Raw genomic sequence first — 72,089 nt, 5'->3', positions numbered from 1 at the left:
AATCCTGGGTTGTTCTCACAGCGCCATCTTGAGTCCTCCAATTTCAAATTTTAATAGCATTAATTGTGACATCAAAGTAATTTAACATGCTATAGTTACACTGAAATAATAAGCTTTACTCATCTTTATATTGACTTTTATTAAAGCAGCCAAGCAAGCCAATACCAGTATCAATTTCTTCCCTTCTTGGTATTAGCCTATTGGCTCAGGATCAATTATTTGTACCTCTGGGGTATGCCGCCTTCCTTGATGAAAGCCTATTTGAAAGATTAGTGGAGTAGCACTGGGTTCCCTCAATGTTGGTTCCCTCACCAGTTAATGCTATTATTGGGGTTTGTATCTTTTGACTTCTTCTTCTTCTTTTTTTGTTTGAGATGGAGTTTCACTGTTGTTACCTAGACTGGAGTGCAATGGCATGATCTCGGCTCACTGCAACCTCCACCTTCTGAGTTCAAGCAATTCTCCTGCCTCAGCCTCCTGAGTAGTTGGAACTACAGGCATGCACCACCATGCCCAGCTAATTTTTGTATTTTTTTTAGTAGAGACGGAGTTTTGCCTTGTTGACCAGGATGGTCTCGATATCTTGACCTCGTGATCCACCCACCTCGACCTCCCAAAGTGCTGGGATTATAGGCGTGAGCCACCATGCCTGGCCATCTTCTGACTTCTAAAAGACAAATAGGTAGCCTTCAGAGACTTGGAAAGCCTGGCTGTATTATGTTCCTAATTAAATAAGTCAAATGAAAATTGAGGAGATGACTTTTAATCTTTGATTGACCCATCAGATTTCATGTGTAACCAAATTAGTGTTAGTGGAACCAATGATACACTATAACATTTGTAAGCTCAATTAAAACTTTTGAAATGTGTGCTCTTATATTTAAGGTGAGAAATAATTATTAAATTTGGGAAAGACTGACCAACAGATTTTACATTTTGTACTTTGGCTAAGGGCACTAAAAATCTAGCATTACTTCATCTCAATATATTCTATTTAAAGTGTGTGATTTTACATGGTAGTCAATGGGCTGAGGTTTTAATGATTACTATCTATTGTTTTGAGACAAGCAAGATGGCACAGCAAAAATTTAAAGACACCAGATGTGGGTGAAGGGGAGGAAGGCAGCAAAACACACCACCATGTGTGTACCTATCCACCTATCTTGCATGTTCTGCACTTGTACCCCAAAACCTAAAATGCAATAAAAAAATAAAAAGAAAGAAAACAAAAAATAAATGCATATATGTAGCAAAATGGTTACTACAATGAAATAAATTAACATAGCCATCAAAAAAAAAGAACCAGTGCTTCCAGGTTAGGCTTCTGACATTGCCATAGTACCAGTGCCCCACCCCCTGCTATCCCTCCCCTAGTCTCCCACCCCCAGGCTCTGGTGTGTGATGTTCCCCTCCCTGTGTCCATGTGTTCTCATTGTTCAACACCCACTTATGATTGAGAACATGCAGTGTTTGGTTTTCTGTTCTTGTGTCAGTTTGCTGAGAATGACGATTTCCAGTTTTACCCATAATCTAGCAATCCCATTACTGGGCATATATCCAAAGGATTATAAATTATTCTATTATAAAGACACATGCACATGTATGTTTATTGCAGCACTGTTCACACTTTTAAATAGTTAAAAAGCAAAAGAATATTTTATAATACGTAAAAACATAAAATTCAAATTTTAGCATACATAAAGCAATTTTCAAGTAGCCAGGAACATTTATTTACATATTGTCAATGGCTGCTTTGGCACTAAATCGCAGGGCTGAGTAGTTGCAAAGGAAGTTGTATGGTCTGTAAAGCTTCAAACATTACTACTTGGCCCTTTACTGACCAAGTGTTCTGTCTTGTATAAGATATACTTAAATTCATCCTTCAGTTTTATGATTCTACCTTCTAACAAATAGCAAAGTAATAAAAGATTTATTCCTCTCTTCTCAGTTTATTGCTCATGTCCATGGTTAAAATATAAATAAGTAATTTGTCCCGTTTTATAATACAACTTGGGTTCATACTAGGATCCTAAAATATAGGACAAATTCAGTACTTTTACATCTGATATTCAGCTCTCATTCTAAATAGTACTTGAAGTATAGATGTAGATAGTACTTGAATGACTGAAGACATGAATATAGATAGTACATGCAGGTATATAATGCCTATACTTCAAGTACTACTTAAAGCATAGTAGTTTTCAACCTTTAATCTACTTCTTTATACCTGATGGACAGGATGTGTTCTTGGCAGAGGCATTCTCTCTGTTGCAATATGTCTCTCATGAATGGCAGTAGACTGGGCTGCTTCTCTTGTGTGTATCAGAAACCTAAGATGTATGAGTATGCCTCTGGTAGATGACTTTGATAAGCTACCCCCCCTACAAAGACTGTTTGAAAATCACTGGATCCAGTATCATTTATCCCAGCTGTCTTGGTTTTATCCCTATATTAAGTTAAACTATTAGAAAGTGAAGTACTTGGATTATATAATAATCAAGTAAAAATATATTCCTTTATGGAAATGCTTTATTAAGATATGACTAATGATTGTACTGAATATGTATATTAAAGGTTGATACATGAAGCAACTATCTGAAGAGCATTTAAATACTTTCAAAGAAACTACAGTTGAAGATAACCCATTTGTTATACTGTGCTACTTACACAATAATTTCATACAGTTAATTCAGACATAAATTTTGTTTGAGTGAAAAAATAGCAGGGTTCCTATATATAATTGTTTTCTCTGCAACAGATGGTATGTTTAGAGACTAAGGAGATCTTATTTCTAATAATGTCCTGGCTTTTACCTAGCCAAGGGTAAGATGAGAAGACATCCAAGTTTCTTTTGGCTCTAAAATTAAATATCTCACTGGGAAAAAAGAAAAAAAAACAATACCTAGCTTTTGTGCTTCCTTTACAATGTTCTGTTTTGTTTCATTCAGAAATGCCTTATTTTCCACGGTCTTTTTACTATGTAAACCACCCTTAGAAAAATGTAGGATATAAAGTTTATATAAAAACAGTATCCATCTAACATGGATTAAAGTTAGTGGTAGAATAATGAAATTTCCTTCTTCACATTTGACTCCTGCTTTTAGTTGATTCATAGCCAAAGTTACACAAGTTTGTAACTACATGTAATACAGCTGAGAAGTATTAGTCAAGCTATTTTCATACAGCAGTAACATGTTAGAAGTAAGAAAAATATTTTATCTAGAAAAAAATGTTTCTAAATAAACTCATCATTTCCATGGTTATCTTATTTTAATTTGTAATCTTTGTGGGTATATAGCTGTATATATTTATTGGGTACATGAGATATTTTGATATAGGCATGCAATATGTAATAATTACATCTGGGCAAATGGGGTATCCTTCCCTTCAAGCATTTATCCTTTGAGTTACAATCCAGTTATACTCTTTTAATTATTTTTAAATGTGCAATTAAATGATTATTGACTGTAGTCACGTTATTGTGCTAACAAATTGTAGGTCTTATACATTCTTTCTATGTTTTTATATTCATTAACTATAATTACTTTTCTGATGGATGGGAAATTTTACTATACTTTTTGTTTCCTAGGTACAAAACTAAAGTTGATGAACTACTTGAAAAGAACAAGTAATGCAGTCTAGTGAAAAAGCATTTGAAACTTAAGTCTGTGATTGTCTAATGAAGTCAATGGGAATTCAGACTTTTCATAGATTGCATGCATACTCACATGTCGGTACATATTCATATGTGAGGAGTTAGGGGAAGAGGGGTTGGGAGAGAATAAAAAGGAAAAGAGAACCTTGATAAAGGTCAACGCAATTTATCCCAGGACTACAAATATTAGCACCACGCTCTCATCAACTGAGCTAACTGGCCAAGATGTTCAGTACTACAAATGCAAAAGTCCATGAACTAAATTGCTCATTTATTAAGTTAATTTGCTAATATTTGTTTCCTCATTCCTTCATTTTCAAGTAATAAGACCTAGTACTAAGATCTTTCTGTGAAACATAAATGCATTCTTTCCTTGACTCTGAGAGTCATTTTTGAACCTTGGTATGTGTAAATTTTTCATCTTTCAGAAACAACGACAACAAAATCTAAGTTTTTTTTTTAATTTTTGTTGGATTTTAGGTTTTGGGGTACATGAGCAGATCATGAAAGACAGTTGCGTAGGTACACACATGGCAGTGTGCTTTGCTTTTCTTCTCCCCTTCACCCACATTTGGCATTTCTCCCCAGGCTATCCCTCCCCACCTCCCCCTCCCACTGGCCCTCCCCTTTTCCCCCCAATAGACCTCAATGTTGAGTACTCCCCTTTCTGTGTCCATGTGTTCTTATTTTTCATCACCCACCTATGAGTGAGAATATGCGGTGTTTCATTTTCTGTTCTTGTGTCAGTTTGCTGAGGATGACGTTCTCCAGATTCATTCATGTCCCTACAAACGAAACAAACTCATCATTTCTGATTGCTGCATAATATTCCATGGTGTATATGTGCCACATTTTTCCAATCCAGTCCACTATCAATGGGCATTTGGGTTGATTCCAGGTCTTTGCTATTGTAAACAGTGCTGCAATGAACATTCCTGTACATGTGTCCTTATAGTAGAACGATTTACAGACTTTTGAATATATACCCAGTAATGGGATTGCTGGGTCAAATGGAATTTCTATTTCTAAGGCCTTGAGGAATCGCCACACCGTCTTCCACAATGGTTGAAATAATTTACACTCCCACCAGCAGTGTAAAAGTGTTCCTTTTTCTCCACATCCTCTCCAGCATCTGTTGTCTCCAGATTTTTTAATGATCGTCATTCTAACTGGCGTGAGATGGTATCTCAATGTGGTTTTGATTTGCATCTCTCTGATGACCAGTGACGATGAGCATTTTTTCATATGATTGTTGGCCTCATATATGTCTTCTTTCGTAAAGTCTCTGTTCATATCCTTTGCCCACTTTTGAATGGGCTTGTTTGTTTTTTTCCAGTAAATATGTTTGAGTTCTTTGTAAATTCTGGATATCAGCCCTTTGTCAGATGGGTGGACTGCGAAAATTTTTTCCCATTCTGTTGGTTGCCGATCCACTCTAGTGACTGTTTCTTTTGCCATGCAGAAGCTGTGGAGTTTCATTAGGTCCCATTTGTCTATTTTGGCTTTTGTTGCCAATACTTTTGGTGTTCTGTTCATGAAGTCCTTGCCTACTCCTATGTCCTGGATAGTTTTGCCTAGATTTCCTTCTAGGGTTTTTATGGTGCCAGGTCTTATGTTTAAGTCTTTAATCCATCTGGAGTTAATTTTAGTGTAAGGTGTCAGGAAGGGGTCCAGTTTCTGCTTTCTGCACATGGCTAGCCAGTTTTCCCAACACCATTTTTTAAACATGGAATCCTTGCCCCATTGCTTGTTTTTGTCAGGTTTATCAAAGATTGTATAGTTGTATGTATGTTGTGTTGCCTCCAGTGCCTCTGTTTTGTTCCATTGGTCTATATTTCTGTTTTGGTACCAGTACCATGCTGTTTTGATTACTGTAGCCTTGTAGTATAGTTTGAAATCCGGTAGTGTGATGCCCCCCGCTGTGTTCTTTTTGCTTAGAATTGACTTGGCTATGTGGGCTCTCTTTTGGTTCCATATGAAGTTCATGGTGGTTTTTCCCAGTTCTGTGAAGAAAGTCAGTGGTAGCTTGATGGGGATAGCGTTGATTCTGTAAATTACTTTGGGCAGTATAGCCATTTTCACGATATTAATTCTTCCTAACCATGAACATGAAATGTTTCTCCATCTGTTTGTGTCCTCTCTGATTTCGTTGAGCAGTGGTTTGTAGTTCTCCTTGAAGAGGTCTCTTACGTTCCTTGTGAGTTGTATTCCAAGGTATTTTATTCTTTTTGTAGCAATTGCGAATGGCAGTTCGCTCTTGATTTGGTTTCTTTAAGTCTGTTATTGGTGTAGACGAATGCTTGTGATTTTTGCACATTGATTTTATATTCTGAGACTTTGCTGAAGTTGCTTATCAGTTTCAGGAGTTTTTGGGCAGAGGCAATGGGGTCTTCTAGGTATACTATCATGTCGTCTGCAAATAGAGACAATTTGGCTTCCACCTTTCCTATTTGAATACCCTTTATATCTTTTCCTTGCCTGATTGCTCTGGCTAGAACTTCCAGTACTATATTGAATAGGGGTGGTGAGAGAGGGCATCCTTGTCTAGTGCCAGATTTCAAAGGGAATGCTTCCAGTTTTTGCCCATTCAGTATGATATTGGCTGTTGGTTTGTCATAAATAGCTTTTATTACTTTGAGATACGTTCCATCGATACCGAGTTTATTGAGGGTTTTTAGCATAAAGGGCTGTTGAATTTTGTCAAATGCCTTCTCTGCGTCAATTGAGATAATCATGTGGTTTTTTTTTTTTGGTTCTGTTTATGTGGTGAATTATGTTGATAGACTAGTGTATGTTGAACCAGCCTTGCATCTCTGGGATGAATCCTACTTGATCATGATAAATAAGTTTTTTGATTTGCTGTTGCAATCGGCCTGCCAATATTTTATTGAAGATTTTTGCATCTATGTTCATCATGGATATTGGCCTGAAGTTTCCTTTTCTCATTGGGTCTCTGCCGGGTTTTGGTATCAGGATGATGTTTGTCTCATAAAATGATTTGGGAAGGATTCCCTCTTTTTGAATTGTTTGAAATAGTTTTAGAAGGAATGGTACTAGCTCCTGCTTGTGTGTCTGGTAGAATTCGGCTGTGAACCCGTCTGGACCTGGGCTTTTTTTGTGTGGTAGGCTCTTAATTGCTGCCTCAACTTCAGACCTTGTTATTGGTCTATTCATAGTTTCAGCTTCCTCCTGGTTTAGGCTTGGGAGGACACAGGAGTCCAGGAATTTATCCATTTCTTCCAGGTTTACTAGTTTATGTGCTTAGAGTTGTTTTTAATATTCTCTGATGATGGTTTGAATTTCTGTGGAATCTGTGGTGATTTCCCCTTTATCATTTTTTATTGCATCTATTTGGTTGTTCTCTCTTTTCTTTTTAATCAATCTGGCTAGTGGTCTGTCTGTTTTGTTGATCTTTTCAAAAAACCAGCTCTTGGATTTATTGATTTTTTGAAGGGTTTTTCGTGTCTCAATCTCCTTCAGCTCAGCTCTGATCTTGTTTCAAAGATCCTTGTTCGCAACGAATTTTATTTTTCCTTCACTTCTGAAGCTCAGTTTGGCTGGATATGAAATTCTGGGTTGAAAGTTCTTTTCTTTAAGAATGTTGAATATTGGCCCTCAGTCTCTTCTGGCTTGTAGTGTTTCTGCCGAGAGATCTGCTGTGAGTCTGATGGGCTTCTCTTTGTGGGTGACCCGACCTTTCTCTCTCACTGCCCTTAGTATTCTCTCCTTTGTTTCAACCCCATTGAATCTGACGATTATGTGCCTTGGGGTTGCTCTTCTTGCGGAATAGCTTTGTGGTGTTCTCTGTATTTCCTGCAATTGAGTGTTGGCCTGTCTTGCTAGGTGGGGGAAATTTTCCTGGATGATGTCCTGAAGAGTGTTTTCCAGCTTGGATTCATTCTCTTCATCCCCTTCTGGTACACCTATCAAACGTAGGTTAGGTCTTTTCACATAGTCCCACATTTCTTGGAGACTTTGTTCATTCCTTTTTGCGCTTTTTTCTCTAATCTTGGTTTCTCGTTTTATTTCATTGAGTTGGTCTTCGACTTCAGATATTCTTTCTTCTGCTTGGTCAATTTGGCTATTGAAACTCGTGTTTGCTTCGCGAAGTTCTCGTATTGTGTTTTTCAGCTCCTTTAATTCATTCATATTCCTCTCTAAGTTATCCATTCTTGTTATCATTTCCTCGAATCTTTTTTCAAATCTTTTTTCAAGGTTCTTTGTTTCTTTGCATTGATTTAATACATAATCTTTTAGCTCACAAAAGTTTCTCATTATCCATCTTCTGAAGTCTAATTTTGTCATTTCGTCACAGTCATGCTCCGTCTAGCTTTGTTCCCTTGCTGGTGAGGAGTTTTGGTCCTTTCTAGGAGGCGAGGTGTTCTGGTTTCGGGTGTTTTCGTCCTTTTTGCGCTGGTTTCTTCCCATCTTTGTTGATTTTTCCGCTGGTCTTCTGCGTAGTTGCTGACTTTTCGATTGGGTCTCTGAGTGGATGCCCAGAATGTTGATGAGGAAGTATTTCTGTTGCTTGGTTTTCCTTCTACCAGTCTAGCCCCTTCGCTGTGTGACTGCTGAGGTCCGCTCCAGACCCTGCTTGTCTGGGGTGCACCTCTAGCAGCTGTGGCACAGCGAGGGATGCTACCAGTTTCTTTTTCTGCTATCTTTGTCCCAGGATGATGCCTGCCTAATGTCAGTCTTTTGGATATAGAGGGGTCAGGGAGCTGCTTGAGGAGACATTTTGTACTTTATAGGGGCTTAATTGCTGAGCTGTGAGCTCTGTTGTTCATTCAGGGCTGTTAGGCTGCTATGTTTGATTCTGCAGCAACAGAGCTCATTAAGAAACCCTTTTTTTTCTCAAATGCTGTGTGTTGAGGGGTTTGGGCTTTATTTTTGGATGTCCGTTGCGGTCCTGCCCAGCTAGGAGGCAGACTAGCCACTGTTTGGCTGCCGAGGCTCTGCCCTGCTGTTGTGTGATTCGCCCTGTTTCAGCAGGCTCTGCTGTGGTCTCTGCCATGCCCTGTGGCGGAGTCTCTCTGTTGTAGCGGGTTGCCTCGGCAACGGCAGGCTGTGTCAGCAGTTGGCGTGTATCTCAGTAGGGACGGGTTGCCTCGGCAATGGCAGGCTGTGTCAGCAGTTGGCATGTATCTCAGTAGGGATGGGTTGCCTCGGCAATGGCAGGGTGCGTCAGCAGTGGGCGTGTATCTCAGTAGGGACAGGTTGCCTTGGCACCGGCTGGCTGCGTCAGCAATGGGCGTGTATCTCAGTTGTGGCGGGTTGCCTTGGTAATGGTGGACGCCCCTCCCCCTCAGAGCATCTCGGGCCGTCTGCCCGGGGCTTGTTTGAAATCGCGGTTTTATTCGTCCCACTGGGCCAACCCTAACGCTCTGTCCCTGCGATCCCCTGGGCTGGCCCACTGTCCAAGTCTAGCTCAGACTCAAGTCCAGCCCTCTCACGTCTCCTGTTGCTGGTTCAATGGGGCACCCGGACAAGCGCGCCCTGTGGGGAGCGCTGGGTAGGGCTGGCCACCGCCTCCCCGGCTGCCGGCTTTGCCAGGCGGAGGTTCTGCCTGGCGTCCCACGTCTCCTCTTCACTTGGGAATTTCCCCGTTCTATGGGCAACAAAGATCAGTCTGGAAATGCAGCTCAGACTCACCTTTCCGCGGACACAACGCGATCTCCAATCCTGGGTTGTTCTCACAGCGCCATCTTGAGTCCTCTCCCCAAAATCTAAGTTTTTAAATGTTTTGACTTCTTTAAATTTCTGTAAGTTCCATAGCTACCTCTACGTTTTGGAAAAACCTGGGTAAATCAGCTTATTTTCTCTTATCAGACAAGGGAAGTCTTTTCAATAATTTATTTCTAGTCAACCTTAGTTACTTGATTATTTTATTATCTTGAGGGGCTAAGCAGGTGTTTTTTGTACAGTCTTCTTTTGATTAGTATCCTTTCTTTTATTTTACTTACACAGTACCCTTTAGTGGTTCAGATGAATAAAGAAGCAGAGAACACAGGCAAGAAAGTGGTGGGTAAGAAAGAACCGAAGCCTCCTTAGAAGTAGTCAGTTAGGAATGAGGAATATTCCCTTAGTTCTCCCATTCTTCTCTCCCCAGATACTTTCCAAGGACTTGCCAATGTTTAGAAGCACACAATTAGAGATTCATTTATTCCATAATTAGTGTTCCATTCCTTTTGTTTGAGCCAAACAAGAACTCCCCTTGGGCTTAATGTTTTTGTGGGAAGGGCTTAAAATTTTAAAGCAAAATAGTAGGTATATTTCAAATATGTTAAATTAGTGATATTCAAAAGACTTATCTAGGATGGTTACTTCAAATGTCCAAGCCTTCGGGCACTCTTAAAATCATCAAGTTTTGGGGGCCTTCCTTTTGGTGGTATATATTTAGAAGGCTGAGAATTACACTGCTGACTAAGAAACTTTCTGTGTTCAAATGTAAATTTCCATGGAATACTTTCCAGATAAACACAGCTGTAGTGTAGGTGATCTATTAAGTCCAACTTTTTCTCCCTCTACAGCTGACTCTCCCACGTATCACTTATAGTTTTTCAGGCTTTCCCTTGCACACTGAGGTTGTATTTGGTCAACCGGTTAAAGACACAATGAGATAGACACAATTGATCTATAAACTAATCAAGTCATTCACTGCAAAAACAACAACACAGATTAATGAGGAATAGTTTAAGTAACTTTAAAAATCAAACAACCACCTACAAAATATAAAATAAATATATGGAAGAAAATACTTATTAAAGTGAGAAATTAGCCAGGCACGGTGGCTCAAGCCTGTAATCCCAGCACTTTGAGAGGCTGAGGTGGGTGGATCACAATGTCAAGAGATCGAGACCATCCTGGTCAACATGGTGAAACCCTGTCTCTACTAAAAAAAAAAAATAGCTGGGCATGGTGGCACATGCCTGTAATCCCAGCTACTCAGGAGGCTGAGGCAGGAGAATTGCCTGAACCCAGGAGGTGAAGGTTGTGGTGAGCCGAGATCATGCCATTGCACTCCAGCCTGGGTATCAAGAGCAAAACTCTGTCTCAAAAAAAAGTGAGAAATTAAATTCACTTTCAAAATAAACTTATACTCTAAAATACTAAAGTGACATTGTTTTCTCTATTGTTGGAATTACATAGCTCTTCTTTCTACTTTTTCTAAAGGTTCTAAATCCTCTTAAATAAACATATGTTCTTTATATATTCAGCAATAAATTAAAATTATGATTAGAGATCAGTCACTCTTAGTGGAAATTTAAGCCTAAAATAAAATTTTGTCAATCTCTGCTAAAAGTAACCTGAACAAATACAGTTTTTTTCTTTGATGCTTCTCTCCTTCAGAGGATCCATTTAGGGGTTGGGCATGATTGCTTTTGCCTATAATCTCAGCATTTTGGGAGACTGAGGTAAGAGGATCACTTGTAGCCAGGAGTACAAGACCAGCCTAGTTAATGTAGAGAGACCTATCTATTAAAAAAAAGTTAAAACAAAACAAAAACCAAAAATAAAAGGGCCATTTATTTATTATATATGACACTCACTCCTTTCAGATATAAATAATATAAGGAAAACAGAAATGAAACTAAATTGAAATGAAAGTCCACCTCAATTTTTGTTGTTCTCTATTATCAAGTCAAATTATCATTTATGTATGATTAATCTAATACATTTAGTTTCTAAGGCAGAATTTAATTTATCTCTTCTCAATGTGGTTAGGCTGTTTCCTCATCCAAATCTCATCTTGAATTGTAATCCCCAGGGGTTCAGGGACAGACCTAATTAGAGGTGATTGGATCATATGGGTGTTTCCCCCATGGCTGTTCTTATGATAATTAGATAGTTCTCATAAGATCTGATGGTTTTATAAGTGTTTGACATTTCCTCCTACACACACTCTCTCTCTTGCCTGGGGTCCTGTAAGACCTGCCTGCCATAATTTTTGGTTTCCTGAGGCCTCCCCAGCCATGTGGAGCTGTGAGCCAATTCAACTTCTTTTCTTTATAAATTATCCAGTCTCAGGCAGTCCTTTATAGCAGTGTGAGAGCAGACTAATACACATACACATTATGACATTTGTTCATCAATTCAACAATTACAGAGCACCTATTATGTGCCAGACATTGTGTTAAGGAATTTGGTACAAGTAATATTTTAATTAAATAATATACCATGGTAGAATCAGAAATACAGTAAAACCAGAAAATAATTGATTTTGGAACAACCCTTCAGCTAGCTGACAGCTTCAGAGTTTACCAATATTGCTGACTTGCTTTCTTACCTCTGCCATGGTATTCTTATCCTTGTATAAGAAACCTTGCTGAGGCAGAAGGTGGCTTCAATAGCAAGGTTTCAGTATGGCTAATATACTAATTCTGATTATCAGACTTTATTACATATTCCCAGAGTACTTGCTTGGTTTCTTAAGCCTAGCTGGAGGCTTATTGAAAATTTATTACAAGGTAAAGTATTAGTTTGAATTGTAAAAGAAGATGAAGAAGTTGAACGCATACTTCTTACTCACCAGGAATTTAAAATACTGCGGTATTACAAAAGAGTTTTTTAAACTAAAATGCAGCTGATGAACACACAGCCCCCTATAACAATTATTGATAAGAAAAGGGATAAAAAACTTAATCACACATGAAAAGATCAAAAGGAATAAATCAAAGCTGAGAAAAAGAGTTAGTAGGACTAAACTGATGATTGGAAAAAGACTTCATCTTTTTTATCTTCTAGAAATAAATCTCTCTCAAACCAATAAAAGTACATAATCAGAAGAAAAATTAGTAGCTATTGCAATGATCTAACCCATATTAAACATTCCTGTTTGACTTATTTTAGAATGCACCATGCAAAAGAAAAAGTGATGTTATTCTAATTTTTAAAAATTAAGTACTTATATCTACTTTATAGAAAATAATTACATGATCAATCTCTTAGGAAGAAGCCAGGATATTTTCTATGAATATTTTCTTATTTGAGTGTTAATATTAAGAACCGCCAAGTTACAAATAATGTTTATATAAAAAATCCTTTAAATAAATGTGCTTTATTATTTTTATTTTAGTAACTGGGGACTACAATTACCTACTCAAATTATAAATTCATAATTAATTAATAAGAATGAATACAAAAATCAATACAGGAGACATTGGTAGTTACTGATTATAAACAGCAAAAATTTAAAGGCAATAAATAGGAAAGATACAAAGTATATCTAGAGCTCAGGTTTTTCTAAAAAGAAGATGGAAAATCATGAACTAGAGATTTAAATTTTTAATTGATTTTAATTGTACTTTAGGTTCTGTGGTACATGTGCAGCTCATGCAGGATTGTTGCATAGGTACATACGTGGCAATGTGGTTTGCTGCCTCCATCCCCTCATCACCTACATCCAGCATTTCTCTCCATGTTATCCCTCCTTGACCTCCCCACCCCCCCACTTTCCCTCCTTTGACCCTCCCCAACAGACCCCAGTGTTTGGGAACTAGAGTTTTTTTCTTGAATATTAATAAAATAACTACATGAAACATATTATATTATAATCCTAATGCATAGCAAAATACAGGTTAATTACTTAGAAAAATTATATTTTTATATTTTACAACTATAATTTTCACTCTACTATTTCAATGATCTATTTTACTCTTATTTCTGGTGAGATTGGTTCAATGTTTTAATGAGGAACATTTAATTTAGGTTGTAAATTAAAAAAGATACAGTTCAAATGTATGTACATAGGCATGGTGATTTTTATTAATTCATTTTTTATTTTTACAAAATCTACTCCAAGAGCTTTATTATGTGAATAAGAGTGGTAGGTAGGTAGAGGCAGGCTCACACCTGTAATCCTAGCCTGAGGCAGGAGGACTGCTTGAGGCCAAGAGTTCAAGAACAGCTTAGGCATCATAAGGAGACCCTATCTTTACAACAAAAAAACAAGCAAAACAATGACAAAAACAAACAAACAAACAAAAACAGGCACTGTGACACATGCCTATGGTCCCATCTACTTGAGTAACTGAGATGGGAGGATCCCTTGAGCCTGGGAGGCCGAGGCTGCAGTGAACAATGATCATGCCATTGCACTCCTGCCTGAGTGACAGAGCAAGACTCTGTTTCAAAAAAAAAAAAAAGAAAAAGAAAGAAAGAAGAAAAGAAAGAAAGAAAGAAAGAAAAGGAAAGTGGTGGGGTGTATAGAGGCATGGGGGAGGGAAAGAAGCTATTTTCTTTGCCTCTCCTTCTTGCCTCCACTGATACCACCTTGATACAAGATCTACAAGGCTGAAAAATAACAGGGTATTCCAGTCAGTATGTTTCATAGCAAGTAAATAGTGAACTTTTTAAAGAATTGTGAAAGACAGAGGCTACCTGTAATGTCTTGTGTTACTGTTAACTTTTCAAATGTATGTCTCAGTTACTAGATATAAACACAAACAAACCACACAAACATATTAATTGTATATTCACAAAATGAATGACTTTTGAATTTACAAGCATAGAAAAAGCCAAATATATCATGAAACTATCTGGGAATACATTAGTGACCATGTTGACACATACAGATCTAATTCATTCATTAAAACTGCAATATAGTATCACAGTATATTTATATGCTGTAATTATAATCCTCTGTTAATTAACATTTAGCTTTCAATTTTCCCTATTATAAATAAAGTTCCAATAAACATCTTGGAATATGTCTCCCTACGTAGCCAAAGACATAAATGGAATTGCTAGGTCACAGAGTATAACACATTCCCAACAAATTAGGTATTGCCAAATCATTCTCACGTGGTAGTTATAGCATATTTATCTAAGAAATGGGGAGGTTTTTAGATGGTATATGGTTGGGTCTTACTTTTTTATCCAATATGGATAATTGGGGTGTTTATACTATTTATTTCACTTTTTAATTGGGGTGTTTATACTATTTATTTCAATATACAGGCATACCTTGTTTTATTGCACTTTTCTGTGCTTTACAGATGCTGTATTTTTTTGCAAATTGAAGGTTTGTGGGAACCCCGTGTTGAGTAAGTCTAATGTTGACATTTTTCTAACAGCATGTGTTCATTTTGCATCTCTGTGTCATGTTTTGGTAATTATCACAATATTTCAAACTTTTAAGTTATGATTTTATCTATTATGGTGACTTGTGATTAGTGATGTTTGATACTACTATTGTAATTGTCTTGAGGTGCCACAAACCACACCAATATAAGACAGCAAACTTAATTGATAAACACTGTATATGTTCTAACTGCCCCAACTACTGGCCATTCCCCTGTCTATCCTCTTTCCCTAAAGTCTTCATATTCCCTAAGACAAAATAATATTCAAATTATGCCAATTAATAATCTTATAATGTCTGCTAAGTGTTCAAGTCAAATAAGAGTCACATGTCTCTTATTTTAAATCAAAAGCTATAAATAGTTTAGTGAGGAAGGCATATCAAAAACTAAGATAGGCTGGAAACTAGGCCTTCTGAGCCAAACAATTAGTGAAGTTGTGAATGCAAAGGAAAAGTTCTGGAAGAAAAGTAAAAGTGCTACTCTAGTGACACATGAATGATAACAAAGTGAAACAGCCTTATTGCTGATCTGGAGAAAATTTTAGTGGTCTGAACAGAAGATCATGCTAGCCACGATATTCCCTAAGGCCAAAGCCTAATTCATAGCAAGGCCCTAATTCTCTTCAATTCTATGAAGGCCAAGAGAAGTGAGGAAACCCCAGAAGAAAAGTTGGAAGCTAGCAGAAATTGGTTCATGAGGTTTAAGAAAAAAGCTATCTACATAATATAAAAGTGCAAGGTGAAGCAGCAAGTTCTGATGTAGATGCTGTAACAAGTTATCCAGATATTCCAGCTGACATAACTGGATGAATGTGGCTACACTGAACAACTCCAACTTTCAATGGAGATAAAATAGCTTTCTATTGGAAGAAGATGCCATCTAAGACTGTCATTGTTAGAGAGGAAAAGTCAATGCCTGGCTTTAAATCTTTAAAGGACAGGCTGACTCTATGCTTAGGGCCTAATGCAGCTGATGACTTTAAGCTAAAACCAGTGCTCATTTACCATTCCAAAAATCCCAGGGCCCTTAAGAATGATGTTAAATCTACTCTGCTTGTGCTCTAGAAATGGAACAAAGCCTCAATGACAGCACATCTGTTTATAGTATGGTTTACTGAATATTTTAAGCCTAGTATTGAGACCTACTGCTCAGATTAAAAGATTATCCTTTAAATATCACTGCTCATTGACAATGGGCCTGGTCACTCAGGGGCTCTGATGAGGTGTACAAGGAGTTCAATGTTGTTTTCATGCCTGCAAGCACAACAACCACTCAGATGCCCATGGATCAAGCAGCAATTCTGACTTTAAAGTCTTAATTCTTAAAAAGTGCATTTCATAAGGCTATAGCTACCATAGTGAGTCCTCTGATGGACCTGGGCAAAAGTGAAAACTGAAAGCCTCCTGGAAATTTGAAAATCTTCTGGAAAAAATTGACCATTCTAGATGCCATTTAAAGTATTTGTGATTTATGGAAAGAGGTCAAAATATCAACATTAACAGGAGTTTAGAAGAAACTAATTCCAACCCCCATGGATGACTTTGAAGGGTTTAACACTTTAGGGTAGGAACTACAGAAGTGGTGGAAATGGCAAAAAAAATTAGAATTAGAAGTGGAGTCTGAAGATGTTATGGAATTGCTGCAATCTCATCAAAAAACTTGAATGGATGAAGGGTTGCTTCGTACAGATGAACAAAGGTGGTTTTTTGAGATTGAATCTATTCCTGATGAAGATGTCATGAATATTGTTAAAATGAAAACAAAGGATTTAGAACATTCCATAAACTTACTATAATAGGCAAAGCAGTGGCAAGGTTTGAAAAGACCCTAATTTTGAAAGAAATTCTACTGTGGGTAAAATGCTGTCACACAGCATCACATGCTACAGAGAAGTCTTTCCTGAAAAAAAAAAGTCAACTGATGTGGCAAAATTTATTGCTCTCTTATTCTAAGAAACTGTCAGAGTCATCAACATCAAACAAGACCCTCCATGAGCAAAAAGACTATTACTCACTCAAGGTTCAGATGATGGTTAGCATTTATGAGCAATACAATATTTTTAAATTAATGTATGTACATTTTTGGACACAATGATATTGCATACTTATTAGAATGTAAACATAACTTTTATATGTACTGAAAAACTCAATAATTTGTGTGATTTGCTTTGTTGCAATTTTCACTTTATTCTAATAGTTTGGCACTGAACACACTATCTCTGAGGTATGTCTGTAATTAACCATAGACGAGCTTAAACTTGCTACCTTGCTGTACTTTCTCTTTGACTGATCTATTCCTTAGCTCACTTTTCTCTTTTCCTCCCTGCTCTTGGATTGAATCTTTTAAAAAACAATCTCATTAAACCCTGCTATTGACTAGCTAAATTTTTTTAGTGTTTTCTCTAAAGTCTATAATATACAACATTAATTTACTATAATCAACCTTCAAATGATGTTTTGCAGCTTCATGAATATAGTGTAAGAATTTTAGAAAAGTGTATTTCCATATTTCCTCCAGTCATAATTCTATTTTTTATAACACTTTACTTCTATATAAACTATAAACTCCACAATAAATTTTTGATTTCTGATCTAAAAGAAAAATGAGGAAATATATTTTGTTTTACCCACATATTTACTATTTCTAGTGCTTTATCTTCCTTTATTTAGATCAAAATTTCTATCAGATGTTATGTTTTCTGGCTGAAGAACTTCCTTTAATATCTTTCACTGTGGTGATGAATTATCTCAGCTTTTGTCTTTATTGTCTTATATTCACTGTGTAGGTTTAGAGGGTTTTTGTTTTTTTGAGACAGAATCTCATTCTGTCACCCAGGCTGGAGTGCAGTGGCATGATCTGGGCTCACTGTAACCTCCAGCTCCCCAGTTCAAGCGATTCTCCAACCTCAGCTTCCCAAGTAGCTGGAACTACAAGTGTGCACTACGATTACACATTTTCTTAGGTGAATTCTGCTGTTATGCTTGTCTTTGCTACTTTGTGGCTTACGTGTCTTTTTTTTCCCCTCTGGTTTCTTTTAAAATTTCTTTTATCCTAATTTATAGTAGCATGTGTGCATGTGTGTGCATTTAATGATGTTTTTGTCTCCTTGTTCTGAGTAGAGCACCATGATTGTTATGTGCATCAACGCTCTTTTAAAATCTACCAAGTTATTTACCTTTTTAAGATTGTATTATATGTTGTATTCATCCACGATTGTTATTACTGTTTTAGTGGAATGTCCATTTATCATCCTATATATTCTATATTGTCCCTTTTAACTTACAGTTTTTACCTTAAATTCTATTTACTTCACAAGAACATTGCTATACCACTTTTCTCTTGGTTACTATATATCAGGTATATATTTTGCCATTCTTTTATTTTCAGTCTTTCATATAATTTTGCTTAAGTATGTCTCTCTCTTAAAAATGTGTATATTTTTCGAGATGGGTTCCCACTATGTTGCCTAGGATGAAGTGCAGTGTCTATTCATAGACACAATCACAGCACACTACAGTCTGAAACTCCTGGACTCAAGTGATCCTCCTGCTTCACTTCCTGAGTAGCTGAGACTATAGGTGCACACCACTGCACCAGGCTTAAGTGTGTCTCTTATGTGTAGGATGTAACTGGATTAATTTTTAAGATTGAGATATAAAAGTTTAATATGTTTACATTTATTGAAATTGTCGATGATTCAGAATTATCTCGGCTATATTATTTTGTGTTTTATCTTAAAAAAAATAGAGACAAGTCTCGTTATGTTGCCCAGGCTGGTCTTGAACTCCTGGCCTCAAGTGATCCTCCTGCCTCAGATTCCACAAGCAGAGGAATTACAGACATAAGCCAACATGCTCAGCCCATGTTTTATATTTGTCATGCTTTTTCTTTACTTTTCCCTTTTTTTCTGCCCTTACTGCCCTAAAAAATTTCATAATTCCCCTTTCTTTTCTGTACTGCTTCAGAAGTTACACATTCTATTCTATTCTTTCAGCTTGATCTTAAATTTTTAACTCACATGTTCAAATTTACAAAGCCTGCAGGAAATAAATTTCTACTATTTTCCATAAAGATACAATGATCTTAGAATGCCTTAATTCTCATCTTTCTATTCATTTGACTTTAAATAATATTTTCATTCTACTTTGTTTCAAATGCCATGAAATAATTCATTGCCATAGTTATTAATTTCTACTGCATATATTTATTTGTATTTATCAATATGTTACCAACTTCTTTTAAAGAAGTTGTTTCTGCTTACCGTTGCTTCTTACATTCTGATATATCCTTTTGGTTTCATTTTCCATCTCTCAGAATTCTTTAGTAATTCATTCATTGAAACTCAACAAGTTCTAACTCTTTTAGTCTCTATCTGCAAATATCTTTATCTCACCCTCACTCTTGCTTGATTGTTTAGGTAGACATAAAATTCCAGGTTACATATTATCTCAACACTTTGAAGACATTATTTCACTGCCTAAAGCGTTCATTGTTGTTGGGAAATTTTTCCATCTATTTTTGTTTTCTTTGTAGATAAATCTTTTATTTTTGGTAGTTTTTAAGGATGTTTATCTTTGATGTTCTGCAGGTTCACTACCATGGTCTGTATCATTTGTCACATATCATATATCTGTCTATATAGAGAGTATTTTTATTCTACTCAGAATTCATTGTGATCCTTTAATAGTACACACACACATATGTGTGTGTGTGTGTGTGTGTGATTTTGAAAAAAATTCCCTCTTCAGATACTGCTTCTTCTTAATGATCTCTGTTCTGTCCTCTTGAACCTTTTTTAGGTATAAACTGGACTTTCTCATCCTATCCACTATGTCTCTCAACTTCTATTTTACCTTTCTAAACTCTTTGCAACCCTCTTGTGTGATTTCCTCAGTATCTCCAAATACACTAAATTATTTTTTCATCCATGTTTATCTACTCTTCAGCTCATCCTCCACTGATAAGTGTGTGGATACCTTTTTCACATATGTCAGTTCCTTCTTCATATTGATCTATTTCTGACTTACTAATTTTTATTTATTTCTTTAACTTTTTTAACATGTTTATTTTAGATCTGGGTGTGGTGGCTCACACCTGTATTCCCAGTGCTTTGGGAGGCTGAGGCTGGAGGATCAGTTGAGACCAGGAGTTTGAGATCAACCTGGGAAACATAGTGAGACCCTATCTCTATACAAAAATTTATAAAAATAAAAACCATATGTTTAAAAGCTTCTTTCTGATTTGGCTAGTGTTTCTAGTTCCTGGGGTGTAAATTCTTCCATGTGTTACATCTGATCACATTGCCTTATGGTAGTAGCTCATTTCCTTTGGAAGTTCATAGATTTTAACCATGAATCCATTTTCTGTAGACATGGTTTTCCAAGGGAATCCCAAGCACCTTAGGTTACAAGAAATCTCCCTTTCAGGAAATGTCACAACTGCCTTTATCTAGACCTTGGGGTCTTGATTTCACTGATTTTGGACCAGATAATTGTGTTTACTCCTTAGGTCAGCAGCCTCACTATTTTAATCATGTGAACTGCAACTACACTTCCATGCTGCACAGGTCTGTGGGATTTCACTTTCTCTAGATGACTTTTTCTTACTCATTGCCCAGGAGACACAGGAAGCTCTTTGATACTTCTCCACACTGATGGTTACAATTTTTCTTGCCTTCCAAAACCTTACAACTTTACATTAGTTCTACTACTCCACAAGTAGGAGGCCTGTGGTCTAGACTCTCCTTCCCATGTGGTTATTATATCTCAGCTCATGAAAATTAAGGTTTCTATGTAGTTATGAAATGCTCATGAACACTTTTATTGGCCCCTGCTCACTATTAAATTTAAATTTCTTTTTTGTTTCTGGCACTTGCTGATTTTTTATTCTTGTTTTGAGCTTGATTATACACTTATAATGGTTTTCTTTTGCAAGGTTTCAATTGACTAGATTTACCAGAAGGCAATTCTCCCTTTTGCTACTGGTCTGTCAGGCTATTCTTGGATTTCTTTCTTTCTCTAGCCTAAGACTCAATCAATTATATCTTTCAATTTTATTTAGCAAGTGAATGATAAACTTCAGGTAAACAAAACCTTTCTACAAAACAGCATGGAATAGGAAGGAAAAGATGAGATTAATTTTGAATAACCACTCCCTGTGGGATATAATGTGAACATAAAGCTCAGCACAGTGCCTGACACATAAATGCTCAATAAATGGCTTGCACTATAATTATATAATTGTGAGAAGCACCATATTATCTCCTTCAGGTAAAACAGAGAGGATAATCTTAGCCAATGCAGATATAGAAATCTTTATGAAGTTTAATCACCAAGCTGACAAGGTGAAGAAGATAATTTAATTGCTTTTTTGGATATTAAGCAGAGAATCATAAAACCCAGAAAGAATTATGGTTTTCTCCTTCACTTTTATAATTTAGAGTCCAGGTAGGATCTATTATCTGAGGAACTTTTTAAAAATTTTATTTTAAATTATGCCTAGCTGGGAATAATAATCTTTTTCTCCAGAAGTCACAAGGCTACATTTTTTTAATGAAATCATCTATAGCACTCACTGAAACTTTTGGACAAATTATCCAGACTTGTAGGGAATAATCTGTCTAGAATATGACATGAGAAATGAATAAAAATATATTATTAGCTAACCCACATAAATCTAATAGGTGAGCACAGATGGGTATTATGTTTTTAAAAAGATTTAAAATGTTTAGAATAGACTTGTTTACAATACCCCAATTTTATATCATGTAACGGTCAACAAAAATCACATTTAAATACTTTGGAAAAGTTCATTGAGACATAAAATTTAACAAGGCATTATGCAATAAAATGACAGTATCACTTTTGTCTAGGTGGAGGATGAAAAAAAACACCACAAACAAAGCAAGGAGATAAAGTGCTGAAAAGTCTAGTCCAGAGAGATCATACCTGATAAGATCTGATTTAAACCAGAACATTGTAAGGACAATCCACCAGAAAAAATATGTGTTAGAAAATCACTTCAGAAATGAGGCCAAAGTTCAAACCAGTCAATCCAATAGCAAAGAAAAGAGATACAATTTACTTTTAAGACATATCCATATTTGTTGTCAAATAAAAGTTAAACTTTCTACTTATTCTTCTATTAAAAATAGTACATTTGAAGAAGAGATATACTATTACTTAAGAAACAAATTGATAAGTATAAGTTTGTTTATAATTACTTTCACTTCTGGGATAAGAATTGATCAGTACAACTTTTGACACTGAAATAAGCTAATATTACTATATGCAAAGCATACATTCTAAGCATGTATTACTTGTGCTTAGTAATAAATAGTAATTTGTATACAATAATGTTTCATAAAGTTTTCATAAGTAATAATAAAATAATAAACAGTAACATAGGGTTGAAGATGGTTGACATGCCTGGCTTAATTCCCTTTGCCTGTACAGAAGTTCCTTGTTGAAGTACAGCAACTCTATAAAGGATAAGAAGAGTATAGCCAATCGTTGTAAAAAGAGCCTCAGATGAAAAACATATTAATTGGTTCTATTCCGAATTTATTCTAATTCAATAGATTTAGAAAATATACAGGTTAAGTTTGTTGAATAATGCTTTAAAATATACTAATAATTATGAAAAATGTCCATATATAATATAACTCAAATACTGAAATAGATTTACATTTTCTTATAAGAATTATTCCATTAAAGGGAGCATTTAATGTTAGTAAATATTAATTGAAGATTAAAATATTTTTATTCTCTCTGACACAAATTTGAAATTTAGTAAATGCATGGCAAATGAAATAAAGTGAAGAGATCAACCCACAAAATGGGAGAAAATATGTGCAAATTTCTTATCTGACAAGGAATTAATAACCAGAACATACAAGGAACACAAACAAAGGTGTAAAGCAAAAAAATCTAATAATTTGATCAAAAAATGGGGAAAATATTCAACAAATGACATTTCTTTAATAGATATTTCTCAAAAAAAGACATACAAATAGCAAATAGGTTTATGAAAAGGCACCCAACATCACTGATTATCAGAGAAATGCAAATCAAAACCACAATGAGATATCATCTCACCTCACTAAAAATGGCTTAAATCCAAAAGCCAGGCAATAACAAATGCTGACAAGAATGTGGAGAAAGGAAAAACTCTCTATACAGTTGGTGGGAATGTAAATTAGTACATCTACTATGGAGAATAGTTTGGAGGTTTCTAAAAACGATAAAAATTGAGCTACCACATAATCCAGCAATCCCCATGCTTGGTGTATACCCAAAAGAAAGAAAATCAGTATATCAAAGAGATAGCTGCACTTCTTGTATGTTGCAGCAGCTTTTATGATAGCTATGATTTGGAAGCAACCTAAGAGTCCATCAACAGGTGAATAGATAAAAAAAAATGATGAAGTCCTAACCCTCAGGACTTCTGAATATGACCTTATTTGGAAATAGGATCATAGCAGATGTAATTGGTAAAGATGAGGTCATACTGGATTAAGTTGGCCCCCTAATCAAGTATGACTGGTGTCCTTATGGAAACAGTAAAATTTGAACACAGACACTACACAGAGAGAACTCCATGTGAACATGAAGTCAGAAGTAATGCTTTTATAAGTCAAAGAATCCAAAGATTGCCAGCACAGTAAGAAACTAGGAGAGACGCATTGAACAGATTATCTCTCCGCAGCCCTGAGGGAACCAATGCTGTTGACACCTTGATCTTGAACTCTATCCTCCAGAACTTTGAGACAACAAATTTCTGTGTTTAAGCCACTCAATTGTGGTATTTTTTATGGGAGCCCTAATAAACTAATACAGCTTCTATGATAATTGCTTATTTTACAGGGTAGACAGAGATAAACCAAAAGAAAAACATATATATTTTACATATACTTAATATAATGACTTATGGATTAGTATGTGGGCCTTGAAGAATTCTTACTTTATTGCTCAGACTCAAATTTGTAGATGTAGTTTGGAAACACTGAGAACTCATTGGCTCATCATTGTGATGCCATTTAGCATTTCTTTCCTGATTTTCTACTCTAGCTGCTTGAGATGTAGAGGGTCTGTTAGCATTCTAAAACCGATAATTTAGAGAAAACATTTTACACTAATTCACAAAAATTACTGACTCATAAAAGACTATAATTTTAGTTTATTCATTCTTAATAATGAAGAGTTCTGGCAAAACTTTTAAAATCATAACAGTGCTTTTATAAAAATGATTAAATCTAACCCATGTGCTATTAAACTATTTTTTAAAAGGAAGATAAAAGTCCTTCTTATATTACTATCCAAAAGCTGGATTAAACACATATATTTACTTAAATATTAATAATCCTAGACATAGTGTTTAAAAAGATAAGCTAATGGGAGAAATTAACTTGTCTTGATTGTTCTTAGATTCCAGAACTGACAACTTCTGTAATACTAATCCATTTATTCTAGAAGAGTTATAGAACGTGGGTCAGACTACTATGCCAGATGTAGAGAAAACTTCCATGGAAGTTTTCCTGTAGTACTGGCCTGGACGAAACGGAGGAAATTAACACAATCATAGATACCACCTGGAAATTTAGAACACCCACAATAGCCTCAAATTACAAAGAATGCAAATACAGGATGCCAAGTTTGAGGGACTTGGGAAATGTCAGATGTTATCATCATTATTGGCCTAGTCTGCCCCCAAATAAATGATACAAAAAGGAAAACCTAAAAAACAAACAAAAAAGTAAAAGTATCAGGTTGGTGCAAAAGGGATTTCAGTTTTTGCCATTATTTTCATAGGCCAAAACCACAAATTATTTTGCATCAACCTAATGTTCTCTCTTAGGCTTACATTAAGAGTCAATACACGTGAGTTCTGAACAAAATGTAAAAGGTACCAGTTGTAATCATGATCACAGTGCTTTTAGAAAAATACTGTTAATTTTCTGTCACCATACCTGAAGTGTATCTGATGCTGAGCCACTTTCAGTTGCACTGCTATGGGGGATATACTTTACAGCGGTAATTGTCCCCAGAATTGCAATGTGCTTTTGTTCCCTATACTGCAAGTCTTCAGTCTCCTTCCTGACTTCATTCATAGCTGTCAAGAGTGACTGAACTGCGGAGGAGGACTCAAGATGGCGCTGTGAGAACAACCCAGGATTGAAGCTCTCGCTGGACACACGGAGAGGGTGAGTCGGGGAAGCATTTCCAGACGGATCTTAGTTGCCCACAGAACGGGGAAATTCCCAGGTATAAAAGAGACGCGGGACTCCAGGCAGAGGTCTCCGCTGGCGTAGCCGGCAGCCGGTGCGGCTCCGGCCCGCTCCGGAGTGCAGAGGGGCTCCACAGCGCTCCATACAAAAGCACACTGTTACCGGTGCCCTGTTGAACTGGCAAACTAAGACCCGAGAGGGCTGAACTTGAGACTGAACGGGTCTTGAACTGTGACCCAGCCCAGGAAATCCCAGGGACTCAGCGTTTGGGGGAGCGCAGTGCGACAAACAAAACGGCGATTCCAAACGCTCCCAGTGAATAGGTTTTTTTTTAAAGTGCAGGTCCGCGGGGGAGGGGTGTCAGCCATTACCGAGGCAATCAGCCCCTACTGAGGTACACGCCCATTGCTGACTCAGCCTGCCGCTGCCGAGGCAATCTGGTACAACAGAGAGACTCCACCACAGGGCGTAGCCCGAAGCAACAGGGCGGAGACCACAGCAGAAGGGCGGAGCCTTCAGGAAAAGGTCAAACCTCACACCAGCAGGGCGGAGCCTCGGCAGGCAAAAAGTGACTAGACTGCCTCCTAGCTGGGCAGGACAGTGAGGCGGACACTCACAAGGAAAGCCCCAACCCCCCTCCAGACAGAGCATCTGAGGAAAAAAAGGGGTTTCCTTATGAGTTAGGTTGCAGCAGAACTAAACATAGCAGCCTAGCAGCCCTGAATGAACAACAGAGCTCACAGCTCAGCACTTGAGCTCCTACAGACTGTCTCCTCAAGCACCTCCCTGACCCCTCTATATCCATAAGACTGACATTCGGCAGACATCATCCTGGGACAAAGATAGCAGAAAAAGAAACTGGTAGCATCCCTCACTGTTACGCAGCCACTACAGGTGCACCCCAGACAAGCAGGGCCTGGAGTGAACCTCAGCTGTCATACAGCCAAGGGGCTAGACTGGTAGAAGAAAAACCAAGTAACAGAAATACTCCATCATCAACAATCTGGGTGTCCACTCAGAGATCCAATCAAAAAGTCAGTAACTACACAGATGACAGGTGGATAAATCCACAAAGATGGGAAGAAACCAGCGCAAAAAGGAGGAAAACACCCGAAACCAGAACACCTCGCCACCTAGAAAGGACCAAAACTCCTCACCAGCAAGGCAACAAAGCTGGATGGAGAATGACTGTGACGAAATGACGGAATTAGACTTCAGAAGATGGATAATGAGAAACTTTTGTGAGCTAAAATAACATGTTTTAAATCAACGTAAAGAAACTAAGAACCTTGAAAAAAGATTTTAAAAAAGATTTGAGGAAATGATAACAAGAATGGATACCTTAGAGAGGAATATGAATGAATTAAAGGAGCCGAAAAACACAATACGAGAACTTTGCGAAACATGCACAAGTTTCAATAGCCAAATTGACCAAGCAGAAGAAAGAATATCAGAAGTCGAGGATCAACTCAAAGAAATAAAACGAGAAACCAAGATCAGAGAAAAAAGCACAAAAAGGAATGAACAAAGTCTCCAAGAAATGTGGGACTATGTGAAGAGACCTAACCTACGTTTGATAGGCGTACCAGAATGTGATGAAGAGAATGAATCCAAGCTGGAAAATACTCAGCAGGACATTATCCATGAAAATTTCCCCCACCTAGCAAGACAGGCCAACACTCAAATGCAGGAAATAGAGTGAACACCACAGAGATACTCCGCAAGAAGAGCAACCCCAAGGCACATAATCATCAGATTCAACAAGGTTAAAATAAAGGAGAAAATACTAAGGGCAGCCAGAGAGAAAGGTCGGGTCACCCACAAAGGGATGCCCATCAGACTCACAGCAGATCTCTCGGCAGAAACTCTACAAGCCAGAAGAGAGTGGAAGCCAATATTCAACGTCCTTAAAGAAAAGAACTTTCAACCAAGAATTTCATATCCAGCCAAACTGAGCTTCAGAAGTGAAGGAAAAATAAAATCCTTTGCGAACAAGCAAGTACTCAGGGATTTTGTCACCACCAGCCCTGCTTTACAAGAGCTCCTGAAAGAGGCACTACACATAGAAAGGAACAACCAGTACCAGCCATTCCAAAATCACACTAAATGCTAAAGAACATCAACATAATGAAGAATCTACAACAACTAACAGGCAAAACAGCCAGCTAGCATCAAAATGGCAGTGTCAAACTCACACATAACAATATTAACCCTAAATGTAAATGGACTAAATGCACCAATCAAAAGACACAGACTGGCAAATTGGATAAAAATCCATAACGCATCAGTGTGCTGTATCCAGGAAACCCATCTCACATGCAAGGTTACACAAAGGCTCAAAATAAAGGGATGGAGGAAGATTTACCAAGCAAATGGAGAGCAAAAGAAAGCAGGAGTTCAATCCTCATCTCTGATAAAATACACTTTCAAGCAATAAAGATCAAAAGAGACAAAGAAGGCCATTATATAATGGTAAAAGGATCGATACAACAAGAAGAGCTAACAATCCTAAACATATATGGACCCAATACAGGAGCACCCAGATACATAAGGCAAGTTCTTAACGACTTACAAAGAGACTTAGACTCCCACACAATAATAGTGGGAGACTTGAACACTCCACTGTCAATACTAGACAGATCAACCAGACAGAAAATCAACAAGGATATCCAGGGCTTGAACTCAGACCTGGAGCAAGCAAGCCTGATAGACATTTACAGAACTCTCCACCCCAAATCCACAGAATATACATTCTTCTCAGCACCGAGAACCGCACAGCTTCATGGAAACTGAACAACTGGCTCCTGAATGTTGACTGGATAAACAACGAAATGAAGGCAGAAATAAAGAAGTTCTTCGAAACCAATGAGAATGAAGACAAAACATGCCAGAATCTCTGGGACACATTTAAAGCAGTCTCTAGAGGAAAGTATATAGCAATAAGTGCCCATATGAGGAGAATGGAGAGATCCAAAATTGACACCCTATCATCAAAATTGAAAGAGCTAGAGGAGCAAGATCAAAAAAACTCAAAACCCAGCAGAAGACAAGAAATAACTAAGATCAGAGCTGAGCTGAAGGAGATTGCGACACAAAAAACCCTTCAAAAAATCAATAAATCCAAGAGCTGGTTTTTTGAAAAGATCAACAAAATAGACAGACCACTAGCCAGATTGATTAAAAAGAAAAGACAGAACAACCAAATAGATGCAATAAAAAATGATAAAGGGGAAATCACCACAGATTCCACAGAAATTCAAACCATCATCAGAGAATATTACAAACAACTCTATGCACATAAACTAGTAAACCTGGAAGAAATCGATAAATTCCTGGACTCCTGTGTCCTCCGAAGCCTAAACCAGGAGGAAGCTGAAACTATGAATAGACCAATAACAAGGGCAGAAGTCGAGGCAGCAATTAAGAGCCTACCACACAAAAAAAGCCCAGGTCCAGACGGGTTCACAGCCGAATTCTACCAGACACACAAAGAGGAGCTGGTACCATTTCTTCTGAAATTATTCCAAATAATCCAAAAAGAAGGAATCCTACCCAAATCATTCTACGAGACCAATATCATCCTGATACCAAAACCCGGCAGAGACCCAACAAGAAACGAAAGCCTCAGGCGAATATCCATGATGAACGTAGATGCAAAAATCTTCAATAAAATATTGGCAAGCCGATTGCAACAACAAATCAAAAAACTTATTCATCATGATCAAGTAGGATTCATCCCGGGGATGCAAGGCTGGTTCAACATACGCAAGTCTATCAACGTAATTCACCACATAAACAGAACCAAAAACAAAAACCACATGATTATCTCAATTGATGCAGAGAAGGCATTTGACAAAATACAACAGCCCTTTATGCTAAAAACCCTCAATAAACTCGGTATTGATGGAGTGTATCTCAAAGTAATAAAAGCTATTTATGACAAAGCAACAGCCAATATCATACTGAATGGGCAAAAACTGGAAGGATTCCCTTTGAAATCTGGCACTAGACAAGGATGCCCTCTGTCACCACTCCTATTCAATATAGTACTGGAAGTTCTAGCCACAGCAATCAAACAAGAAAAAGAAATAAAGGGTATTCAAATAGGAAAGGTGGAAGCCAAATTGTCTCTATTTGCAGACGACATGATAGTATACCTAGAAGACCCCATTGCCTCAGCCCAAAAACTCCTGAAACTGATAAGCAACTTCAGCAAAGTCTCAGGATATAAAATCAATGTGCAAAAATCACAAGCCTTCCTCTACACCAATAACAGACTTAAAGAAAGCCAAATTAAGAATGAACTGCTATTCACAATTGCTACAAAAAGAATAAAATACCTTGGAATACAACTCACAAGGAACGTAAGGGACCTCTTCAGGGGAAACTACAAACCACTGCTCAACGAAATCAGAGAGGACACAAACAGATGGAGAAACATTCCATGTTCATGGTTAGGAAGAATTAATATCGTGAAAATGGCAATACTGCCCAAAGTAATTTACAGAATCAACGCTATCCCCATCAAGCTACCATTGACTTTCTTCACAAAACTGGAAAAAACCACCATGAACTTCATATGGAACCAAAAGAGAGCCCGCATAGCCAAGTCAATTCTAAGCAAAAAGAACACAGCGGGGGGCATCACACTACCAGATTTCAAACTATACTATAAGGCTACAGTAATCAAAACAGCATGGTACTGGTACCAAAACAGAGCTATAGATCAATGGAACAGAGCAGAGGCATCAGAGGCAACACAACATAGCTACAACCATACAATCTTTGATAAACCTGACAAAAACAAGCAATGGGGAAAGGACTCCCTGTTCAACAAGTGGTGTTGGGAAAACTGGCTAGCCATGTGTAGAAAGCAGAAACTGGACCCCTTCCTGACACCTTACACTAAAATTAACTCCAGATGGATTAAAGACTTAAACATAAGACCTGGCAGCATAAAAACCCTAGAAGGAAATCTAGGCAAAACCATCCAGGACATAGGAGTAGGCAAGGACTTCATGAACAAAACACCAAAAGCATTGGCAACAAAAGCCAAAATAGACAAATGGGACCTAATCAAACTCCACAGCTTCTGCACAGCAAAAGAAACAGTCTCTAATGTGAATCGGCAACCAACAGAATGGGAAAAAATTTTTGCAGTTTACCCATCTGACAAAGGGCTGATATCCAGAATTTACAAAGAACTCGAACAGATTTACAGGAAAAAAACAAGCCCATTCAAAAGTGGTCAAAGGATATGAACAGACAGTTTACGAAAGAAGACATATATGAGGCCAACAATCATATGAAAAAATGCTCATCGTCACTGGTCATCAGAGAGATGCAAATCAAAACCACATTGAGATACCATCTCACGCCAGTTAGAATGGCGATCATTAAAAAATCTGGAGACAACAGATGCTGGAGAGGATGTGGAGAAAAAGGAACACTTTTACACTGTTGGTGGGAGTGTAAATTAGTCAATCCATTGTGGAAGACGGTGTGGCGATTCCTCAAGGCCTTAGAAATAGAAATCCCATTTGACCCAGCAATCCCATTACTGGGTATATATCCAAAGGACTATAAATCGTTCTACTACAAGGACACATGCACACGAATGTTCATTGCAGCACTGTTTACAATAGCAAAGACATGGAATCAACCCAAATCCCCATCAATGATAGACTGGATTGGGAAAATGTGGCACATATACACCATGGAATATTATGCAGCAATCAGAAATGATGAGTTCGTGTCGGTTATAGGGACATGGATGAATCTGGAGAACATCATTCTCAGCAAACTGACATCAGAACAGAAAATGAAACACCGCATATTCTCACTCATAGGCGGGTGATGAACAATGAGAACACATGGACACAGAGAGGGGAGTACTGAACACTGGGGTCTATAGAGGGAAAAGGGGAGGGCCAGTGGGAGGGGTAGGTGGGGAGGGATTGCCAGGGGAGAAATACCAAATGTGGGTGAAGGGGAGAAAGCAAACAAAACACACTGACCTGTGTGTACCTATGCGACTGTATTGCATGCTCTGCACATGTACCCCAAAACCTAAAATGCAATTAAAAAAAAAAAAGAAAAGAAAAAAAAAATGTGTGACTGAACTGCAAAAATGTAAATTGTAAGTTTTAAAGAACTTGGTAAGTTTTAAAGAACTGAAATGATAAAAATAGGAATTCAATTGGCAATATAATTTCACAAGACAAAATTATAAACTTATTACATTAACTTTTCGAGACACTGTGCTTATATATATCATTCTCTTATACAATTTGGTGAAATAGGCAAAATATATTTATCAGTTAAATTTGAATACAGCCTTCAAACTTTTCATTTGCAAAATAAATTTTGCATAGTAAATGCAATTTACATGTTATATTTCAAACTATGAATTGTTACCTAGCCACTGCATAGAAAAGCACATTTTAAATTATTTCAACCTTTATTACATATTACTAACATTATGACATATAAGAGGATGCTGATATTTAGATGATGATAAGTCGGCATTTTAAACTTTCTCTTTTCTTCCAAAACTGTGCAATTATCTCATAGCTTTTTAAAAAAGAGCATGCTTGTGTTAAACTGTCATATGTTAATTCTACTAAATTTTATATATTAATAGTAGGCTTCTCATCAGTATTTCAGTTCCAAATTCAGCATTTCATTTATTTTGGCATCACTTTTAATTTAAAGGTGGCACTCAATTTTGTTAAACACTATATATGTCATTTCACAAGAGTAGCATATTACAGTAGTTGTCCGTATCTGAGTATCAAATCACCCAGTGTCTGTTTTAGTTATCTTTAGTCTTTCTGTGAATCATCATAAGAGCTGAGATCTACACCAAGGTCAGATGTGATCTCAGTGACATTAACTTAAGATATTTATAGGTTGAAGATTCTTTGTCTGAAATATATAGGTCCAGAAGATTTCAGATTTCTGATTTTTTTGGGATTTTAGAACATTTGTATTATACTTATCAGTTTAGGTTCCCTAATGCAGAATTCCAAAATCTGAACTGCTCTAATGGGTAGTTCTTGAGTATTTCTTTGAGTGTCACAAATAAAAATATTTGTTTTATACTTATCAGTTCAGCTTCCATAATGCAAAATTCCAAAATCTGAACTCCTCCAATGAGTAGTTCTTTGAGTGTCACTTTGAATAAAACACAAGATTAAAAAGTTTCAGATTTTGAAACATTTCAGATTTTGGATTTTGGGATTAGGAATACTTAACCTATGTCTCCAATTAGTCATCTTCTATGTTGTCTGTTTTCTTCCAGTCTGATAAAATCAAAATATTAATCTTTAGACTACCATGTGAAATATGGAAAAAACTATATAGAAAATATGTGACATGTAGTTTTAGATATGCATTAAGACAAAGCTATTACCGGTGAATGGTGCTAAAGTTTAGTCCACTCTCATAAAAGAAAAGAATAAAGATGATTAATTGAAATAGCATATGCCATACATATAAATTACAAATATATTTGGAAGGACTGACAATTACATTAGTACCTTAGATAAAACTACTATACTTGGAAAATGACTCTGGCACTGGAGGATAGGATTAATATCCACCAATAACCATATTCCTCTGTTCCCCAGAATCAGACTTTTGGTATTTTATTTATTTATTTATTTATTTTTGAGATGGAGTTTCGCCAAGAGTCTTCTGGAATAATACCAAAATTCTTTTGTAGTAAGACTTTTTTTTTCATAAGAAAAATTAAGAAGGGTGACTAATATTGTGTGTTTACCGTGTACCAGATGCTTATACATATTTCCTCATTCTGTATTCTCAATTACCTTTTAAAGATTTGATGTTGTTATAAATTTTCAAGTCAGAAAGCAAAGATCCAGAGGGAATAAATAATTCCTGGATTTCATATAGCTAGGACATTTGAGATCTGACTCTCAGATTTTTAGTGGCCACAAATTTAGAATTAGAATTTTATTTTTTTCTAAATTTATTTTATTGTTGTAAGAACACATAACATGAGATCTACTGGCTTAACATATTTTGGAGGTTTCTTTAATATTCCTATATTAACACCTTTAGCCATTAATACTCTTATGTTCATAGTTTTTGAAATAAAGAAAAAATTAAGATTATTCTTAATATAAATTAAGATAATTCTTACCATTTAAACAGATTTTCTTTCTTTTCATTGCTACAGAATAAAGAACTTAGTAAATATGAGACATAGCAAATGAATTTATTGTTGTGCTCTGGAGAAATTTTTATTCTCAAATAAGAACTTGCTTTGTATGATTTAAGAATTTCCATTTATTACTTCATTTCCTCATTTGTAAAACCATAAGTGTTTAGGCATATAATGATTTAAAATTTTTTTAAATGTTTAATTAACGAAACTATAATAACTATCCTGTTAGATAAAATAATTGATAACTTTTGAAAGTAGTTGAAATCTGAAGACATTATACTCTCATTTTTAGATAATCTTTTTAGCCTATGAAGTTAGCAAGGTGTAAAGACAATAAATCAATGATATAAGCCCTGTCATTGGCCTTAAAATCTAATTAAGATAAATACATAAAAGATAAAAATGCTTGCATAAGCAAATACAAATCAATAATGTATAGCTCTATCTGGTGGAAGGAGTTAGAGTAATTCAGAATTTAGTGTTAGCTAGGGTTAATCAGTGAAAGTATCATGGAGAAACTAAGACTCTTCTTCATAGCCCTGAAGCCCCCTTAATACTCAACATTAATTTAATAATAATTTTTTTCCTTCACTCTTGGTCAAAAGATGAAAATAAATTGTGACCACTGTCAACTATTATAGTAGAATAAATCTCACCAAGGTCCATATATACCTTTCTTAGAGGGATACATTTCACATTATCACAAGAAATAGAATGTATAAGCTTGGCAAAGTTTCTGTGAGAAATCTTTATCCAAAATTATTGTTAGCTTGTTCTTTAAAGTAGTTACAAACAAATAAAAAGGAACCTGGAAATAAAACCCACCTAAATTTAGGCAATGGGATTATCACCAGAAGTCATCACTGTCAATTAGTTATGCCATAAAGGAAGTTATATCAAAGTTTATAGTACACTCATCTTAAAAATCTATGCCTTGATTTGGCCACAATTCTCTTTCTGTTCCATTCCCCAAAAGTTGGGGTAAGGTTTGGTTCTATTCAGATATATTTTTAAAATTTAATCTCACAAACCTAGGGTAGAATCTAACAAAGCAGAATTGTGTAATACTATTTTGTATAAAGATTAAAGTTGCAGCAGAACAGCCCTATATGTGCTGTCTAGGTCGCCTGGTGTTTTACAATGTCTATAGATGTAGTGTGGTGGCTCATGCCTGTAATCCCAGCACTTTGGGAGGCAGAGGTGGGCAGAACACCAAAGGTCAGGAGTTCGAGACCAGCCTGGCCAACATGGGGAAACCCTGTCTCTACTAAAAATACAAAAATAAGCCAGACATGGTCATGTGTGACTGGAGTCCCAACTATTCAGGAGGCTGAGGAAGGAGAATCTCTTGAACCTAGGAAGTGGAGGTTGCAGCGAGTCATGATTGTGGCACTACATTCTAGCCTGGGTGACAGAGTGAGACTCGATCTAAAAGAAAAAAACGGATGTAGTAAATATTGAAGTTTCTTCAATGTTGGCCAAGCATTTAACACAAGTAAGAATTAGTGTTTATTCATGTAATCATTTGGAAAATAATAAAATGTCATACAATATCTAAAATAGCATTATGTTCTAAATTTAAATAAGTAATCACTGAAACTATTGAAAAGTATTAAATATAGTTTTTCCTTATCATAATAGATCTGAAGACTAACCTGTTATATGTAATATGTAATAGGACAAACCTGTAATATTTTCAAGTAAATAAAACTAATGGAAAAAAACAATTTTATAGCTGAATGAATCCAGTGGGAGAAAGTCAATGCTGAAGTAAGCCAAAGTAAAATACTCACCAGCGAGTAAAAATAACACCACCAACTTAATATTAATTTAATATTCAACTGGAATTATACTTACCATTGTCATTATGTAATTACATAATCCACCAATCATCTACCAATTAATGCCATATAAGTGTTTGATGTCTTTAATGGGATCTACTTAATCAATTTCCAAATGGAAACAAATGGAATTGACTGCCTATGTTTTAGTCTTACTGAAACTTAGGCTTTTTTCAATGTCTGATTTTTTGTCAGTGAGAATTGATAAGAGGACCGGTTTTCTGAAAAACTGGTTTCAATCCCAAGTTAATGCTGAATAGACAACCAATAATCCAATGGTTGTTAATGTCTGTAATACTAAATATAATATTAATATAGAAAATATTGAAACATGCTGTCAGACTGCTTGAATTTGCCAACTCAATATCATGCCACATCTGTAAATCAGTTTCCTCTATTTTTTTGAAAAGTTAATTCTACTGCTTCCAAATATAAAATTAAAATGTTAAAAATTGCAAACTTGGGTAAATATTTTCAAAGATTTCTGGCTGCAATGTTGAAAACAGTTCCACTATAAATGGTTGCTTTGAAGTCTCATCAGCAATGTGAATCCAGTGATATGACCAAAAAGCTTCACGGTTTTTTATGTGAATAGAATATTAAAATAAATGAAGGTAACTGTTAAATACATATGAACACAAATTATTTACTAAAATACTTTTTATGATTTTTAATCTTAAAAGCTTACCTTTCTTCTTTGAACGCTGGACCCTTCCTGCAAAAACTAAAAAGCCAATAACATCACAGATACAATTTTCTGGCATATTATCCAGATTTGACCTAGAAAAGTAAAATAATTAAATTGATATTTTATTTATTTATTTATTTATTTATTTATTTATTTATTTATGAGACAGAGTTTTGCTCTTGTTACCCAGGCTGGAGTGCAATAGTGCAATCTCGACTCACCACAACCTCTGCCTCCTAGGTTTGGGAAATTCTCCTGTCTGAGCCTCCTGAGTAGCTGGGATTACAGGCATGTGCCACCATGCCCAGCAACTGTATTGTATTTTTAGTAGAGATGGGGTTTCACCATGTTGACCAGGATGGTCTCAATCTCTTGACCTCGTGATCCACCTGCCTCGACCTCCCAAAGTGTTGGGATTACAGGCATGAGCCACCGTGCCCAGCTGATATTTTATTTTTAAATGGAAAAAAAACATTCTGCAATTATTATTTTGAAAATGTATATCTACATAATTGCTATAGCCTAATTCTGGGTAGATTTTGAGAAAATTATAATGCATTGTTTTTCAGTAACCAATAATGAAGATTAGTATTTAAGACATTTTACAATAAACTATTTTACCTTGTGGTAAATTGGTGATTTAACATCAGCAGTCTCCATTCTGGTTTCTGCTTTTCTGAAAAAATAATTGTATTTGTTGGGGTATCTCGAAGATTTGGGCAGATTTCTGAAAAACAAATATGCTACTTTAGAATGCTGTATAATACACAACATAATATACATGTGCATTTATTAAACAGCAAAATGGTAGACTGAACATTTTGAACCCACCGCTAAATTCAAGAACTAGACTATTATCAACGTTATTCTACTTCCATTAGCAAGGGAAAAACAAGATGGTATGGTAGGAGCAACTCAGAATAGCAGCTCTCAGTGAAGGTGCAGAGTGTGAGTGCAAGCCACATTTCCAGACTGATCTTTGTTGCCCACAGAACGGGGAAATTCCCAGGTGTAGGAGAGACATGGGACACCAGCACAGCTGTTTTGGTTGGTGTGGCCATTTCTGCTGGTGCCGCAGTGCAGCAGCACTCTGCACAAAATGAACTGGTCTGGGTGCCCCGTTAAACCAGCAATCTGAGATTTGGGAGGGCAGATTAGCATACCCATCTGATTAAACGGGACTTCGACAGTGAACCAGACCAGGAGATTCCCAGGAACCGATGTTTGAGCTTGTGCACTGGGTCACTGCATGGAAAATCACACAGATCCTGGTGCCCTATCAGCAGGTGACTGAAACACCTGAGAGAGAGAGTCAACAGTTCAACTTAAAAAAAAAAGGGCTCTGGGGAAGAGAGCCAGGTGATCAGTCTCAGTGGGTCCCACCCCCACAGGGACAAACAAAATGGTGATTTGAAATGCTCAGGGTGGAGAGTTTCACTGCGGGCACAGCTGAATCCAGGTTGGTGCAGCTTGGTGGGGGAGGAGAGTTTGCCATTACCGAGGCATTCTGCCCCTACTGAGGTACACTCCAATTGCTGATGCAGCCTGCCATTTCTGAGGCAACCCAACATAACAGAGAGACTCCGCCAATACAGAGGCGGGCCACCATCATCACAGCAGTTTTAACCACACCCATGTAAACAGGACTACAAGGAATTACACTTGGCAGCAAGGCAAAGCCTATGGCAACAGGGTGGAGCCAATGACAGCAGGGCGGACCCATGGCAACAGGGCAGAGCCCACAGCAACACGGTGAAGCCCACGACAGTAGGGCAGAGCCCAGGGCGACAGGGTGGAACCCATGATAGCAGGGCGGAGCCCATGGTAGTAGGGCAGAGCCTCAGCAGGTAAATAGTGACTAGACTGCCTCCTCACTGGGCAGGAAAGTGCAACAGATACTCATAACAAAAGCCCTAACTTCCCAAGGCAGAGCATCTGAAAAAAAATTGGGGTTTTATGAGTTCTGCTACAGCAGACTTAAATGTACCTGCCTAACAGCTCTGAATGAACAACAGAGCACACAGCTCAGCACTTGAGCTCCTATAAAGTACAGACCATCTCCTCAAGCAGCTCCCTGACACCTGTACATCCAAAGAGTCACCTCAAAAAGGACTGATCAGACTGACATTTGGTGGGCATCATTCTGTGACAAAGATAGCAGAAGAAGAAACTGGTAGCATCCCTCACTGTTCTGCAGCTGCTAGAGTTGCACCCCAGAGAAGCAGGGCCTGCAGTGAACCTCAGCAGTCTTACAGTGGAGAGGCTAGACTGTTAGAAAAAATCTAAGTAATAGAAATACTTCATCATCAACAGTCTGGGCATCCACTCAGGGACACAATCAAAAAGTCAGCAACTATTCAGATGACAGGTGGATAAACCCACAAAGATGGGACTAAACCAGCGCAAAAAGGAGGAAAACACAGGAAACCAAAACATCTCGCCTCCTACAAAGGACCAAAACTCCTCACCAGCAAGGAAACAAAGTTGGATGGAGAATTAGTGTGATGAAATGACAGAATCAGACTTCAGAAGGTGGGTAATGAGAAACTTCCGTGAGCTAAAAGAACATGTTCTAAATCAAGGAAAAGAAACTAAGAACCTTGAAAAAAGATTTGAAAACAGATTCGAGGAAATGATAACAAGAATGGACAACATAGAGAGGAATATGAATGAATTAAAGGAGATGAAAAACACAATACGAGAACTTCGCAAAGCATGCACAGGTTTCAACAGCCAAATTGACCAAGCAGAAGAAAGAATATCAGAAGTCGAAGATCAACTCAATGAAATAAAATGAGAAACCAAGATTAGAGAAAAAAGCACAAAAGGGAATAAACAAAGTCTCCAAGAAATGTGGGACTATGTGAAGAGATCTAACCTACGTTTGATAGGTGTACCAGAATGTGACAAAGAGAATGAATCCAAGCTGGAAAACACTCTTCAGAATATTATTCAGGAAAATTTCTCCAACCTAGCAAGGCAGGCCAATATTCAAGTCCAGAAAATTCAGAGAACACCACAAAGATATTCCGCTAGAAGAGTAACAAAAGGCACATAATCCTCAGATTCACCAGGGTTGAAATGAAAGAGAAAATACCAAGGACAGCCAGAGAGAAAGGACAGGTAACCCACAAAGGGAAGCCCATCAGACTCACAGCAGATCTCTTGGCAGAAACTCTAAAAACCAGAAGAGAGTGGGGGCCAATATTCAACATTCTTAAAGAAAAGAACTTTCAACCCAGAATTTCATATCAAGCCAAAATTAGCTTCATAAGTGAAGAAAAAATAAAATCCTTTGCAAACAAGCAAGTACTCAGAGATTTTGTCACCACTAGGCCTGCTTTACAAGAGCTCCTGAAAAAGGCACTACACATAGAAAGAAACAACCAGTAACAGCCATTCCAAAAACATACCAAATGATAAAGAGCATCAACAAAATGAAGAATCTGCATCAACCAATGGGCAAAACAGCTAGCTAGCATCAAAATGGCAGTATCAAATTCACACATAAGAATATCAACCCTAAATGTAAATGGGCTAAATGCACCAATCAAAAAACACAGACTGGCAAATTGCATAAAAAAGCAAAACCCATCGGTGTGCTGTATTCAGGAAACCCATCTCACATGCAAGGACACACAAAGGCTCAAAATAAATGGATGGAGGAAGACTTACCAAGCAAATGGAGAGCAAAGAAATGCAGGAGTTGCAATTCTCATCTCTGATAAAATAGACTTTAAAGCAACAAAGATCAAAAGCAACAAAGAAGGTCATTACATAATGGTAAAAGGATCGATATAACAAGAAGAGTTAATGATCCTAAATATATATGGACACAATACAGGAGCACCCAGATATATAAGGCAAGTCCTAAACGACTTACAAAGAGATTGAGACTCCCACACAATAATAGTGGGAGACTTTAACACTCCACTGTCAATATTAGACAGATTAATCATACAGAAAATGAACAACAATATCCAGGGCTTGAACTCAGACCTGAAACAAGCAAACCTGATAGACATTTACAGAACTTTCCACCCCCAATCCACAGAATACACATTCTTCTCAGCACCACATCACACCTACTCTAAAATTGACCACATAATTGGAAGTAAAGCACTCCTCACTAAATGCAAAACAACGGAAATCATAGCAAACAGTCTCTCAGACCATAGTGCAAATAAGTTAGAACTCAGAATTCAGAAACTAACTCAGAACCACACAGCTTCATGGAAACTGAACAACTGGCTCTTGAATGTTGATTGGATAAACAATGAAATGAAGGCAGAAATAAAGAAGTTCTTCGAAACCAATGAGAATGAAGACACAACATTCCAGAATCTCTGGTACACATTTAAAGCAGTCTCCAGAGGATAATATATAGCAATAAGTGCCCATATGAGAAGAGTAGAGAGATCCAAAATTGACACCCTATCATCAAAATTGAAAGAGCCTGAGAAACAAAATAAAAAAAAACTCAAAACTTAGCAGAAGACAAGAATTAACTAAGATCAGAGCAGAACTGAAAAAGATAGAGACACAAAAAACCCTCCAAAAAATCAACAAATCCAAGAGCTGGTTTTTTGAAAAGATCAACAAAATAGACATACCACTAGCCAGATTGATTAAAAAGAAAAGAGAGAACAACCAAATAGACGCAAAAAAAAGCGATAAGGGGAAGTCACCACAGATTCCACAGAAATTCAAACCATCATCAGAGAATATTACAAACAACTCTATGCACATAACCTAGTAAACCTGGAAGAAATGCATAAATTTTTGGACACCTGTGTCCTCCCAAGCCTAAACCAGGAGGAAGCCGAAATTATGTATAGACCAATAACAAGGTCTGAAGTCGAGGCAGCAATTAAGAGCCTACCACACAAAAAAAGCCCAGGGCCAGATGGGATCACAGCTGAATTCTACCAGACACGTAAAGAGGAGCTGATACCACTACTTCTGAAACTATTCCAAATAATCAAAAAACAGGGAATCCTTCCCAAATCATTTTATGAGACCAACATCATCCTGATACCAAAACCCGGCAGAGACCCAACAAGAAAAGAAAACTTCAGGCCAATACCCATGATGAACATAGATGCAAAAATCTTCAATAAAATACTGGCAAGCCGATTGCAACAGCACATCAAAAAACTTATCCATCATGATCAAGTAGGATTCATCCTGGGGATGCAAGGCTGGTTCAACATACACAAGTCTGTAAATGTAATTCACCACATAAACAGAACCGAAAACAAAAACCACATGATTATCTCAATTGACGCAGAGTAAGCATTTGACAAAATTCAACAGCCATTTATGCTAAAAACCCTCAATAAACTCGGTATTGATGGAACGTATCTCAAAGTAATAAAAGCTATTTATGACAAACCAACAGCCAATATCATACTGAATGGACAAAAACTGGAAGCATTCCCTTTGAAATCTGGCACTAGACAAGGATGCCCTCTCTCACCACTCCTATTCAATATAGTACTGGAAGTTCTAGCCAGAGCAATCAGGCAAGAAAAAGAAATAAAGGGTATTCAAATAAAAAAGATGGACGCCACATTGTCTCTATTTGCAGACGACATGATAGTATACCTAGAAGACCCTATCGCCTCAGCCCAAAAACTCCTGAAACTGATAAGCACCTTCAGCAAAATCTCAGGATATAAAATCAATGTGCAAAAATCACAAGTATTCCTATACACCAATAATAGACCAAAAGAGAGCCAAATCAAGAACGAACTGCCATTCACAATTGCTACAAAAAAGAATAAAATACCTAGGAATACAACTTATATGGAACATAAGGGACCTCTTCAAGGAAAACTACAAACCACTGCTCAACGAAATAAGAGAGGACACAAACAGATGGAGAAACATTCCATGTTCATGATTAGAAAAAATCAACATCTTGAAAACGGTTATACTTCCCAAAGTAATTTACAGAATCAAAACTATCCCCATGATGCTACCATTGACTTTCTTCACAGAACTAGAAAAAACCACCATGAACTTCATATGGAACCAAAAGAGCCCACATTGCCAAGTCAATTCTAAGCAAAAAGAACACAGCGGGAGGCATCACACCACTGGACTTCTTTAAGGCTTCTTTAGCTATACTTTAAGGCTACAGTAATCAAAACAGCATGCTACTGGTACCAAAAGAGAGATATAGACCAATGGAATAGAACAGAGGCTTTGGAGGCAACACAACATATCTACAACCATACAATCTTTGATAAAACTGACAAAAACAAGCAATGGGGAAAGAATTCCCGGTTTAATAAACGGTGTTGGGAAAACTGGCTACCTATGTGTAGAAAGCAGAAACTGGACCCCCTCCTGACACCTTACACTAAAATTAACTCCAGATGGATTAACAACTTAAACATTAGACCTGGCACCATAAAAACCTTAGAAGAAAATCTAGGCAAAACCATTCAGGACATAGCAGTAGGCAAGGACTTCATGAACAAAACACCAAAAGCATTGGCAACAAAAGCCAAAATAGACAAATGGGACCTAATCAAACTCCACAGCTTCTGCATGGCAAAGCAAACAGTCACTAGAGTGAATCAGCAACCAAGAGAATGGGAAAAACTTTTTCAGTTTACTCATCAGACAAAGGGCTGATATCCAGAATTTACAAAGAACTCAAACAGATTTACAGGAAAAAAACAAACAAGCCCATTCAAAAATGGGCAAAGGATATGAACAGACACTTGACAAAAGAAGACATACACGAGGCCAACAAACATATGAAAAAATGCTCATCATCACTGGTCATTAGAGAGATGCAAATCAAAACCACATTGAGATACTATCTCATGCCAATTAGAATGGTGATCATTAAAAAATCTGGAGACAACAGATGCTGGAGAGGATGTGGAGAAGTAGGAACACTTTTACACTGCTGGTGGGAGTGTAAGTTAGTTCAATCATTGTGGAAGACAGTGTGGCGATTCCTCAAGGCCTTAGAAATAGAAATTCCATTTGACCCAGCAATCCTATTACAGGGTATATATCCACAGGAATATAAATCATTCTACTATAAGGACACGTGAACACGAATGTTCATTGCAGCACTCTTTACAATAGCAAAGACCTGGAACCAACCCAAATGCCCATCGATGATAGACTGGACTGGGGAAATGTGGCATATATACACCATGGAATATTATGCAGCAATCAGAAATGATGAGTTTGTGTCGTTTGTAGGGACATGGATGAATCTGGAAAACATCATTCTCAGCAAACTGACACAAGAACAGAAAACGAAATACCACATATTCTCACTAATAGGTGGGTGATGAAAAATGAGAATACATGGACACAGGGACGGGAGTACTAAACACTGGGGTCTATTGGGGGGAATAGGGGAGGGACTGCGGGTTGGGGAGTTGGGGAGGGATAGCCTGGGGAGAAATGCCAAATGTGGGTGAAGGGGAGGAAGGCAGCAAAACACACTGCCATGTGTGTACCTATGCAACTATCTTGTATGTTCTGCACATGTACCCCAAAACCTAAAATGCAATAAACAATATTCTACATACAAGTTGGATAATGCAATGAATGAAAATAAAAAAATAAAATAAAATATAGCTAAACCACAGAATCAAACTTACAGTAAAAATGACCACAAGCATGAGAAAAACTATTACATTACAGATTTGTGTAACCCCCAATATTTGACTTTTTTGCATCTAATTAGATTATACCAGAAAAAAATATTCACTTATCTCTGCGCCACAGTTTAAACAGTTTAACCACGCTTTGAGAGCTTTGTGTTCTATCATTTCTTTAACTTAAAAAGAATTTTATCACTTACACGTTTTTGCCCAAACAAAATCCTATTGAGCCTTGTTTTTTAACTTTATATGAGTGAATTACATTCAGTATTTTATGACTAATTTTTTCACTCAACATTATGCTAATAAAGTGCATCCATCTAGCTGCATGTAGCAGTTTTCTTGTCATTTCGATAGCTGAATAATGTTCCAGTGTGTTAACATACTACAATTTATTAACTAAAATTTATTTATCCATTATTGTGTTAATGGACATCTAGATTATTTTACTATTATACATAGGGTTGTTAAAAAAATTTTTTATATGTCTCTCTGTGCCCACAGGCAAGTGTTTTTCTAGGGTATTATAGGTAGGTGTAGAAACACTGGATTATATGATATGTAAATATTCAGCTTCATAGCTTAATCCCTAATCATTTTAAGTAATGAACTTATTTATGTTTCTACAAGCAATGTGTAAAAATTCCCATTGATAGACATCCTCTCCAAACCTTGGTATTGTCAAATTTTTCTTTCTTTCTTTTAATTTTATTTTTTAGAGACAGGGTCTCACTCTTTTGCCCAGGCTGGAGTGTAGTGGCACAATCATGGCTCACTGCTGCCTTGATCTCCTGGGCTTACACAATCCTCCTGCTTTAGCCTACTAAGTAGCTAGAACCATCATGTCCAGCTTTTTATTTTTAATTGTTGGTAGAGCAGAGATGGTGCAGGGGTCTTGTTATGTTGCCCAGGCTGATCTTGAACTCCTGGCCTCAAGGTATCCTCTAGAATAAGCCTCCCAAAGCACTTGAGTCTCAGGGGCTCTGTAAGACCATGTACCTGGCCAAATTTAGTACTTTTTGTCAGTCTAGTGATATTACAATTTGTCGTGGTCCTATTTTATACCTCCCTTATTACTAATCATATTGAACCACACTTCATATACTTACGGTTCATACATAAAATCTCTTCTGTGAAACTCCTGGGTCTTTTGGCCATTGTTTTATTAAATTGTTTGTCTTTAAAAACCTTATTTGCAAGAGTTGTTTATATGTTGGATATTAATTCTTCATTGATTATGTAGTGGCAAATGCAGTCTTTACCCAGTTTCTTTCTACTTATTTAAGGCTTTCTTAATGTCTTCCAATAATGTCATATTCATCTCTGCACAGGTTATACTTATTGTTGATGATGTCAATGATGTTTTTAATTATAATTTCTAACTATTATTGGAATATACAAAATCAGTTGAATTCTTTTGTAGCTTTCCCAATACCTTATTATTTTTAATTTTTATTTTTAAAAATGTTTATTTTAGGTTCAGGGGTGTATGTGCAGGTGAGCTCATGCCACAAGGGTTTGTTGTACAGATTATTTTTTTACCCAGGTACTAAGCCTAGTACTTGATAGTTATTTTTTCTGATTCTCTCCCTTCTCTCACACTCCACTTTTGAGTAGGTCACAGTGTGTGCTCTTCCCCTCTTTGTGTTCTCATCATTTAGCACCCACTTATAAGTGAGAACATAGTATTTGGTTTTCTGTTCCTGCATTAGTTTGGTAAGAATAATAAATCCTATTGTTTTTAATACTTTGTGTTATTTTTATTTTCTCTATAGAAAATTTAATTTGCGAGTAATAAAGAATTTTGTGTTTTTCTTTACAATCTTTATACCTTTAATTTTGTCTTCTCACACTGCCTAGGACAGCCAGTACAGCATTAAATAGAAATAGTAATAATAGGAGGTATCCATTTTCCCCATTTGTAAAGGAATGTTTCTAACTTTTTCCCATTAAGAATTGTGTTTGCTGTTTGGTTTTGATTTTGTACATACCCATTATTAGTTTTTGTTTGTTTATTTTTTGAGACAGTATTGCTGTCACCTAGGCTGTAATGCAGGGGTGTGCAATCATGGCTCACTGAAGCCTCAACCTCCTGGGCTCAAGCAATCTTCTCTCCTCAACCTCCCGAGTAGCTAGAAATACAGGGGCATGCCACCACACCTGGCTAATTTTTAATTTTTATTTGTAGAGACAGGATCTCACCATGTTGAACAGGCTGGTCTCAAATGCTTGGCCTCAAGTGATCTTCCCACCTTGGCCTCCAAAATTGCTGGCATTACAGGCATGAGCCACCATGCTCAGCCCCCTACTTAGTTTAAAGAAAGTTCCTTCTCTTGTCATTTTCTTCTTGAAATTAATGAATGGTTGCAAAATTTTAACAAAGGCTTTTTGTGTATCTATTAGGATGCTCGTTATCTAATTTGTTAAAATGGTGGATGACACAGATTTTTATATGTAAAACCAATTTTCCATTTCTGAGGAAAAATGCAACCTCATCACAGTATGTGATTTTTTTTTCACACAATGCAGTTTGCCAATATTCCATTCAGGATATCTCTATATATGTTTATATGTTCAAGGCTGAAACTGACTTATAATTTTTCTCTTTCATACTATTCTTGTTTGGTTTTGATTATCAAGGTTATATTGGTAGCAAACATGAGTTTGAGAATATACTTTCTTAGACTATTGTCTGGAATAGTTTTAGAATGATATAATTCCCTAAATGTTTGGTAGAATTTCTTTATAATATAATGTGTGCCTGATATTTTCTTTGTGGAAAAATTTTAAACCTCTGACAATACCTTTAATAGTTATAAAGTTATTTGGGTATTTTTTAATTATTGATCCGTTATATTTTTCTAAGTACTTTCTGTGTAGCAAACAAGGCTTAAACCAGGATAGATATTTGATTTTTAGTTCTGCCTGTTAGTAGTCACGTGACCACAAATATTCACTTTACTTTATGAGTTTTAGTTTACTCATATATAAGCAAGCAAAGTTTGTGTTACATAATATTACCTTGCACATAGTTTGCATATTCCAAAGTACTTTCATTTTCATAGTATCACTTAATTACATTGAAGCTCCCTTCCAACTTTAAAATGCTAAGGTTCCTAATTAAAGGCCCCTGTCTGCCAAAACCAAAAACACTTGATTCTATCATCTCAATCAATATGCATTACGGAATACAATGTAAAAGTTTCAAGACTTTAAAGGGTATATTATTTCCGTATGCCAGCTAAGTACTATTTTGTAAAAGGTATGCAGAAGAATATACAAAATGGCAATACACGAAGCCATACATATCCAACAAATAATATATCCTTTCTTTTGCAATAGAATTTCCATCTTTATAAGCTTTCATTTATTGAGTCTTTTAAAAAAATGCATTGGCCAGGCATGGTGACTCACGCCTGTAATCCCAGCCCTTTGGGAGACCCGGACAGGTAAATTACTTGAGGTCAGAAGTTCAAGACCAGCCCAGCTAATATGCAAAATGCTGTCTCTACTAAAAGTACAAAATTTAGCCTGGTGTGATGGTGGGCACCTGTAATCCCAGCTAATCAGGTGGTTGAGGCAAGAGAATCACTTGAACCTGGAAGGTGAAGGTTGCAATGAGCTGAGATCACATCACGTCACTGTACCCAGCCTGGGTAACATAGTGAGACTCTGTCTCAAAAAGAAAAATTACATCTTTGTTCTTCTAACTTGGAATTATGTGTGGAAATATGAAAAGTAAACCAAGATAAAGATTCCAGTAGTTTTCCTTCAATATGAACACCTAAAAGGCAGTGATGGTACCATAAATCCTTATTCAGTTACTGACCAACTCTCCTCCCACTACTGTTTCTCATTTATAATGCTCAGACCATTTAAACTACACTGGTATTTTTCCTAATCCTTGCTTAACACTTTCTCTCATGCAACACATATTTCTACTTCACTGTTCATTCTTTCTTCAGTTACATTTTTATTCATTTCCTTTTCCCTTTTTTACATTATTACTTTGTTACATTATTACATTTTTAATATGGTTTACTGTCATTAGTCTTTCATTTTACTATAATTTGTTTGTCTTACATAGGTGTTATCTCATTAGACTAATTTTTAAGGGTAGAACTGTATAATACTGACTTTTTTTTACATCTCCTGTGCCTAATATGATTTATAGAACTGCCCTTTTCTCTCATTAAAAGACAATTAATCACGGTATTGCAAGGCGTGGTGGCTCATGCCCGTAATCCTAGCATTTTGAGAGGCTGAGGCCAGTAGATCACTTGAGGTGAGGAGATCAAGTCCAGCCTGGTTAATGTGGTGAAACCCTGCCTCTCCTAAAAATATAAAAATTAGCAGGACATGGTTCTGTGTGCCTGTAATCCCAGCTACCTGAGAGGCTGAGGCAGGAGAATCACTGGAACCCAGGAGGTGGAGGTTGCAGTGAGCTGATATTGCACCACTGCACTTCAAGTTTGGATAATAGAGCAAGATGCTGTCTCAATAAATAAATAAATAAATAAATAAGATAGTCACCTTTCTACTCTGTTTCTATAGAATCAGCTTTTTAGATTCCACTTATGAGTTAGATCTTATGGTATTTGTCTTTCTGTGCCTGGCTTATTTCAGTTAGCATAATGTTCTCCAAGAATCTAAAAAAGCCAATCTCATAGAAACAGAAAGTAGAAAGGTGGTTACCCGAGGCAAGCTGGGGCAGATGGGGGGGCAAGTGGGCAGTGATAGGGAAAAGCTAGATGTTGATCAAATGGTACAATTTCAGTCAAATTGGAGGGATAAGTCTTAGGGATCTATCACCTTGGATGGTGACTACAGTTAATAATGTATTATATATTTTGAAATTGCTAGTAGATTTTTAATGTTCTCACCACATAAGAGTAGTAATTTGGTAAGGTGATGGATATGTTGATTGAGTTTTTCTACAATATATATACATAGATCAAAACATTACACTAGACTCTATAAATATGTTTAATTATTATTTGCCAATTAAAAATGAATAAAATGCTAGGATAAAAAACTCTTTAGTTTTACATAGGTAATTTTTAAAGATCATAAAGCCATAGTTCCCAACCTTGGCTATACCTTTGGGATCAGCTGAGGAGTTTTAAACCCATAGCAGTGCCTTGATCCCATTCTCAGAATAAGTAATCAGAATCTTTGAGGATGGGGCACTAGCGGCTCTTGAAAGCTCCCCAGGTGATTCCAATATACAGCCAGAATTGCAATCTACTGATACATGTAGGCTAGGCAAACTAAAGGCTGCAGATGGCTGCCTGTTTTTGTAAATAAATGTTTATTGGAATATTGCCATAGCCATTCCTTTACATACATATGGCTGCCTTCAGTCTACAAAGGCAGAGCTGAAAAGTTGAAACAGAGACCATATGGCCTGGAAAACCAAAATATTTACTACTTGGCACTTTACATAATTAGTCTATTTCTTCCTGAAAAATAGGGCAAAGTCCTGTTACTTATAAAAAATATGAGGGAGAAAATAAAAGACTGCTGCTAACATTAATAAGAAGTAAAACTTTTTAAAATACCAAAATGTACATTTTAAATATATTCTCATCGAGGTTATCATTTAAAAAATAATTTCTGTATCTGCAATTACTTACTTGAAAGAATAAATTGTTTCTCATATCTTAGAGAGTTTCCATTAGGAAAATTTGGGCCTATAATTCTATATAGCGGAGGTAGTGTGTTGTAAATTAGCATCCTCTCACCAACTTTTATTGTGTTTTCTTAGTAAGTCACAATATCTCTATCAGTTTAGTTCCTCACCTTTCTATAGCAAAACTGAGGTAATAGACTATGTGTACCAGACTATCTAGGTAATAACTTCTTCATCTAGGGAGATCTGACCAATGTCTACAAAATACTTAAGATTTTAATAATCATATAAGGTTTTTGCAAACAAACACATATTTAAGAAAACAGCGAACAACTGCTAACCATTGTATCAATTTTAAATTTCCTGATTTTGGTAATTGTACTCAGATTATGTAATAGAATACTTTTGTTATTAGGAAATATACACAGAAATAGTAGTGAAGTGTTTAGGCTTAAAGGGGTATGTATGATGGCTGCCACTTTCTCTTACTGGATCACAGGGAATATATACACATACATGTGTATGTATGTGTGTGTGTATGGGGGTGTGTGTGTGTGTAGATATGTATATATATATATGAAGAGAGAGATAAAATGATAAAGCAATGGTAAATGTTAGTAATTGTTGAATATGGGTAAAGGGTATTGGAAGATCTCTATACCATTCTTTCAACGTTTATGTAAGTTTGAAATTATCTCAATATAAAAGTTAACAGAAGTTCTTTTGAGATAGCACTTAGTAGAAACTGCAAAATATATTCATTATTAACTTAGTATTATGTGACCAAAAGTAAAAGAAAACAAAATAAGTACAACCCAAGTGGAGCTCATTCTTCAATCAACAATAAATATCTGAGATGATTTTTCTTAATAAAGGAAATAATAAACAGGTATATTTATTAGGTTTTGTGATTGCTTGAAAATTTTATGAACAAATAAATTTAAAGGTTCGTTAGGTTCTAACAGTTTCAGTAATTTTTATGGTCTTTTTCCTAATATGGTATATTGCAAATTTATATAAATAAAACAGTCATTCATAAGACAACAAATTCGTTGAATACTTTCCATATTAGGAAAAAGACCATAAAAATTACTGAAACTGTTAGAACCAATGAACCTTTAAATTTATTTGTTCATAAAATTTTCAAGCAATCACAAAACCTAATAAATATACCTGTTTATTATTTCATTTATTAAGAAAAATCATCTCAGATATTTCTTGTTGATTGAAGAATGAGCTCCACTTGGGTTGTACTTATTTTGTTTTCTTTTACTTTTGGTCACATAATACTAAGTTAATAATGAATATATTTTTCAGTTTCTACTAGTTTGATCTGTGGATCCATGGAGACAGGCTGTATTTTGAATGGATACCTCTTTTTAACAGCATAATCTTGAAGCAGAAGAACTAAACCAACTCACAAACTTTTAAACCATTCAGGACACATGGCATTCCACATAATCACTGACACCATGCCTGAACTGTCAGCAGCCTCCACAAAGGTCTAGAAAAAAAGAATAAAATCTCATACATATCTGTCACTTTTATGTATACAGATGGTATATAGCATATTATCTGTGATCATTTAGAGTGATGGAAACTAATCCCAGCACTTTGGGAGGCCGAGGCGGATGGATCACTAGGTCAAAAGATCGAGACCATCCTGGTCAACATGGTGAAACCCCATCTCTACTAAAAATACAAAAAATTAGCTGGGCATGGTGGCACATGCCTGTAATCCCAGCTACTCGGGAGGCTGAGGCAGGAGAATGGCCTGAACGCAGGAGGCAGAGGTTGCTGTGAGCCGAGATATTACCATTGCACTCCAGCCTGGGTAACAAGAGCAAAACTTCAGCTCAAAAAAAAGAAAATAGAAATGATGATTCAGTTGTCAAAACTGCTAATATTGGTAATCTAAAGAAGAGACGGTCACCAGATCCATGGGACTACTAAATGTACTACTAACTTACTGTCTGACTGAAACTCTGAGAGCACAGGCCAAATCTTATTTATATTTTATTCTTCCATAGTATTTAGCATGGTGCCTTACAGAGTGATCCCACAATACATTTGTTAAATCAATGAGACAAATCACATGTTAGAAGTTTTACTTTAAAATTTTGACAACATTTTTGGTTATCTGAACTGTTGGATGGCTTTGATATTTATATTTGAGAACTTTAGATAAACATATAATTGAGTGGGCACAATGCCATCAATGCCCTGGTTATATTTATTTATGGCAATACACGAGGCTGGCACATAAGACATGGAAATCATTTCTGAGACACTATTTGAAAAATATGCTATTAGAAAGGGGAATATTAGAACAAGTATGCATTATTGCCTACTCTGAGTATATAGTTAAAATAGAGAAGTCTGTTGAGGCAGAAAGTACTTGATGGAGTTTTTCTCATTATTAAAATACAGTGACAACTTCAGTTCTGCCTAAAAGGCAGTCATTAAAGTGGTTTCTAATTCTTAATTTCTTCTTAAATAATGATGTTATTTTCTCAGACCCTTTCTCTTAATGACGAATATATATTTTGGGTAATTCATTCCTTAATTCATTAGACATTTACTGGCTCACTACTCCAGACATTATGTTAGGCACTGAAATGAAGAGATGAATCAAACATTATCTCTAATAATAATGGCTAAAATATATATAGGACTTATGTGCCTGGAACATAGGTAAATCCTTTACTTATATTAACTAATTCAATCCCCACATCTAACCTGTAAGGTAAGTACAATTAGTATACTTATTTTACAGATGAGTAAACTGAGGCTTTAAAAGGATAATTTTCCCTATATTATAAAGCTAAGAAATGGTAAACAAAGCCGAAACCTGAATTCAGTTCATACATATGACTAGAGGAAGTGCACTCTTAAGCACAATAAAATACTTCTTCCCGACAGTCAGGGAGCTCACAGTAGAGTAAGGTTAGCAAATCTATTAACAGATATGTGTTACTGGGTTATACATGCTCTATAGTGGGGTCCTGAGTAGCATGTACTTGATTCTCCTTATTGACTAGGCATATGGGTAGACATGGAAAGATTTAAATCAGAGGTAAGCACTGAACTGAATCTTAAAGATGGCTTTGCCAATCTGATGAAAATTGAGAGAAAGAGCATTCTAGGCAGAAGAAGTAACATGAGTAGAGGTATGAAAAGTAGAAAACAATTGGTTACCATTAGAAAATTCCAGGTAGGGCAATTTGGTTATTTATTTATTTATTTTTATTTTTGAGACGGAGTTTTGCTCCTTTTACCCAGGCTGGAGGGCAATGGCGCTCACTGCAACCTCTGCCTCCTGGATTCAGGCAGTGATCTCATCTCACTGCAACCTCTGCCTCCCGGATTCAGGCAATTCTCCTGCCTCAGCTTCCTGAGTAGCTCGGATTACAGGCACACACCACCATGCCCAGCTAATTTTTTTGTATTTTTAATTGAGATGGGGTTTCACCAGTTGACCAGGATGGTCTCTATCTCTTACCCTTGTGATCCACCCGCCTCGGCCTCCCAAAGTGCTGGGATTACAGGCTTGAGCCACCACGCCCGGCCAGCAATTTGATTATTATGAGGCATAGAAAGCTCAGGAAGAGAGGAGACTGGAGAGGCAAGCAGGGACAAAATGATGAAGACACAAAGAGGCAGGAAGGCAACAAATAAGTGAAGTTTAAAAGTCAGGGAGGAAAGGATTGCAACAATGAGAAGGCAAAAAAATATCAAGGAATGACTGAATAATTTATGATATCATGTGCTAAAACTTTATAACTGTAAACAGTTATGAACGAAGAATTTTTAGTGATAAGAGCAAATATTTAAGAAAATGTGAAATAATACAAAATTGTATTCAAAATATAGTCCCCATTTTTAAAGAAAATTTAATGTGATATATAACATACATAGTTACGTGAAATATATGATACCTATACATATGCACATGTATGTTATATTTATAATATAAATATAATAGATACGTATATGTAAATATAATTTATGCTTATATATGTGTATATAAGTGATTTACACACACACAAGAAAGGGAATAAAGCTCACCATGTTAACAGTGGCTCTCTCTAAGTGGTATGATCTTCAAATAGCTTTCTACATTTTCCAAATTCCCTATAATAAGCATGTATACTTTTATAATAAAAGGTTAATGAAATATGTACAATAGTTCTTGATATCATGGCAAAATACAATATAATATTAAATAAGAAAAAACAGAACATAAACATATCAAGAAAGTAGAGCTCATGAGCATTATGCAGCACAGAGTCAAAACAATAGAAAAGTATCACACAGATTTGACAGTGAGTTACTAGTGAATGTCAAGCTAAGGAAAAAAGCCAAACTAATTGTGTTGAGAAATGGGAGGTAAGAAAGTAAAAACATCTAGTGTAGACTACTTCTTCAAGACGCTTACATGAAGAGAAAGAAATAGGGAATAAAAAAGTCATAAGGCCAAGGGAGAGTATTTTATTTTCTTTTTTAAATGGGAGGCTAGAGTATGTTTATATGGTGGTGCAGAAAGCATAGCTGAGAAGAAAACGTTGAAGAAAAATTAAAAGGTGGGGAGGAGACTACCTAGATCAGGGAAATAAAGGGCACCAATACAGAAATAATTTCTTATGTACAATAAATTATACAGAAAAATACAACATATATTTATGTACATTTTAAAATTGCATTGAAGTTACTTAAGCTATTTAAATAAACAGGTTATTATACTATTAAGTATGTAAGTTATAATTTATAACCTTAAATTAACAAATGATGTCTTATCATTACTTGTACCTGATATGGTTCAATCATCTTTTTATCAGGTTTCCCATAGTACCACAGTTTTAATTTATGTATGATCCTCACAAGCAATGCAGGAAAATTTCTTCTGTTAGCCCAGGTCATTTCAAGGTGAGAAAGGGAAATTATTTTGGTATCTAGAATGTAAAAAAATAGAAAAGAAATCCTGTTTAACTTGTAATGGTAACTTCAAAGATCTATTTTAATGGTTAAAAATAGTAGCCCAATCATAACTAAAATGACTCCTTACCAGCTAAACCCTGCCAGCTAAGTCTATATACATCTCTCATGTAAACTACATTTGATCCCTAATATTAACAGCTGAAATATATATATAAGGCTTACTATGTGCCTGGAACATAGGTAAACCTATATTAACTAACACATTGTTCCACCTAGAATGCCTTCCATCTTACTAAATCATTTAATAACTTCCTGGAAAACCTGGATCTAAACTCACCTCCCACAAGATATTTTGTGAAAAAAAAAAGACCTCAATGTCATGGAATGTTTTTCCCATTACTAAGCACGTACATATAATTAAATATAAATATAATTCTATAAATTAATATAGAATTAAGCCAAGCACAATGGATAATGCCTATAATTTCAGCACTTTAGGAGGCCAAGACCAGTGCCTCGCTTGAGCTCAGAAGTTCGAGACCAGGCTGGGAAACATGATGAAACCTCCTGTTTCTCCAAAAAGACAAAAGTAGCTGTGAATGGTGGCATGTGCCTATAGCTTCAGCTACTCTATAGGCTGAAGTGGGGTGATCACCTGAGTCCAAGCAGCTGAGCCCACTGCAGCAAGGCTGAAGTGAACTGTGCTCATACCACTTCAACCAGGCTTCAATGAGCCATGATCACACCACTGCATTTCAACCTGAGTGATTGAGAGCCTGTCTCAAAAATCTATATCTGTATATATTTGTTTTATTACACTTTTTGTATTGCCTTCACCTCAGTTTCATATATATAAACTTCATCTCCCTAAAATATACCAGACATGAGCCTGTATCAGGACCTTTACACTTGTTGTTTTCCCTTTGATATGCAAGTGACTTTCTCCTCTCCAAGTATTGCTCAAAGGTCACCTTCTCAGTGATAGTATCCCTAACTATCCTATTAAAAACTGACCCCTTTACTTATCCTCCATTCCACTTTATTTTTTTACACAGCACTTACTATCTTCTCATATGCCATATGATTTACTTAGAAACATTTTAATCTGTAAGCTTGCTGGAAAGTTAAAAAACTGCTTATAAGCTATTCATCAACTTAAAGAATTAATTTGTAATCCCAATGTAGTCTTCCTTGAATTAAGAGAGATTCCATCTGCAACTGTCTCCACCTTTTTCTTTCTCACAGCCCACAGTCTCAACTATTAAGACTTGAATTTGCATTATTACCAATATTTATTTTGCTAAGCCTCCCTTCATTTCTATCTTTTTTAACATAATGTTTTACCTAGTCAACACTTTTGACATGAATATCACACTTGTAATTTCTTTTTAATAAGGATTTAAGTGGTATTATATAATTATGCCTATACCACAAAAAACACACACAATTATTTTCTGTAACTTTCCTTCCAGATTCTCCCAATAAATTACTAACCCAGAATCACAGGTCCTAACATTTGATCTGATATAATTAAGTGATTTTATTTTAATGTCAGATAAAGCTCATCTCAGATGAGCTTTGAATTGTCTTGATCAATGGAATACTCTTGATCAATGAAGGCACGTACAGCTCCTTTATTGTCTGAAATAAATTCAAGAGCTACATAGTTTGTAAAACTAGAGTTCTAAGAGTCTCTGTTTCTGTTAAAATAAGGTGTAGAGAGTGAGGTGTAATCAGATGTCTTTCTGGTTAGCATTTTTCCCAGTTTGGGTTTTTAACTCACAAACTTCATAGAATACACATTTTATCTCTCAAATACAAAAAAGAATTAGAGGCTGTCTCTAGACAAGGAAGAATTTGTGTAAATTCATAGAAATAAACATGTTCATTATCAAAAAAGAAATAATGAAAATAAATAAACTGGATATTCAATATGCAATAGATCAGTGATTCTCAAAACGTTTTGGTCTCAGGATCCCTATACATTCTTTTTTTTTATTTTTTATTTTATTTTTTATTGGATTATAGGTTTTGGGGTACATGAGCAGAGCATGCAAGACAGTTGCGTAGGTACACACATGGCAGTGTGCTTTCTTTTCTTCTCCCCTTCACCCACATTTGGCTTTTCTCCCCAGGCTATCCCTCCCCACCTCCCCCTCCCACTGGCCCTCCCCTTTTCCCCCCAATAGACCCCAGTGTTTAGTACTCCCCTTTCTGTGTCCATGTGTTCTCATTTTTCATCACCCACCTATGAGTGAGAATATGCGGTGTTTCATTTTCTGTTCTTGTGTCAGTTTGCTGAGGATGATGTTCTCCAGATTCATCCACGTCCCTACAAACGACACGAACTCATCATTTCTGATTGCTGCATAATATTCCATGGTGTATATGTGCCACATTTTTCCAATCCAGTCTATTATCAATGGGCATTTGGGTTGATTCCAGGTCTTTGCTATTGTAAACAGTGCTGCAATGAACATTCGTGTACATGTGTCCTTATAGTAGAACGATTTATAGTCTTTTGGATATATACCCAGTAATGGGATTGCTGGGTCAAATGGAATTTCTATTTCTAAGGCCTTGAGGAATCGCCACACTGTCTTCCACAATGGTTGAACTAATTTACACTCCCACCAACAGTGTAAAAGTGTTCCTTTTTCTCCACATCCTCTCCAGCATCTGTTGTCTCCAGATTTTTTAATGATCGCCATTCTAACTGGCGTGAGATGGTATCGCAATGTGGTTTTGATTTGCATCTCTCTGATGACCAGTGACGATGAGCATTTTTTCATATGATTGTTGGCCTCATATATGTCTTCTTTCGTAAAGTATCTGTTCATATCCTTTGCCCACTTTTGAATGGGCTTGTTTGTTTTTTTCCTGTAAATCCGTTTGAGTTCTTTGTAAATTCTGGATATCAGCCCTTTGTCAGATGGGTAAACTGAAAAAATTTTTTCCCATTCTGTTGGTTGCGGATCCACTCTAGTGACTGTTTCTTTTGCCATGCAGAAGCTGTGGAGTTTCATTAGGTCCCATTTGTCTATTTTGGCTTTTGTTGCCAATGCTTTTGGTGTTTTAAACATGGAATCCTTTCCCCATTGCTTGTTTTCCCTATACATTCTTAAAAATTTTTGAAGATCTTGAATAGCTTTTTTTTTCTTTTGTTGAGATAAAGTCTCAATCTGTTGCTCAGGCAGGAGTGCAGGTGTTGTGATCTTGACTCACTGCAACCTCCACCTCCTGGGTTCAAGCAACTCAGTCTTCCAAGTAACTGAGACTACAGGCATGCACCTCTATGCCTGGCTAACTTTTGTAATTTTTAGTAGAGATGGGGTTTCACCATGTTGCCCCGGTTGGTCTCCAACTCATGTCCTCAAGCAATTGCCTGACTCAGCCTCCCACAGTGTTGAGATTACAGCTGTGAGCCACTGCTCCCAAACTGAAGAGCTTTTTACTGCACTATGAAGCAGACTAAGAATTTTTTTAAATTATCAGTTCATTAAAAATAATAATAAACTAATATGTATAATTACAAATGACATATTTTTTCATAAAAATGACTGTATTTTCCAAAACCAAAAAATAATGTAGTGAGAGGCATGTTATTGTTTTACAATTCTGCAAACCTTGTTAGTATCTAGATTAATAAATGGCTGGTGGATACTCATATCTTCTTTGATATTCAGTTGGCTTCAGTGTCACACGTCATTTAGCCTCTGGAAAATTACACAGTACGCTTGTGAGAGAATAAGAGTGAAAAAAAGGTGAGTAAAGCCTTAGTATTGTGAAAATAGCATTGGCCTCATGAATCCCTTGAAAATGTCTTGGGGCACCAGTAGAGGTCCCTGGACCATACTGTAAAAATCATAGCAGAGGAATAAATTTAAGGAATAAAGAAGGAATGAATATTAAAGCTAAAAATAATGAATCAGAAAACACACCATCACAATTTAAAAAATCCAACAGCATTGATAAATTCAATTCTCTGGAAAAATTAATGAAAAGGTAAATCTTTCACAAGTCTAATCATGAAAAAGAAAACAAAAATGTAATACTAAGAATGTAAACAACTATACACACAAAGAAAAACTATTAAAAGATTATTATATATGATTTTATATCAGTAAATTTTAAATATCAGTGACACACAATCTCTTAGAAAAGTATGAATTACCAGTATTGCCATAAGAAGCAAAAGAAAACTAAACTATGTCTTTACCCATGGAAGAAAATGAAAAAGTTCACTAATGACAGCTTCCAAAACTGGGAGTAGGTTCACGTGGTTTTACAAGAAAATTCTAACAAATGTCAAAGAATAGCTCTTTCCCTGAGCTATAAATTGTCCCAGAGCCCAATAAAGTGTAGAAATTGTACCATTTAACTATATAAACTTAGAATAATCCTGAAAAATTTCAACAGAAATAGTACAAGAAAGAAAACTATAAACTAAAATCAGTTATGATGGCAAAAATCCTAAATACAATACTTTAATTTTAATATAGCAGCAAGCTCAAAGACAACTGTGTCATGATCAAATAGAGTCCTAAATGTCTTCTCTTGTTCATTCAGAGTATATTATGTATTTAGAATAATTCTGGAGACTGAAACAAACATGTAAGCTTAAATAATTTTGTTAAAATATTAATACATGGGGGGACGACTCAAGATGGCACTGTGAGAACAACCCAGGATTGAGGCTCTTGCTGGATGCGTGGAGAAGGTGAGTCAGGGACGCATTTCCAGGTGGACCTTTGTTGCCCACAGAACGGGGAAATTCCCAGATATAAAACAAACGTGGGACGCCAGCCAGAGATCTTGACTGGTGTAGCCAGCAGCCGGTGGGGCTGCGGCCTGCGCTGGAGCGCAAAGGCGCTCCACAGAGGTCCGCACAAAAGCACACTGTTCCGGGTGCCCTGTTGAACTGGCAACCTGGGGCCTGAGAGGGCTGAACTTGAGACTGAAGGGGACTTGAACAGTGAGCCAGCCCAGGACAAAGCATTAGAGGTAGCGCAGTGCGACAAACAAAATGGGATTCCAAACGCTCACTGCTAGGAGGTTACCTTAAGGTGCAGCTCCGTGTGTGAGGGGCGTCCGTCATTACCGAGGCAATCATCCCCTACTGAGGTACACGCCCATTGCTGACGCAGCCTGCCGTTGCCAAGGCAACCCGGTACAACAGAGAGACCCACCGCAGGGTGGAGCCCATGGCTGCAGGGCGGAGACTGCAGCAGAAGGGCAGAGCATGCAGAAACAGGGCGAACCTCACACCAGCAGGGCGGAGCCTTGGCAGGACAAGACTGCCTCCTAGCTGGGCAGGACAACATGGCAGACACTCAAAAATAAAGCCCCAACCCCTTCAGAAAGAGCAGCTGAGAAAAAAAGGGCTTTTTCTGAGTTCTGTTGCAGCAGAATTAAACATAGCAGCCTAACAGCCCTGAATGAACATCAGAGCTCACAGCTCAGCACTTGAGCTCCTACAAAGTACAGACTGTCTCCTCAAGCAGCTCCCTGACCCCTCTATATCCAAAAGACTGACATTTGGCAGGCATCATTCTGGGGCAAAGATAGCAGAAAAAGAAACTGGTAGCATCCCTACAGTTCCGCAGCTGCTATAGGTGTACCCCAGACAAGCAGGGCCTGGAGTGGACCTCAGCAGTCATACAGCGAAGGGGCTAGACTGGTAGAAGGAAAACCAAGTAACAGAAATACTTCATCATCAACAATCTGGGTGTCCATCCAGAGACCCAATCGAAAAGTCAGCAACTACACAGACGACAGGTGGATAAATCCAAAAAGATGGGAAGAAACCAGCGCGAAAAGGAGGAAAACACCTGAAACCAGAACACCTTGCCTCCTAGAAAGGACCAAAACTCCTCACAAGCAAGGGATCAAAGCTGGACGGAGAATGACTGTGACGAAATGATGGAATTAGACTTCAGAAGGTGGATAATGAGAAACTTTTGTGAGATAAAAGAACGTTCCAAATCAATGCAAAGAAACTAAGAACCTTGGAAAAAAGATTCGAGGAAATGATAACAAGAATGGATAACTTAGAGAGGAATATGAATGAATTAAATAAGCTGAAAAACACAATACGAGAACTTCGCGAAGCATGCACAAGTTTCAATAGCCGAATTGACCAAGCAGAAGAAAACATTTCAGAAGTTGAAGATCAAGTCAATGAAATAAAATAAGAAACCAACATCAGAGAAAAAAGCGCAAATAGGAATGAACAAAGTCTCCAAGAAATGTGGGACTATGTGAAGAGACCTAACCTACGTTTGATAGGTGTACCAGAATGTGACGAAGAGAATGAATCCAAGTTCGAAAATATTCTTCAGGACACTATTCAGGAAAATTTCCCCTACCTAGCAAGACAGGCCAACACTCAATTGCAGGAAATACAGAGAACACCACAATGATATTCTGCAAGAAGAGCAACCCCAAGGCACATAATGGTCAGATTCAACAAGGTTGAAATAAAGGAGAAAATACTAAGGGCAGCCAGAGAGAAAGGTCGGGTCACCCACAAAGGGAAGCCCATCAGACTCACAGCAGACCTCTCGGCAGAAACTCTGCAAGCCAGAAGAGAGTGGGGGCCAATATTCAACATCCTTAAAGAAAAGAACTTTCAACCCAGAATTTCATATCCAGCCAAACTGAGCTTCAGAAGTGAAGGAAACATAAAATCCTTTGTGAACAAGCAAGTACTCAGAGATTTTGTCACCACCAGGCCTGCTTTATAAGAGCTCCTGAAAGAGGCACTACACATAGAAAGGAACAACCAGTACCAGCCATTCCAAAATCACACTAATTGCTAAAGAGCATCAACATAATGAAGAAGCTACAACAACTAACGGGCAAAACAGCCAGCTAGCATCAAAATGGCAGTATCAAACTCACACATAACAATACTAACCCCAAATGTAAATGGACTAAATGCACCAATCAAAAGACACAGACTGGTAAATTGGATAAAAATCCAAAACCCATCAGTGTGCTGTATCCAGGAAACCCATCTCACATGCAAGGATACACAAAGGCTCAAAATAAAGGGATGGAGGAAGATTTACCAAGCAAATGGAGAGCAAAAAGAAGCAGAAGTTGCAATTCTCATCTCTGATAAAATAGACTTTCAAGCAACAAAGATCAAAAGAGACAAAGAAGGCCATTACATAATGGTAAAAGGATCGATACAACAAGAGCTAACGATTCTAAACATACATGGACCCAACACAGGAGCACCCAGATACATAAGGCAAGTTCTTAACGACTTAGAAAGAGACTTTGACTCCCACACAATTATAGTGGGAGACTTCAACACGCCACTGTCAATATTAGACAGATCAACCAGACAGAAAGTCAACAAAGATATCAAGGGCTTGAACTCAGACCTGGAGCAAGCAAACCTGATAGACATCTACAGAACTCTCCACCCCAAATCCACAGAATATACATTCTTCTCAGCACCACATCACACCTACTCTAAAATTGACCACATAATTGGAAGTAAAGCACTGCTCGGCAAATGCAAAACAACTGAAATCATAACAAACAGCCTCTCAGACCATAGTGCAAATAAGTTAGAACTCAGAATTCAGAAACCAACCCAGAACTGCACAGCTTCATGGAAACTGAACAACTGGCTCTTGAAGGTAGACTGGATAAACAACAAAATGAAGGCAGAAATAATGAAGTTCTTCAAAACCAATGAGAATGAAGACATAACATGCCAGAATCTCTGGGACACATTTAAAGCAGTCTCTATAGGAAAGTATATAGCAATAAGTGCCCATATGAGAAGAATGGAGAGATCCAAAATCGACACCCTATCGTCAAAATTGAAAGAGCTAGAGGAGCAAGATCAAAAAAACTCAAAACCCAGCAGAAGACAAGAAATAACTAAGATCAGAGCTGAACTGAAGGAGATTGAGACACGAAAAACCCTCCAAAAAATCAATAAATCCAAGAGCTGGTTTTTTAAAAAGATCAACAAAATAGACAGACCACTAGCCAGATTGATTAAAAATAAAAGAGAGAACAACCAAATAGATGCTATAAAAAATGATAAAGGGGAGAGAATAATCCAAGATGGCTGATCGCTAACATCCCGGGATTGCAGCTCTCAGGGAAGGCGTGGAGAAGTAGAGGACGCCACACTTTCAGACAAAGTCTGGTCGCTCACGGAGCAGAAGATCCCCCAGTGGTGGAAACACACGAGTCCCCAGCGCGACTCTCGTGGTCGGTGCAGCGGTTCCACTGGCACCTCGACGCGGCAGCGCTCGGCGCAGAGTAAACGGGACCGGTTCCCCTTCTGACCGAGGTTTGGAGCCCCGGGAAGGCAGAGTCGCCTACTACCGACACACGAAGGAAGCCCGACAGGAGAATCCTGGGCAGAAAAGCACCATCAGTTTTAAAGCCGCTGCTCTGGCCCTGGGAACTAACAACCTGGACGTCCACTCAAGAGACCTAATCTGAAAGTTGGTAATTTCAAAGACGACAGGAGGATAAATTTACAATGACGGGAAGAAACCAGCGTAAAAAAGCTGAGAATACTCAAAGTCAGAATGCCTCTTCCTCTAAAGATGATCACAGTTCCACATCAACAATGGAACAAGGCTTGATGGAGAACGAGCACCTCCTGATGACAGAATCACTCTTCAAGGAATGGATAATAACAAACTTCAGTGAGTTAAAAGAACATGTTGTAGCCCAACGTAAAGAAACTAGGAACTTTGAAAAAAGGTTTGATGAAATCCTATTGAGAATAGACAACTTAGAGCGGAGTATGAGTGAATTAATGGAACTGAAGAATACAATACAGGAACTCCGAGAAGTATGCACAGGTTTAAACACTCGAATTGTTCAAGCAGAAGAAGGGATATCAGAGGTCAAAGTCCAACTTAATGAAATAAAACGTGAAGAAAAGATTAGAGAAAAAAGGATAAAAAGGAATGAGCAAAGTCTCCAAGAAATGTGGGACTATGTGAAAAGACCAAATTTACGTTTGATAGGTGTACCTGAATGCGACGGAGAGAATGAATCCAAGCTGGAAAATACCTTTCAGGATATTATTCAGGAAAATTTTCCTAAACTAGCAAAGCAGGTCAGCATTCAACCCCAGGTAATACAGAGAACACCACAAAGATATTCCTCAAGAAGAGCAACCCCAAGGCACATAATCGTTAGATTCACCAGGGTTGAAACGAAGGAGAGGATACTAAGGGCAGCCAGAGAGAAAGGTCAGATAACCCACAAAGGCAAGCCTATCAGACTTACAGCAGATCTCTCGGCAGAAACTCTATAGGCCAGAAGAGAGTGGGGGCCAATATTCAACATCCTCAAAGAACAGAACCTTCAGCCCAGAATTTCATATCCAGCCAAACTAAGCTTCACAACTGAAGGAAAAATAAAATCTTTTATGAACAAGCAAGAACTCAGAGATTTTATTACCACCAGGCCTGCTTTACAAGAGCTTCTGAAAGAAGCATTACACACAGAAAGAAACAACCAGTATTAGCCTTTCTAAAAATACACCAAAAAGTAAAGAGCACCAACATAAAGAAGAATTTACACCAACGAATGGATAAAACAGCCAGTCAACATCAAATGGCAGTAACCTTAAATTTAAATTGACTGAATTCCCAATCAAAAGACACAACCAAAACCCAACGGCATGTTACATCCCGACCTGTTTCACATGCAAGGATACACAAAGACTCAAAACAAAGAGATGGAGAAAGATTTACCAACCAAATGGAGAGCAAAAATAAATAATAAATAAATAAAAAGCAGGAGTTGCAATTCTTGTATCGGATAAAATAGATTTTAAAGCAACAAAGATATAGTGGTAAAAGGATCAATGCAACAACAAGAGCTAACGATCCTAACACCCAGATAGGAGACTTAGATTCAATGGGACAGAAAATTAATAAGGATATCAAGGACTCGAACTCAGATCCAGAACAAGTAAACTTAATAAATATTTATAGAGCTCTCCACTTCAAATACACAAAATATACATTCTTGTCAATACCACATCACACCCACCCATTAGTTTAAATGAAACATTGATTGGCCATTATTAATACCCAATATTTTTCAAAATAAAGCAATATTTCCATTTACTCTCCATCCTTCTCTTCCTCTTTCTTCCTCTCCTTTACTTATTTTTTTTAATTTTTTTTTCTTTTCTTCTCTCAAAAAAAAAAAAGAAATCAACTTGTAAACCTCTAGATCCAGGTTGGCAATGTCTCTTTCATTGCTTGATTTCCTTTCTTCCCTTCCCTCCCTCCCGCCCTCCTTCCCTCCCCGCTTCCTCCCTTCCTTCCTTCCTTCATCCCTACCATCCTTATTCCCTTCCTTCCTGCCTTCCGCCCCCCCCAAAAAAACAAAAGAAAACAAAAAAAATTATAAAGGGGAAATCACCACAGATTCCACAGAAATTCAAACCATCATCAGAGAATATTACAAACAACTCTAAGCACATAAGCTAGCAAACCTGGAAGAAATGGATAAATTCCTGGACTCCTGTGTCCTCCCAAGCCTAAACCAGGAGGAAGCTGAAACTATGAATAGACCAATAACAAGGGCAGAAGTCGAGGCAGCAATTAAGAGCCTACCACTCAAAAAAGTCCAGGTCCAGACGGGTTCACAGCCGAATTCTACCAGACACACAAAGAGGAGCTGGTACCATTCCTTCTGAAACTATTCCAAATAATCCAAAAAGAAGGAATCCTTCCCAAATCATTCTATGAGACCAATATCATCCTGATACCAAAACCTGGCAGAGACCCAACAAGAAAAGAAAACTTCAGGCCAATATCCGTGATGAACATAGATGCAAAAATCTTCAATAAAATATTGACAAGCCGATTGCAACAGCAAATCAAAAAACTTATTCATCATGATCAAGTAGGATTCATCCCGGGGATGCAAGGCTGGTTCAACATAAGCAAGTCTATCAACGTAATTCACCACATAAACAGAACCAAAAACAAAAACCACATGATTATCTCAATTGACGCAGAGAAGGCATTTGACAAAATTCAACAGGCCTTTATGCTAAAAACCCTCAATAAACTCGGTAACGATGGAACGTATCTCAAAGTAATAAAAGCTATTTATGACAAACCAACAGCCAGTATCATACTGAATGGGCAAAACCTGGAAGCATTCCCTTTGAAATCCGGCACTAGACAAGGATGCCCTCTTTCACCACTCCTATTCAATATAGTACTGGAAGTTCTAGCCATAGCAATCAGGGAAGTAAAAGAAATAAAGCGTATTCAAATAGGAAAGGTGGAAGCCAAATATTCTCTATTTGCAGACGACATGATAGTATACCTAGAAGACCCCATCACCTCAGCCCAAAAACTCCTGAAACTGATAAGCAACTTCAGCAAAGTCTCAGGATATAAAATCAATGTGCAAAAATCACAAGCCTTCCTCTACACCAATAACAGACTTAAAGAAAGCCAAATCAAGAACGAACTGCCATTCACAATTGCTACAAAAAGAATAAAATACCTTGGAATACAACTCACAAGGAATGAAAGGGACCTCTTCAAGGAAAACTACAAACCACTGCTCAATGAAGTCAGAGAGGACACAAACAGATGGAGAAACATTCCATGTTCATGGTTAGGAAGAATTAATATCGTGAAAATGGCTATACTGCCCAAAGTAATTTACAGAATCAATGCTATCCCCATCAAGCTACCATTGACTTTCTTCACAGAACTGGAGAAAACCACCACGAACTTCATATGGAACCAAAAGAGAGCCCGCATAGCCAAGTCAATTCTAAGCAAAAAGAACAGAGTGGGGGGCATCACACTACCGGATTTCAAACTATACTACAAGGCTACAGTAATCAAAACAGCATGGTACTGGTACCAAAACAGAGATATAGACCAATGGAACAGAACAGAGGCAACAGACGCAACACAACATATCTATGACCACACAATCTTTGATAAACCTGTCAAAAACAAGCAATGGGGAAAGGATTCCCTGTTCAACAAATGGTGTTGGGAAAACTGGCTAGCCATGTGCAGAAAGCAGAAACTGGACCCCTTCCTGACACCTTACACTAAAATTAACTCCAGATGGATTAAAGACTTAAACATAAGACCTGGCACCATAAAAACCCTAGAAGGAAATCTAGACAAAACTATCCGGGACATAGGAGTAGGCAAGGACTTCATGACCAAAACACCAAAAGCATTGGCAACAAAAGCCAAAATAGACAAATGGGACCTAATCAAGCTCCACAGCTTCTGCACGGCAAAAGAAACAGTCAATAGAGTGAATCGGCAACCAACAGAATGGGAAAAATTTTTGCAGTTTACCCATCTGAAAAGGGCTGATATCCAGAATTTACAAAGAAATCAAACAGATTTACAGGAAAAAAACAAACAAGCCCATTCAAAAGTGGGCAAAGGATATGAACAGACACTTTCCAGAAGAAGACATACATGAGGCCAACAATCATATGAAAAAATGCTCATCGTCACTAGTCATCAGAGAGATGCAAATCAAAACCACATTGAGATACCATCTCACACCAGTTAGAATGGCGATCATTAAAAAATCTGGAGACAACAGATGCTGGAGAGGATGTGGAGAAAAAGGAACACTTTTACACTGTTGGTGGGAGTGTAAATTAGTTCAACCATTGTGGAAGACAGTGTGGCGATTCCTCAAGGCCTTAGAAATAGAAATTCCATTTGACCCAGCAATCCCATTACTGGGTATATATCCAAAAGACTATAAATCGTTCTACTATAACGACACATGTACACGAATGTTCATTGCAGCACTGTTTACAATAGCAAAGACTTGGAATCAACCCAAATGCCCATTGATAATAGACTGGATTGGAAAAATGTGGCACATATACACCATGGAATATTATGGAGCAATCAGAAATGATGAGTTTGTGTCATTTGTAGGGACACGGATGAATCTGGAGAACATCATCGCAAACTGACACAAGAACAGAAAACGAAACACCGCATATTCTCACTCATAGGTGGGTGATGAAAAATGAGAACGCATGGACACAGAGAGAAGAGTACTAAACACTGGGGTCTTTGGGGGGAAACGGGGAAAGCTAGTGGGAGGGGGAGGTGGGGAGGGATAGCCTGGGGAGAAATGCCAAATGTGGGTGAAGGGGAGAAAGGAAGCAAAACACACTGCCATGTGTGTACTTATGCAACTGTCTTGCATGTTCTGCACATGTACCCCCAATCCTAAAATGCAATAACAAATTTAAAAAAATATATTAATACATGTACTCCATAATATATACACCTACTATATACCCATAATTTTTTTTCAAAAACATTAAGTAACCAGTAGGAGTCTAGGAGAATACAAATATAATGTATAACTTCCAAACTATTAGAAGATAAAGAATGTTTTAATTCTGCAAAAGTAAAAAATACCCACATATTTTATACGTAAAGAAGAATTTCAAGAACAGGTACAAACATCATTATTCACATTAAATATAGATAAATTAAATTGATATTTTAGAAGAAAAATAATTGGTTTGTTAAAAGGCAGAGTCTTAGCTATATACTTTTCAAAAGCAACAATCCTAAAACAAAATGGAAATAAAGGGATGGACAAGCATGCACTAAAGTCAGTGGTTCTCTCTCTTTTTTTAATTTTTTGAGACAGGGTCTCACTCTGTTGGCCCAGGCTGGAGTGCAGTGAAATGATCAAGGCTCACTGCAGCCTCAACCTCCAGGACTCAGGCTTCCCCCTTCACCACCCTCCCACCAAGTAGCTGGGATTACAGGCACAAATCACCATGCCTGGACTATGGTATTTTTATTAAAGACAGAGTTTTGTCATGTTGCCTTGGCTCATCCTGGCTTGTCTGGACCTAGGCTGGTCTCAACATGGACTCTGTACTCAAGCAATCTGTCTGCTTGGGTCTCCCAAATGCTAGGATTACAGGCGTAAGCCACTGCATCTGGCTTGCCAGTGGTTTTCTAAGTGTGGTCTCTGTACCAGCAGCATCATTAACACCAGTGAACGTTAGAAATGTAAATTCTAGGGCTCTACCCCAGATGTAATAAATCATACACTAGAAATGGTGCTGAGCAATCTGTATTTTATCTTGTTTTATTTTTGTATGTTTGCATTATTGAATTATAGGAGTCATTTTTTGAAATAATTACACTCCAGCCTAATGGCCTTTTGTTAATATTTTCCATCTTTCAAATCCATTTTTTTAAAAAAACGGCAAAACTGATTTAAACAATCATGTTGAAAACTGACGTTGTGAAATTTTATTGTGCATCAATTCATTTTGATTATATACTTTCATAACCTTCATGTGTTCAGTTTAGCTTTTTCAGTCTTCTCTGTCATTTCAAGTGAGAATTTTACTGATACAGTAATATCTTTAAATCTCTTCTTTTATTTTCTTGAATTTTTTATTTTTGGCTTCAACATTTCAAACATACTGCCTTAATAATTACTTAAGTTTTGGTGTATTCTTTATATTTGCAACCTTTTCCAAATCTTTTTTTTCTGCTTAATTTTTTTCTCTCATTTTGTAAGTGTAATTTGAACCTGTCAGTACCTGAATGCTTATTTGTCTCCAATTCCAATTGCTCATTTTTGCCTCATTCATTCTTTGCAGTGTTTCTTGATGTTACTTGTGAATTCTTAGAGTTAGGAAACATTAAGTTATTTTTCTGACTGGCATTCTTGAGGTGATATGCGTGCCTACCCACGTTTGAGAACCATTGTCCTAAAATGCTACCAAAAAGACTGTGGAAGTGGCAAACGTCACTATCAGGAAAAATAAAATTCAAGGCAAAAGGGACAAAGAAGCAAATTTCATAAGTGTAAAACTCACCAGTAATATATTAATTAATCAGTTATGAAACTGTGCATGTTATAGTAACATCTAAAGCAAAACCTTTTAGAAATATAAGGAGAAATAAAACTATCTTCATAGACAGAAGTCAATATTCCTCTCAGGTAAATGAGCAAATAAAATAAATTAAAAACAAGACTCTGAAATATGTGAATTACATTTTTAAAAACCTGGTATAATAATAAACTTTAAGCCTAATAAGCTTTTTCTAAATGTTCAGAGATTAAAGAAGCAAAAAGGAGTCAGGCACGATAGCTCACACCTATAATCCCAGCACTTTGGGAGGCTAAGGTGGGTGAATCACCTGAGGTCAGAAGTTCGAGGCCAGCCTGGCCAATGTGGCAAAACCCCATCTTTACTAAAATACAAAATTAGCTGGTGTGGTGGTGTATGCCTGTAATCCCAGCTACTCAGGTGGCTGAAGCAAGAGAATCATTGCTGGAGAACCAGGGGGGTGAAGGCTGCTGAGAGCCAAGATCTGCGCCAGCGATCCACCCTGGAGACAAAGGAGACTCTGTCAGGAGGAAAGAAAGAAGGAAAGAGGAAAAGAGAGAGGGGGGGAAGAATGAAAGGAAGGAAGGGAGAAAATAAAAAAAGAAATGCCAATTGCATGTCAAGAAAATAAAAGAGAGGGGTATAAAGATATTATCATCTCAGTAAAATTCTCACTTGAAATGGCATCAAAGACCCCCAGTATTTGAAAATATCAGTGAAATTTAGACCCCAATAAGCTAAACAGAATACAGGAAGGTAATGAAAGTATATAATCAAAATGAATTAAGTTATCACATTAAGTTATCACAACAACTAGTTTCCAACATAGTTGTTTAAATCACTTCTGTCATTTTTTTTTAATGGATTTGAAAGATGGAAAACACTAAAGAAAACAATTGGGCTGAAGTGTAATTATTTCAAAAATGACTACAATAATTCAAGAATGCAAAAATACAAGAATAGAATAAGATAAAATAAGAATATATGAATAATGAGTAACAATAAATCTCTGTACTTCCAAAACTGGGGGATGCAACCTAAGCAATACACATGGGAAATTTCAGAATTTTAAATGTTTTTGGAGGAAACAAACAAGGAAATATATGCACTAAGCATTCAACTCAAGAATGTAGGGGAGGAATCAAGATGGCGCTGTGAGAACAACCCAGGATTGAAGCTCTCACTGGACGCACGGAGAGGGTGAGTCGGGGAAGCATTTCCAGACGGATCTTAGTTGCCCACAGAACGGGCAATTTCCCAGGTATAAAAGAGACGCGGGACTCCAGGCAGAGGTCTCCGCTGGCGTAGCCGGCAGCCGGTGTGGCTCCGGACCGCGCCGGAGCGCAGAAGCGCTCCACAGCGCTCCATACAAAAGCACACTGTTACGGGTGCCCTGTTGAACCGGCAAACTAAGACCCGAGAGGGCTGAACTTGAGACTGAACGGGTCTTGAACTGTGACCCAGCCCAGGAAATCCCAGGGACTCAGCGTTTGGGGGAGCGCAGTGCGACAAACAAAACGGCAATTCCAAACGATCCCGGTGAATAGGTTTTTTTTTTAAAGTGCAGCTCTGCGGGGGAGGGGTGTCAGCCATTACTGAGGCAATCAGCCCCTACTGAGGTACACGCCCATTGCTGACTCAGCCTGCCACTGCCGAGGCAATCCGCTAAAACAGAGAGACTCCGCCTCAGGGCATAGCCCGAGGCAACAGGGCGGAGACCACAGCAGAAGGGCGGAGCCTGCAGGGAAAGGGCGAACCTCACACAAGCAGGGCGGAGCCTCGGCAGGCAAAAAGTAACTAGACTGCCTCCTAGCTGGGCAGGACAGTGAGGCGGACACTCACAAGGAAAGCCCCAACCCCCCCCCAGACAGAGCATCTGAGGAACAAAAAGGGGTTCTCTTACGAGTTAGGTTGCAGCAGAACTAAACATAGCAGCCTAGCAGCCCTGAATGAACAACAGAGCTCACAGCTCAGCACTTGAGCTCCTACAGACTGTCTCCTCAAGCAATTCCCTGACCCCTCTATATCCATAAAACTGACAATCGGCAGACATCATCCTGCGACAAAGATAGCAGAAAAAGAAACTGGTAGCATCCCTCGCTGTTCCGCAGCCACTACAGGTGCACCCCAGACAAGCAGGGCCTGGAGTGGACCTCAGCAGTCGTACAGTAAAGGGGCTAGACTGGTAGAAGGAAAACCAAGTAACAGAAATACTCCAACATCAACAATCTGGGTGTCCACTCAGAGATCCAATCAAAAAGTCAGTAACTACACAGACGACAGGTGGATAAATCCACAAAGATAGGAAGAAACCAGCGCAAAAAGGAGAAAAACACCCAAACCCAGAACACCTTGCCACCTAGAAAGGACCAAAACTCCTCACCAGCAAGGGAACTAAGCTGGACGGAGAATGACTGTGACGAAATGACAGAATTAGACTTCAGAAGGTGGATAATGAGAAACTTTTGTGAGCTAAAAGAACATGTTTTAAATCAATGTAAAGAAACTAAGAACCTTGAAAAAAGATTTGAGGAAATGATAACAAGAATAGATACCTTAGAGAGGAATATGAATGAATTAAAGGAGCCGAAAAACACAATACGAGAACTTCGCGAAACATGCACAAGTTTCAACAGCCGAATTGACCAAGCAGAAGAAAGAATATCAGAAGTCGAGGATCAACTCAATGAAATAAAACGAGAAACCAAGATCAGAGGAAAAAGCGCAAAAAGGAATGAACAAACTCTCCAAGAAATGTGGGACTATGTGAAGAGACCTAACCTACGTTTGATAGGCGTACAAGAATGTGATGAAGAGAATGAATCCAAGCTGGAAAATACTCTGCAGGACATTATCCAGGAAAATTTCCCCCACCTAGCAAGACAGGCCAACACTCAAATGCAGGAAATACAGTGAACACCACAGAGATATTCCGCAAGAAGAGCAACCCCATGGCACATAATCGTCAGATTCAACAAGGTTGAAATAAAGGAGAAAATACTAAGGGCAGCCAGAGAGAAAGGTCGGGTCACCCACAAAGGGAAGCCCATCAGACTCACAGCAGATCTCTCAGCAGAAACTCTACAAGCCAGAAGAGAGTGGGGGCCAATATTCAACATCCTTAGAGAAAAGAACTTTCAACCCAGAATTTCATATCCAGCCAAACTCAGCTTCAGAAGTGAAGGAAAAATAAAATCCTTTGTGAATAGCAAGCACTCAGAGATTTTGTCACCACCAGCCCTGCTTTACAAGAGCTTCTGAAAGAGGCATTACACATAGAAAGGAACAACCAGTACCAG

The 72,089-nt window shown here is 37.3% G+C and overlaps 1 pseudogene; it reads right to left on the bottom strand.

The window, feature by feature from the left end:
- Positions 1 to 22,098: 22,098 nt before the first annotated feature.
- Positions 22,099 to 53,900, bottom strand: LOC100403330 (RPA-related protein RADX-like; annotated as a pseudogene).
- Between the last annotated feature and the right edge of the window lie 18,189 nt (positions 53,901 to 72,089).

Source organism: Callithrix jacchus, chromosome 20 (genome assembly GCF_049354715.1).
Source record: "Callithrix jacchus isolate 240 chromosome 20, calJac240_pri, whole genome shotgun sequence".
Taxonomy (NCBI): domain Eukaryota; kingdom Metazoa; phylum Chordata; class Mammalia; order Primates; family Cebidae; genus Callithrix; species Callithrix jacchus.
Note: the sequence above shows the minus strand (reverse complement) of the source record. Positions and strands in the feature narration are given on the sequence as shown.